Raw genomic sequence first — 72,089 nt, forward strand, 5'->3', positions numbered from 1 at the left:
GTAACAGCCTAATAAGTGGTAGGTAACAGCCTAATAAGTGGTAGGTAACAGAGGACAGAAGCCCAAAATAGGTAAGAGAATATCTAAGAATTCTAAACCTTACAATCTTTCAAAGCCTAGAAGAATCGCATCCCAATGTACTGAAATAATTTATAAAAGTAATAATGATGCTATTGCCAGTAACCTTTGAGAAGTCATGGCAAATGATAGATGTGTTACACCATTTGCCCAAATTTTCAAAAAAGAGGAAAAGAGGATTCTCCAAACCTAGTCATTCCAACCAGCCAGCTAGATGTTTTAATGTCCAGGGACATTCCAGATGCATTATGGATTATGGAATGGATATTCTAAGTGCAATTTTAAAAGGAAGTTGTGATTGCTAAAACCAGCAGTTAGTGAAGTGCAAGTCATGCTGAAAGCAACAAGATTTCTTCTTTTTTTCTTGGAAGGGCTGAAAGAGTAATCAGAGAAATGCCACAGATAGAGTGTATCTGCATTTCAACAGGGTATGTAACAAAGGCTTCAGAAACCTTTAATATGTTAATTTGCATTATGAATATCCAGAGGAAACTACTAAATATAGTACTTTCTAGATTATTTGACATAGTACCCATTTTTTTGTAGAGCAGCTAATAACATCTGAAATACTAATAATTAGGTTAGCCAGAACATTATGGAGAAACACTAGTCTAGTCTAAGCCCAGACAGTAATACTGCTTAGGAAGCTTTTGGGATAGTGTTTATTTCCAAATACTATTTTTTAAAGAAACTCTGAAATAGTAGAGTTTGTCCGAAGGAGGAGACCAGCTTTATACAAAGCTATTTTTTACAAAATATAATATATTGTAAAGGAAATAATTAGCAACTGTTATGGACTGAATATTTGTGTACCCCTCCCCCCAATCATATGTTGAAATTTTAACCCTTAATGTGATGGTATGTGGAGGTGGGGTCTTTGGAAGGTGATTAGGCCATGAGGGTAGAGCCCTCATGAATGGGATTTGTGTTTTGGGCCAGTTTTCTCCTTTTATAGATTAAGACATATAGCTACAGTTGGTACTAACTGATTGGTTACACAGTTTCTACAAATCACAGGTGGTTACAGAATGTGGGGATTGCTAGGTGTTACGGGACATGGGAGTTCAGACAAAGGCGAGCAGAGGCAGGAACAGTACATTTTATACTTATATCAATCATTCCTATGCAATCATTAACAGGCAAGCAGGGTTCACATAGCAGGCCTCAAACTATAGATTTCAAATCTCCCTCATCATTCCCCCCTCTTGACGCCCTTAAAAGCTTTATAAGGCGTCAATTTCCAGGTCATCTGGGCCCATAGGCCGCTATCCCCCTGGGGCTAAGAGGTGGGTGGTTGTCCTTGGTCTTTGTCAAATTCCTCAAGCTTCTGCCCTGCATAGACCAGTCAGCCCTGGAGGGACTGGAGCAGGGCTGGTGTTCTTAGGTTGGTTCGGCTGCTTTCGCAGGAAGATCCGAAGTGGCTGGCTTGGATGAGCCTCTGCAGTCCAGGTCTCTCACTCTTCTAGAGGTGCTGCTTTCTTCACCCGGGTGTGGTGGATCCGCAATGTTATTCCTGTGACGTTAACAGTAGTAGGGGTCGCCAGGACAACCATATGAGGGCCCCTCCAAACGGGCTGAAGTGGTTCCTTTTTCCAATCTTTTACCCATACCTCATCTCCTGGCTGATAGGGATGAACCCAATTGCCCAAAGGAATGGGAGTCCTTTCCAGGGCTTCTTGGGTAATATGGCAAAAGACCTTTCCCAGGGCCTGGAGGTGGCGAGACATCTCCAGGTCAGCGAGTTGTTGGGGGTCTCCCTTGAGTTTCCCTACCACTGGGGGGGGGGGGTCTCCTATATCAGATTTCAAAGGGAGAATAGCCTGAGGACCTCGTGGTGCACCGGGCTCGGAGCAAGGCTAGAGGCAGCATGTCAATCCAGGGTAATTGGCTCTCCTGACAGAGTTTAGCTAACACAGTTTTAAGGGTTCGATTCTTGCCTTCCACTTTCCCTGAGCTTTGTGGCCTGTATGCAGCGTGAAGCTTCCATTTGATTCCCGGAGTCTTGGATATAATCTGGATTGTTTCACATACAAAGGCTGGCCCATTATCAGATCCTATAGAAAGAGGCAGTCCATATCTAGGGATTATATCCCTTAGTAGGGCCTTGGCTACTTCTCCTGCTGGCTCGGTGCCTGTAGGGTAGGATTTAACCCAACCCGTGTAGGTGCAGACTATTACAAGCAGGTATCTATAACCTGGGCAAGGCTTGCTTTCAGTAAAGTCCACTTCTAAATCTTCAAAGGGCAATGTCCCGACTGCCTGTACTCCTGGGCTGGGCCTTGGCCCTTGGCTGGCATTGTTTCGTGCACAAGTCACGCGTCTAGCACTGATCTGGGCACACAGGGTTGGAAGCTTAGGGACGAAACAGTACCGGCCCAGTAGACTCTCTCGTGCAGTCTTCCCGAAGTGAGTTGCCTCATGGTGTGGCATGTGCTATAGTGGCCTCACCAGCTGGACCGCTATAGCACAGGGAACAAAGAGTCTTTGGTGTGGAAGCTTCCGTCAGCCCTCCTTTTCATTAGTCCCTCCTTCACTTAAAGCCCATTGATCTTCTTCTTTGGTATACCTCGGGAACAGGGGCAATTCTAGTGCCAAGAGGACCTTAGAGATTGGTTCAGTGCCCAGTGTTGGACTCAGTTGGATCCCTGCTTGCTTGGCTGCCTGGTCAGCTAACCGATTTCCTTTGCTAACTGGATCAGTCCCTTTCTGGTGGCCTTTGCAATGGACGACTGCCACCTGGGAGGGCTTCCAAGTTACCTCTAACAGCTGAAGGATTTCTTCTCTGTTTTTGATTTCCTTTCCCCCTGCCGTTAGTAGTCCCCTTTCCTTATAGATGGCTCCATGAACATGTAAAGTAGCAAAGGCATACCTTGAGTCTGAGTAGATGTTGGCTCGCTTCCCTTGGGCTTGCCTCAGCGCCTGGATGAGCCCCCACAGCTCAGCCCGTTGTGCTGTCCCCCCCGGGGCAAGGCCTCAGCCTTTATTATCTCATCTGCTGTTGTTATTGCATAGCCTGCTTTGTGTCCCGTCCTTCCTGGACAAAACTGCTTCCGTCAGTGAACAGTTCCAGTTCTGGGTTCTGGAGGGGAGTGTCTGTCAGGTCTGGCCTGCTTGAGTAGATCTCGTCTAAGACCTCTTCACAGTCATGGTCAGGGGTTCCTGCCTCCGTAGGTGAGAAGGTGGCAGGGTTCAGCCTCCGCACAGTCTCGAGGAGGACCCGTGGGTTTTCGCAGAGCAGTCCTTGATCGTGAGTCATTCTGGGGCTGGTCAGCCATTTCTGTCCCTGGCTGTTCATCAGCATGGTAACAGCATGGGGGACTTTTACATTTATATTCTGTCCCAGTGTAAGCAGCTCTGCTTCTCTGACCAGGACCACTGTAGCAGCTAATGCCCGGAGACATGGTGGCCAGCCCGCGGCCACAGGATCCAGTCGTTTGGACAGATATGTGAGCAGGCGCTGCCATGGCCCAACTGTTTGGGTGAGGACCCCCAGTGCAGTATGATGTTTCTCATGCACGAAGAGGTTAAAGTCCCGTGTCACATCTGGCAGCCCTAATGCTGGAGCACTGGTTAAGAGTCTCTTTATCTCCTTGAAGGCTTTTTCTTGTTTAGGCCCCAACTCTAGGGGGGCCGTGGCTTCGTACAATGGCCTCGCAGTTTCAGAGAAACCCGGTATCCAGTTCTGGTAGAATCCGGCAGCCCCGAGGAACTCGCGGACTTCCTTCTTGGTGCTCGGCTGGGGTATTGAGCAAATGGTTTGTTTCCTTTCATGTCCGAGTGCCCAATGTCCTCTTGATATGACAAACCCAAGGTACTTGACCTTTTGTTTGCTGATCTGTGCCTTTTTCCATGACACCATGTACCCCGTGGTGGAGAGTAGGGCCAATAGGGCTTTGGTGGCTTTCTAGCAGTCCTCTTGGTGGAACGGCTAGCAACAGGTCATCCACATAGTGGGTGCAGTTTAAAGCCTCTCTGGGGAAGGCAGCAAGATCTGTAGTCAGTGCTTCACCAAACAAGGTGGGCGAGTTTTTAAAGCCTTGTGGCAGTCGGGTCCAAGTTAGCTGTGTCTTTCTCCTGGTGTGTGGGTCTTGCCATTCAAAGGCGAACAAGGGCTGGCTGGCTGGTGATAGCCGGAGGCAAAAGAAGGCATCCTTGAGATCGAGGCAGGTTAACCAATTGATTTGGGTGGGTAAGAGCCCCAGGAGAGTGTAAGGGTTCGGGACCACTGGATGGATGGTAATTACTGCGTTGTTGACGGCATGAAGGTCCTGGATGGGGCGATCGTCCTTTCCCCCAGGCTTCTTCACTGGTAGAAGTGGAGTGTTTCAGGGAGACGGACACTCAATCAGGATTCCGGCGTCATGCAGGCGTTGGATGTGGTCTCGAATTCCCAGACGTGCCTCTCACGGTACTGGATATTGCTTCTGCCTGACAGGAGTAGCTCCCGGCTTCAGAGTTACTACAATGGGTGCGTGGGTCTTGGCCAAGCCTGGGGGCCCCTTTTCTGCCCAAACATCAGGGAACTCCTCTAACAGATTAGCTGGGTTCTCCTGTTTCTCTCCTGAAGCATAAAGACGCCATTCATCTTCCCTGGGCACGGGCACGGCCATTATCAGAGTCGGTTGACTCCCCAGGGTGAGACTTGCGGACTTCCCGGGAGCAAAGGTGATTTGCGCTCCCAGCTTCGTTAACAAATCTCTGCCCAGTAAAGGGATGGGGCACTCTGGTAAATACAGAAATTCATGAGTCGCCAAGTGGCCCCCACGCTGACATGGGCGGGCCCTATAGAATGAGCCAGCAGGTTTTTTTCCTGTGCCCCAGTGATAGTTGCTGTTTGACCTGTAAGGGGAGCCACAGGTGTAGTCACCACCGAGGGTTCTGCTCCAGTGTCTACCATAAAAGTCATTGATTGGCCCCCAATTTTCATTGTAACCGTTGGTTCTTGGGGGCCCAGAGCCAGGGAGCCCGGTTTCCCCTATTCTGACTCTGCCCCAGCTAGGCCAATAAGGTCTTGGCCAACTGGCTCAAGCTGATATCCTCCTCCGTTGGGTGGGTTGAACTTTCTTGGTCCTTCACTTGCCCCTCTGCGGTGTTTGGTTTCTCCTGTCGGCGGTCGTGCAGTCTGCTGTATTGGGCCTGGATTTCCCAGCGCGGTGGCCAGCGGGGACACCTTCTGTTTCATACGCTTGTCAGCCATCTTCTGGGCTTCTCAGTCTCGATTCACAAACACCTTGTTTGCATCCTCCAGCACCTGAGTGGCATTCATCCCAGCAAAGCCCTCAAGGTTTTGGAGCTTGCGGTGGATGTCAGCGTGAGACTGGGCCATGAATGCCGCATTAACCATACGCTGATTTTCTTGTGCCTCTGGGTCAAAAGGGGTGTACACTCGGAATGCCTCACAGATCAGTCATTGCTTGTGGTTTCTCTGAGTAGGAAGGGGAATGGTGTTTCCAGGAGAGGAGGTCGGTAGTACTGAAGGCTGATGATAAAGGACCGGGCGTCCTGGCTGGACGGAGCCATCCACATTGACCTGAGGAGGGCCTCGGGTCTCTCGCAAGGGCATCTGCAGGGCTGTGGGCTGCTGCGCTGGTTGGCTGGCCAAGCAAAGCTGCCGCGGGCTGAGAGGGAGCTCAGGATTTGGAGGCGGTGGGGACACAGAGTGCGGAGGGCTGTCTGGTAACGGGTGAGGGGGCCGAATGGGAGCTGGTGGAGCTGTTGGTATATAAGGTGGAGGTTGGGGGCTCCTCTTCAGGATCCCCTTGGTAGATAACCTTGGCTGGCTTCTCTCTGCCTTTTCTTGGAACTGTATGAGCTACTAAGACGGTACATTGTCCCTGCCTATTCACGCAGAACCGAACCCAAGGAGGCAGCTGAACAGCAATGTGTAACCAGGAATCTATGTATGGAAACTGGTCTGGGTGTCCAGGGGTCCCTGCCACCATCGGTATACTGCTCTAACCGTAGGGAGGTCCAGGGTACCCTCCGCAGGCCATCCCACCCTGAAGGCGGGCCATTCCAGCTCACAGAGCGCATGGAGCTTTCCCGCAGTCATCTTAACCCCATAGTCTCTGGAGACGCCTTTCTTAAAGTTTTTTATCATACAATTGAAAACAGTTGGCTTTGAGGAATTTCCTCCCATGTTATTAAGTACAACTAAATTCTTTAAACAGGAGGGAGAAGTGAAATCTCAATATCCTGGCTCAGAAAGTTAGCTGAGGTAGGGGAGGATAATCCAAAGTTGTCGGGGCCCTAAAACAGAGGGCAATTATTTTCCTCACTGTGTATCCCACCGTGTGTCAATGGCACAGAGACAAACAAGGATGGGTGCCCCCTCCAGAGAGGGGACCACTCAGATGCCCACCTGGCCGTGTCCCCGTGGGGAACTTAGGTGCGTCTTAGCTTTGGCGGGTGGTATAGAGTCCCAACTTGAATCTCTCCTCCAGTGACAGATACCGCCCTGAGCCGCATGAGGTCACCACAGAACCACAGGTTAGGGCCCACTCGGACTCCGGAGCCATGAAGGCTGTGGAGCCACACAATTGCCCTGGAAGGAGGACGAACCAGGACGCTCATTCACACACACATGCACACCAGAGTTTATCGCAGTGCCTCCCCGCTCTGCGAAGGTCCCTAACTGGTGGGCACCTCCCCCCCTGTGGGAAGGCCCCTGCCCGATGGGCACCTCTCCCCTCTGGGAAGGCCCCTGCCTGATGGGCACCTCCCCCCTCTGGGAAGGCCCCTGCCCGATGGTCTTCTTACTAAAGACCGTAGGAGGTGATCAAGCTCCTCTTCTGTCCGGAGTTGGGACCTGACTGGGTTCAGTGCCCCAGGGTCTTACCTGGTCCTGGGTTGCAACTGTTCCGGGTGAGTTGGTCCGTCTCTCTCTAATGAGTCCGGTCGGGGCTCGGCCCTCCGGAGAGTCAGAGCACGGGTCCCACAGAGAATCCGGAATACTGTCAGGTGGCGCGCCTCCTCGTTCGTCTCGGAGCTCCTTCGCTCCGAATCAGCCGAGCCAGCGCTCCGGCGGCTCAAGGGGCCGGCGTGGTTGGAATCTCGCTGGGGCCTCCAAACATGTTTCAGAACTTGATCCCACGAGAAAACCAAGCACCACACTCAGAGAGTTGGGGAACTCAGGTTTATGAAGCCGGCGGCACCAGACGAGATAACGCTCCAAAAATTCTGGGCCCCGTTTCGGGCCAGTTTTCTCCTTTTATAGATTAAGACATATAGCTACAGTTGGTACTAACTGATTGGTTACACAGTTTCTAGAAATCACAGGTGGTTACAAAACGTGGGGGTTGCTAGGGGTTACGGGACGTGGGAGTTCAGACAAAGGCAGCAGAGGCAGGAACAGTACATTTTATACTTATATCAATCATTCCTATGCAATCATTAACAGGCAGGCAGGGTTCACATAGCAGACCTCAAACTATAGATTTCAAATCTTCCTCATCATTATAAAAGAAATTCCAGAGAGCTTGCTTGTCCCTTAAGACATGTGGGGATGTAGCAATAAGATGGCTAAGAACCAGGCAATGAGCCCTCGCCAGACATAAATCTGCTGGTGTCTTGATCTTGGACTTCCCGCCTTTAGAATTATGAGAAATAGACGCCTGTTGTTTAAGTCACCCATTCTATGTTACTTTTGTTAGAACAATCGGAATGGACTAAGAATTATAGAACTATAGAGAGACACCTTTGGAGTAGGGCTATCGCACGATCCAATTTCAAATTTTTTAATGGGTTAGTTATATGGACAAGGAATTAGAATCATTCTGTTTAGTTTGAGCAACTAGAGATATGAGTGTTATATAGAAATATAGGGGGCAGATTTTGGCTGAATATAAAGACTTGTGAGAGTGCTGGGCTTGGGATTTGACAGACTGGAGTTACATGGCCAGCCTGCCACACCCTAGCTAGGCACAGTTGAGCGAAAGACCCAACCATGCAGAATCTGTTTTCCCATCTGTCATATAGGCACATTTACAGAAGTACTACAAAGTAAAAATCCTAAAAATACAATGGTACAAATCGATCGGTTTGCAAGGCAGAAACAGAGATACAGATGTAGAGAAAAAACATATCGATACTAAGTGGGGAAAGCGGGGGTTGTGGCTTGGGATGGGATGGACTGGGAGATTAGGATTGCCATAGATACATTATTAATAAGAAAAAAAATCAAATTGTATGCTTTAAATAAAAAATATAAAATAAATAAAGAAAAAGAAAACTGAAATATAAGTCGGGATGATTTGGGGGGATGGGGCAGAGAATGAGTCTTGGGCTTAACTCGGGGGACAGTAGGGAGACAGTAAATGTTTGGGGGGAGAGGAGTGACTTTATCAAAACTGTGCTTTCAAAAACTGAATTTGGCAGTGGCAATAAAATTAGCTAGGATCTGAGTGACTCCTAATGTAGGAAAGCCAGTAAGAAAAACAGCATGGTAGGTGAAAAAAAAAAAAAGAGAGAGAATCTCAGTATCATGGAAGCAACAAGAATGGAGAGGAAATCCTTAATGAGCAACACATAAAGAGCAAATTGTTGGGAAAGATGAGAGAACAAGTGAGGCAGGTGATGGCCTCAGGTGAGGACTGAGTTTTAATTAAAGGTAATTTTTAGTAGGAAGATTGGAGTCAAGGTTATTTCTTCTCAGCAGAATAGCACACAGTAGACCCTTACTAAACATTTGTTCAGTAGATGAATATGTGAATGAATGATTTGGATTGAGTTCTAAAGAGAAGAGTTGAAAATGGTAATAGAAGAATTAAAAGCTTGTGCGAGTCAGTATGAAGAAGGTGACGCTGGTTGCATAGAGATGGGAGTTAAGTAGCCACATGTATGGAGGCCTAGAAGCTAGATTAGGGGTTGGCCAACCAGGACTCATGAGCCAAATCCAGGCCAGCACCTGATTTTGTTCAGCCCACGAGCAAAGAATAACTCTTACATTTTTTTAATGATTGAAAAAAGAAATCCAAAGAACAGTAATGTTTTGTGACATGAAAATGATATAAAACTCAATTTTCAGTGTCCATAAATAAAACAACTGCTTTTTTGTTGTTTTATTATTGCAGAAGGAACGAGCCTGCACCTTAAGCAGTAATAATGTGCTGAGCACTTTATAAATATTATCTATATTTCTCACTACAACCTATGAGATACAATTCATTGTTCCCATTTTACTGATAAGCAAACTGAAGCTTATATTTCAGCCAAGTTCACACAGTTCATTAGCGGCAGAGTCAGAAACTATCGATACATCCACAGTAATCTGCCTTTTCAGACTTTCCATTTTCTCCTAGGATAAAAGCACTGGCTCCAAGAGTAGTGAGACCATGAGATGCTTATTAAAGAGGGTTGAGGAGTGTGCTGAATGCTTAGAGGGAAGCTTTGGAATGGAATCAGAGGAAGACAATGGTTTAGGCATAATAGGGACAGGGTAAAGGGACAAAGTAGGTCTCCCTTGAAGTTAATGATCACTCAGGAAAGCAGGTTTGCTTAACCACAAAATCCAACAGGCTCGCTTAGCAACAAAACCATGCAACAGAAGCACAAAACATGCCCCCAAACAATAAAACAATGGTGGCATGAGACCCACATCCTGCCCAGTGAGCTCTCCGCACACACAAAAAACAATAATTTATGGAAAGGTACTCATTTTACAAAGACCTGAAATAATTTTTACAGTCCTGGCTTGACCATGTAGGGATAAAAAAACTCCTGTGCCCAACCTGGAGAAGGAGCTGACGATGGACGTCTAACATCTACTCAAGAATTAGGAAGAGGGTGGTCTTTTCCCCCTCCCCTCTCTTCCTCTGATTATAAAACTCTAGCGCACTAAGTTCTTGGGGTGCGGCACCCTCTCCCCCACTCACTTGTAAGCCTCACAAGCATCCTATTCTAATAAATCACTTCTTATCTATCAATTCGCCTCTTGCTGAATTCTTGCCTTGCGCTGAGACATACAGCACCAGGCTCCTCGGAGCCCCCCGAAAAGACACCTATCAGTTTCAGGCAGACATATTTCTAAGAGAGGTATATGAACTAACTCATTTACTTCTCATAACTCCTCCATGATTTGGACACTATTATTAACATCCCATGTTAGATAAGGGGCGGCTTTCTTAAAGAACTTTTCCCAGGTAAAAGGCCCAGTGTGCGGATACTCAAATGCTTTGGGTCTTTTGATGGGTGACACAACTGGCTCTCCAAAGACTCATCCAATCCTACATTTCTAGGATCCCACTTTCAGAATCACTTGAAGGATTGAAGGATTCCAGTGTCCTACATTCTTTCCCTGAGGCTTCTCTCTTTGCACCTCATCCCCTCCCCCACTTTCACCTCCCTACTAGGCTTCTCAGACCTTTCAGTTTAATAGCTCTGTTCCTGAATCACAACAAACCAATTAGCATATGAAGAAATGCAGCAGAGTTTAAAGTTCAAGTGTTTAGGGATGTGAAAGCAGGAAACTTTCCTACAGGAAGCCTGGAGGCAGTTGACAATCTTCTGTCAAAGATGCCGCAGCTGTGGATTTCTGGAAGTGGTTTATAGCCTTGGCACTGGCCTGTTTATTCCTGCATTTGTCGCCTTTGGCCCTGAAAGCTGCCAATTTCCCACTGGGAACTTACCCACGGCAGCTGCTGCCAAATCAGGAAGTGATTTGAACAGTCGTCTGTCTTTACGACTTTCTGAACTTCAGGAGTTTTAAAACAAGTTTCAGCAGTGAATTTACTGCTTTGCTTTACCACCTCCATTTCTTCTAAAACACATGTGTCGGGGTTAAAGTCTCAGCGGCAAAGTCCTGTACAAATACTGATTTGGTAATGAACTTTGTACACCCAGCTTTGCAAGCATGTTAAATACAAACAAGGCTTTTTTTTTTTTTTTTTTTTTTTTTTTTTTTTGATATAAACGGGTGGGGATGAAGAGAGAAAGGAGGAACTGGGAAGAGAAGGAAGGGACTAGGGAAGCTAAACCTCCCCTCCCTGTCTTTCTCAGAAAACCAAACATGGCATCTTCCATGAGGAGCTTGCTTTCTGACCACAGCAGATACGTTGAATCCTTCCGGGGGTTTCTCCGCAATTCCACGGAGCACCAGTGCATGCAGGAATTCATGGACAAGAAGCTTCCGGGCGTAATTGCAAGGTAATCGAAAAAGGCTGTGTTTGTCCCAGGGACAAGCCTTGGGCTCCTTCTGGGCTGCGATAGATGGGTCGACCCCAGCCCACGAGGCTGGGCGCGGGGATAAGACCGAGGTACCGATAGCAGCTCTGGTTGGCCCTCCGCGCCCTGCGCCCCTTCTCTTGCAGCGTTTCAGTTACAGGCTCGCTTGAAACATTCAAAGGCTCCGATATGTGCTGGATTTCCAGCTGCACGGAGATAAACGTTAACCATTTGAAGGCACAAATCCACGTTCCTTCTGCAAAAGATAAGATCCCAATCTTTGAGCTCAGATTTTTCAGCCCTCCTCCAGATTTTACCTTAAAAAAAAAAAAATCCCCAACGGAGTCTAGTATTCTTTGCATGAGAATCAAATAATTACCAAACGCTATTTACCCCTGAGGATTGAGTGGGTGAGACTCAGTTCTCTTAATATCCATTTAAATTCATTTTCCTTATCCATTATTATAGTTACCATTCTCAAAAAAAAATTGTCTTTTACTTTCAACTTAATATGAGCAAAGTGGCCCTAAAAAAGCATTTTCCCATTATCAGTGAAACTCACTGGTTCCTATCCTTCTAGCAGACTCCTTTTTTTTGGTGATTAATGTGTTCAATTTGTGCCAGAGCTGATAAGCATTATAAACCTAACAGATTCCTTATGGTAAAGATAATCAAATCACCTATCTGGGGGTGGATTGCTGTAACTTTGCTTTGGGAAATAATGATGGAAAACTGGGGGAAATGGCTGTAGATCCAATTTCCAACAGCGAAGGAAACTTGTATTTTTGTCTTTTGCTGGATTTTTCTATTGTAGGCCTAGAATCCTTTCATCAGGACAGTTAACTCTGCCTGACCAGAGAATACATTGTTGGATGTATATGGAATTTTGTTTCCCTATCTTCTATTTTTCATGGTTCAGTTTTTAAATGTGTTTTTAAAAAATTGAGTATTATATATTAATAATCAATAAGTAATAGGATAACAATGCAAAAATCAAAGCAGACAGCAAATCCAATTTTTTTTTTTTTTTTGACTGCTTTGGATCTTCGTTGCTGCACGTGGGCTTTCTCTAGTTGTGGTGAGCAGGGGCTACTCTGTTGTGGTGCGCAGGCTTCTCATTGCAGTGACTTCCCTTGTTGGGGAGCATAGGCTCTAGGCATGTGGGCGTCAGTGGTTGTGGCTAGAGGGCTCTAGAGCACTGGCTCAGTAGTTGTGGTGCACTGGCTTAGTTGCTCTGCAGCATGTGGGACCCTTCCCGACCAGGGCTCGAACCAGTGTCCCCTGCATTGGCAGGCAGATTCTCAGCCACTGCACCACCAGGGAAGTCCCCAGACAATTTCTTATCTAGGAACTAATTATAGTTTACCTCTTTGACTCTTTTTGTTCATTTCTAAAATTAAAGACCATGAGTTAATTTCTGAGTTCTTTTGCAGTACTAAGCATCCTTGGTTTACTTTGGCCATCAGTTTGGTTTGAAGACAGACCATGGATGCTTTCAGTAACAACAACAACAACAACAACAACAATAAAAACAGTGGCTCCTTGTCCTACCCACTCCCATTCCTGATTCAGGCTCTGCAGAGACAACCACTTTCAGCGCTCTGAAATCATTCAGTTATTTCTTATGGAATTTTCTTTCCTAATTCTAAATAACGTGTATTCTCTTTCTTAATTTTGATGTATTAGAATAGCTAAATAAACATGCACGTCTCTCTCTCCATCATGTCAATACAACATATATATATAGTGTGTATATATTTATGTGTGTGTATTCGAGGGTGAGTCAGAAATTATTCGCACTCCAGTTATATTAAAACTTCTGTGGCCACACTGTCTTATTAGCACTTTCCATTCAAGGCTACTGTCTCTCCAGTCACTGCTGTGCAGGTGTGAACGTGTTACATCAGTTCATTTGTAACTGGGGTGCAAGCAAAAATGGATGCCCCACCTGTGATTTGCACGAAAGAAGAGCAGTGTGCAATGATTCGTTTTTTGTGGTCTGAGGGTGTGCAGGTCTGCACACTTCTGCCCACACTGTTGACACTCTGCAAAAACTTCGTTTTGAGGTGTTAAAGCACCTTCCCTATAGTCCTGATCTTGGTCCACTGGACTTTCACCTGTTTGGTCCCCTGAAATCAGCCCTGTGAGGACAAAGATTCACTTCTGATGAAGAAGTGAAGACAGCGGTGCATTCATGGCTTGCAGCTCAGCCTAAAACATTTTTTAATGAGGGAATACAAAAGCTTGTTGACAGATGGACAAAGTGTATTGAAAAGCAAGGAGATTATGTCGAAAAATGATGTATTTGTCTTTTCTAAAAGTTAATTAAAATACATTCTACAGAGTGCAGATAAGTTTTGACTCACCCTTGTGTGTATGCATATATACATATATGTCTAAACTTTGGTTAAATAATTTGTTTATATATCATTTTGCCTGTGTACATATTATTCAAATTGAACAATGCATTTATACTATTATTACTACTATCATTACATTTCCTTTCACGTACAACTTTTTGTTTTTCCTAGAGTTAACTATTGTTTTGATCTTAGTTTATTTTCTTAGTTTTCTATGTACCTATCACTACTTATACCCCAAGCAGAAGTATTAATCTCCTCTCAATATATTCCAATAGATCAAGTAATCTGTTAATTTTTCCTCATGGGAAAATCTTTTCTGGAGTTCTCTGTTCTTTTTTTCCAGTTTGATTTGCTTTTGCTGCTATACAAGTATTGATTAGGGAATTTATTTCACCTTTTAGAAATTCTCTTCCCCTCTCTCTGGTGCTGAATTCCCAGACTCTGGATCTCATGCTGTTTTTTTCTTGGTTTCCTTAGTCTTTTTTTTTTTTTTCCGTGTTCATCCTTTAAGAGCTTTCTAAGAAAGAGTGCATAGGAGGTAAACTTTTTGAGACTTCATATGTTTAAAAATGATTTCACTCTTTGCTAATCTTTATTAGATAGTTTGGGTATAAAACTCTATGGTGAAAATGATTTTATATCAGAAATTTAAAGATATTTTTCCATAGTCTTGTAGCTACTAGTTACTGTTGAGAAATCTAATGACATTCAAATTCTTCATCTTTGGCTTGTGATCTTTTAGTTGTTGTTTTTTGTTTTTTAGGATCTTTTCTTATATCTAGTATTCTGAAATTTTAAGATAATGGTATGGGTCTTTCTCACCCATTTTTGTGGGTAGTCCCTGGACCATTTCAATTAAAATTCAGATCCTTCAGTTCAGGGAAGCTTTGGTATTGTTTAATCATTCCTCCCCTCTGTGTGTTTTTTTGTTTGTTTTGTTTTTTTCTTTTTGGAACTTCTATTCATCAAACAGAAGACTTCCTGAATTGATTCTCTAATTTTCTTATATTTTCAGTTCTCACAGTTTTATCTTTCAGCCCTCTATTGTTTGCTATTGCTTTTTTAATTTCCAAGAATGTTCCTTTTTTACAGCATGCTGTTCATCTCTCATAGGTATAACACTTTCTTTTATCTATTATAAAATTTTCCTCTGCTCTCTGAATGTTTCTTCTGAATTCCCCTTTTCTGTTTCTTTTGGTCTCTCTCCTGTTAGGGGAGCTCCCCAATTACTTCATGAGCCTTGGTTGTCCATCCAATCAAATAGCGAGGCACTAAAAATTGGTTCAGATCCTCTTTCTGTATGTACGGGAACAGTGTGTTGAACAGTTGGCTCACTGTAGTGATTAGATGTGGACTTAGCTCTTGAAGGGAGATTCTCAGATGCCAATATAGATAAGTTTATTCAGTGAAATGGATTATTTCCTCAAGGAGGAATTATTCAGTCCCCTATCTGGAGGTGGAGAGCAAGGTGGGGAGGGTTATAGTATACAACTGTAAATAGTAGTTTGTTTTTGTTGTCACATGTAATGCACTTAGATCCTTGCCTGGAAAACAGCAAGTTTTTAATAATTCTTAGTTATCATCGTAATATATGAAATGAGATAATAGTGTCTAACTCAAAGGAGTTGTAAGAATTCAAAGAGTTAATTCATTACAGATGGCCAATAGGAACATGAAAAGATGCCCAACATCACTAATTCTTAGAGAAATGAAAATCAAAATTAAAATGAGGAACCATCTCACACCAGTCAGAATGCCCATCATTAAAAAGTCTACAAATAACAAACGCTGGAGAGGGTGTGGAGAAAAGGGAGCCCTCCTTTGCTGTTAGTGGGAATGTAAGTGGGTACCGCCACTATGGGAAACAGTATGGAGTTTCCTTAAAAAATGAAAAATAGAGTTGCCATATGATCCAGCAATCCCACTCCTGGGCATATATGCAGACAAAACTATAACTCAAAAAGACACATGCACCCCTATGTTCATAGCTGCACTATTTACAATAGCCAAGACATGGAGACAACCTAAATGTTCATCAACAGATGAATGGATAAAGAAGATGTGGTACAATACATACACACAATGGACTACAATTCAGCTATAAAAAAGGACGAAATAATGCCATTTGCAGCAACATGGATACAGCTAGAGATTATCATACTAAGTGAAGTCAGAAAGAAAAAGACAAATATCATATGATATCACTTACATGTGGAATCTAAAATATGACACAAATGAACCTGTCTGTGAAACAGAAACAGAATCACGGACATAGAGAACAGACTGGTAGTTGTCAAAGGGTAAGGGGTTGGGGGAGAGATGGAGTGGGAGGTTACCTTTTGCAGATGTGAGCTATTATATATAGAATGGATAAACAACAAGGTCTTACTGTATAGCACAGAGAACTATATTCAATATCCTATGATAAACCATAATGGAATATTTTAAAAAGAATGTGTATATATATGTATATATATATGCATAATTTAATCACTTTGCTATAAGCAGTAATTAATACAATTCTGTAAATCAACTATATTTCAATAAAAATATTTTTAAAGAATTCATATAAGTTGAGTGCTTGTTGTGTGCAGATACATTTCTAAAAGATTCACATAAATTATCACTTAATCCTTACAACTCCTTCATAAGGCAGATACTATACTTATAACCTTAATAAAGTAGGTGGTATTATTTTCCCATTTCTTAGTAATAAAGGCACAGAGAAGTTAAATAACTTGCTCAAGGTAACATATTAGTAAACTAGGATTTCAGCCTAGGTGCTGTGCTGTGTAACCTCACTATGCTATCCACAGATAGAAGCATTTTTAAGAATTAACCAAGAGCACAGACAGGGATGGGTATATTATGACTCATGGTATTGAGTTGGAAGATAATTAGAACTGAGGAAGGCAACTCATTCATGGGTGTCTTGACTCTATGCATTCCAGTGTCCTTAAGAAACTTGCTTCAACCTGTCTCCTTCTTATTACTCTGGGTAGGCTCTTCACTTTAGCCAAAAACCAGGCTTGTTTACCATCCTAAAGCACAAACAAACAAACACCATTCTTTCAGTTTATGTTTCCCTTCTAGCAGTCCCCCTTTTCCCTTCTCACTCTTGTATCCTTCTTCACAAATCTCTAGATCATCTTCCTCTTTATTGATTTCACTTTTAATCCCACTGCCATCTGACTCCTGCGCGCAACCTATTAAAGTTGCTATCATCAAAGATATTCATATTACCAAATTCAATGGAGAGCTGTCCTTTTTTACTTTTTAGTAGTACGCTCTGCCGCCTCTGACACTACCAATGCCTTGTTCCTTCTCTAATTCTATCACTTCTCTGAGCTTTTACTGTTTTCCTCTGTATCTTCTTTGTGTGTTCCCCATTATCCCATGACTTTTAAAAGCTGGTATTGTGTCATAATCCCACTGTTCTTCTCCTTGCAATATCCTTGGGTGATAAAATCTGTTCTCCTTGCTTTGACCATTACTGTGTGATAATTCACCAGAATACATCATCGGTCCTGATCTCTCTCCTACCCAACTTCAATCTTGCATATCCAATTGTCTGTTGAATTAAGATTTATCAGAAACCAAAAAAAACACAAAACAAACAAAAAACTGACAAAACAAACTTGCCATAAAATTACATCCTCCAGCCTCCTTTTCTGTATCACGCTTCACTCAGTCATCCAAATTTGAAACATGGCAGTCACTGTGCACCTCGTACTGTTTTCTGACACTTTTTTTTTTTACATCAGTCTAAAGAAAGTCCTACTGTGGCATCCCGCTCCATCAATTCCACTCTATTTCTACGCTAGAGCCCTAATACTGGGCTTTATTATCTCACATGTCAATTTGAGAGCAAAGTGGTATCTTTTCATTTTTATGTATCAGTGCTTAGGACAGGTACATAATAAATGTTTAATAAACCTTTGTTTATTGAAAGGAACTTAGCACGAGGAAGGGAAGAAAGCAAATATCACAGAGATAGTATGAATCACCTTAGCCTTTCTCCCATCTACACTGAATGACTTTTTATATCACCAGACTCAAAGGCCCACTTTTTCTGTTTTTGTTCTCCAAAATCTTTAAACAAATGCTATTTCCTACCTCTCAGATGTTTATAGTGCTGTTTCTAAAAGTCTCCCAGTTCAAGATTGTTAATGAATGGAACCTTTACTTCTAAAGATTTCTAAAGACAGCAATATAACCACTGAAATGATTGAGACCTTTCATGTTGGCCTAGTTTTTGTTCACTGTAATTTTAGTCTGTTTGCTTCAACTAGACTTGATAATCAGATTTTACAAACCACCTGGCATATTTTTCTGAAACTACATAAATTTTATTTTTTTCAGGATTGGAGACACAAAATCCGAAATCAAGATTCTAAGCATTGGCGGAGGTGCAGGTATGAATAACACATTTTAAAATTTGTATTTCACTCCAAACATCATTCTGTTTGATGGCAATTTTGTTCATTCTTTAGGAAAGCCATTTTCCTTTGCTTTTGGAAGAGATTAGTTTATTAAAACTAGTAAGAGCCATACCACTTCAACTAACATTAATGTCACCATAGATTTATAGGGTTTAGGACATCAGCCTTCGTTATTATCTGTAACATGGATGTGTGGCTTTCTTATTTTTTTATATAAATGGAAAAAAATGGAAATAATATAGGATAACTTTGAGGATAACTGATCCAAAATGATTTAACTGTTTACAGAAAAGGAAAATTTCATAAGACATTCCTTAAGCTTCTGCCACTTAAAGCGAGGTCCATGGACCGGTTGCTGGTTTGCATACTATTACTGGTGCATGGGGAGATTAGTGTGCACTGCAATGTAAATCAATGCACAGCCCCTTTCATTGAGAAAGCATCGCTATGGGGAAAAATATGCTTAATGACATAGTTAATGCACTCTTGTGGCCCCACTCTTTAAGTTGCACTGGCCTAAACCATTCCCTTCCTCTGGTTCAGTTCTAAAGCTGCCCTCTTAGAATTCAGCACACTCCCCAACTCCCTTTCATAAGCAGTTCATGGTCTCACCACTTAGAGCGAGTGCTTTTATCCTAGGGGCAGTGGGAAGTCTGGAAAGACAGATGAATGTGGGTATCGTTTCCACTCTGCCACTAATGAACTGTGTGAACTTGGCTGACAACATAAGCTTCAGTATGCTCATCAGTAAAATGGGAACAATGTCTCATAGGGTAGTAGTGAGATTTATACAGATAAGTTTATAAAGTGCTTCTATAAGGTGCAGGCAGGTCCTTTCTGCAAAAATAAAACAAGAAAATTCACCTCCAGACTTTGCCTCATATCAAACTTCTGAGTAGTGTTTGCTTTACTTTTAAGTTGCTAGTCATCTTGAGGTCTGAGTTAATATAATAATAATTTATATATTATATACAGTATATATAATATATTAATACTATAATACTATAATATAGTCATATATTATTTCTAATATATTATGTAATGTATTAATATATAATACTATATTATATATTACTATATATAGTCATATATATTATTTATGACTATATATATAGTCATATATATTATTTATGACTATATATATAGTCATATATATTATTTATGACTATATATATAGTCATATATATTATTTATATGTTTATATCCTTATTATTTTCTTTTGAAACAACCATGGAGTTGTTAGTATAGGTTACCGCTTGGAAAAAACAGGTGGACACTACATTACCACTTGTCACATAGTGCCAAATGTAATCTCTTGAGTCTTCTAAGTGCAAGTACTCTAATCCTACCTTAATAAGTTGAATTGTGGCCATCTTAACACAAAGATAACCAAGAGCCCTCTAATGGAATAGGATAGCTAGTTTTTGATGTCACATTTGCTCATTTATCATAAAAATACACTGATATAATGTAATAAGGACTGACTCTTAAAATAATTTTACGTTATTATCATCTTTCACCAAGAAAACAGAAACCAACAAGGACAGGTAATGAAAGATACTGTTATGAATGATCTAATACAGTGTATCTAAGCTAAAATACTGTATTATTGCTTGTCATATTTTATGTCTTAAGGATTATAAGAGTGATGAATAGCCCAAAGAGTGTCCTATTAATTCATTTAACCAAGACAGTCATTTCCAGTGTGTTTTGCATATGAATTTCAGGCAACCACAGGCAATGAGACTATCATTTGATACTGTCACTTGTGCTTGGACAAGAAGAGAAGCCCTACAAGGAAAAGTAATTAAAAACAATCTCTACCATGGCCAAGTTAATTGACCTTTTAATATAAAGTTAATTGAATTTCTAATATAAATTTATCCAGATGCTTATAAGCTATCTAGAGAAAGGAACATTTGCCCCACGCAGTGATTCCTTACATAAAGGTGCACATAGGGGCTAATATAGAGAACTTTTCAAAACAGAGGGAGCAGCACTTGGTGTTCTTCTGACTAAGCCCTAACATTGTATTAATAACAAGCTCTGCCTTGGGGAGAATATGGGTGCCCCTTAAGGTCACTCTTCATAAGAAACTGATCAGAAACATAAGAACTGCAAGAGAAATTCAGGCTGTAAATATTTAGCCTTCACTGCTCAAGTAAGTTACATGAAATCAAAAGCAAGGCACTTAAAATCCCTAGGTCTAGAAGTCCTTGGCATGAAAGAGTATGTTTTGGGGGAAAGGACACCCCACTCATTTATTTTGAGTTCTTATATTTCAACTGGAAGATGCTTATCTAATAATCTGTTATTGCCTAACCACAAGGATTGCGTGCACAGAAGAAAAATATATTTTTATATAGTGAGGAACTTCCTGTCCTTGCCTAAGAGAAATGGTCTCCCCGCATGTTTCACAATCTTCAGTGTGCCTGAGATTCTGCATTATCCTGAGGCTTACGTATCCTTCCAAATCAGTCGCTAAACTCCAGTCCCCAGCAGATGAGGCCATTGGCCCTATATGATACCTTGTGCTTGGCTCCCATAATGCACTTTACAGGGTTCTACTCCAGTCTTAGCTTATGGGCCTCTCTGGTTTCACTTCCTAGATGTTTTCTTCTTGGATGTCCAGACACCTACAGATTTTGCAGATATTGTCTGCATTCGTAATGGTGCTACTGTGTCTCACCATCATGAGGAAAAAACATACCGAAAGCCAACAAACTAAAAACTTCCCTAAATCAAATTGCTGCATGTATGTCACTTAATGCTCATGTTCTTTGGGGGCCTATTTGATTTTTCTTCTCAGAAACATGAGCAGGGGATGCTATGTACCCTGAAGTCTTCTGTCTCTTCTATATAGGCTGGAGTTTGGGTACAGAGGTATTTCATAGTTTGAGAATGTAAGGTTTTAGAAAAAGGTGTTTGGCAATTCTGTCCAGAAGCTAAGCAATTATTAGAGCTCTGAGCAGTTCAAAAGAAAGGAAATCGATGGAAAGCTTTTCAACGTCATCTGTAAGTGATCTACCACATCAATAAAATACAACTGAAAAGCAGCACTGTTATTCACAGATTATATGTTTAATGATGGGAGAATGTTTGAAACAAATATTATGTGTATCCAAAAAAAGAGAGGAAATCAGAAGAAAAAGAAATCATGTACAGAAATACAGACTATATCGTTTTTACAAAGGCCAAACAGGGAAGTGTAAAGTTGTGTGTGTATATGCATGAGTTTGTGTGCTTTAATGAAACAAAATGAGCAGTGGGAATGCTTTATTCGAGGCCTCAGAGTATTCATATGTTGCTCATTTCAGCATTTTCTTTTTTCCTTTTTTTTTTTTTTTGCCCATGTTACGCTGTTTGCGGGATCTTAATTCCCTGACCAGGGATTGAACCCAGGCCCTTGGCAGTGAAAGTGCAGAGTCCTAACCAATGGACCGCCAGGGAATTCCCAATTGTTTTCAGATGTTGAGAGCAACTGCATTGTATTCTAGATCTCATATAGAATATGCTTTTTGGTTCATCTTCAACATTGGTGCTTCCTAAAATTAAACCACCAATAGAGCTTCCTTATTATTCAACTTTAAATGAGTGTTGTCTTTATGTTTGATAGTACATGAGAAAAAGAAACCCATATTCTTTTTGGGAAGGGAGAATGCTATTAATCTATGGTGCACATGTTTATGCCTGGAAAAATGCTCCAGAAGGCGGTAATGGGCAGTGTGTTCTCCTTGCTCCGGGCTCTGCTTAAAGGAGAATCATTTTATCTGCTGCATTGTTCACTTCTCATGTTCAAATGCCAGAAAATGTTATAAGGTTTAGACAGCACTATAACTCAAATAATCTCATTTTATCCAGCTTTCTACTTCTATTTTTATTAACCTATTGTATGCCAGTTCAGCTGTCATACCTTATATAATAGTGTATATATTTATAATTTTTTAATCCACTAAAGCAACTCATATATGAAATATAGGTGGTATGAACCCGCTCATATCAGTTTTTTGATAGTAATTATGCTGACATATGTTGAGAGCAGTTAGGTGGTTTTCTTGTTCTGTGACATACAGACATCAACATTACTATAGAGATGAAGAAATAGAAGAGAACATAGAGACCATCAACATCCTCATTCTACAAACAAAAAAACCTGAGAACCATCAAGGCAGAATAAAACCCATGTCTCTCGTCTGTAGTCCAGTCCAACAAACTGTACTTAACAGATATAAAAGTTAATTATTGACTTGGCAAAAGAGAGATTGTGTATTTAGTAATGACCAGTTACTTGAAAATCTAATTCTATCTGATTATTAATCTTGTTTCCTTTCATAAATGACATGTTAAGGTGACCCTGAAGTTTAATTTTCTAAGCTAGGTGGATAGAAGTAGAAAAATGTAATTAAGGCAAGAACTGGAAGGGCCAGTATATCCAGTTTAGAAGCAGGAGCTGGTAGGAAGCAAAGGTTTCTAGTGGTCTAGTGTAAGTCAACAGTCTATATCAGCAACTAAGGGATCATTGAGGAATACAGGGAATTGGAAGATATTTTTGTCCAGTAAAAAAGAAAAAGAATTTGAATATGCTTATTGTCATCTTCAGATATTTCCTATTGAGCAAACCACAGAATATTTGCCCCTAAAGGGTCAGTGGTTGAAAGAGAGATTTCTTTGTTCAGTATTAGAATTTACTAGTAATCAAACCTGTTCAGAAATGAAAGCACACATCTTGGAATATAAAGGGCTATCTGTCACTCTAAGAGCATCAGCTTAGGCTGGAAAAATACTTTTCAGATATGCTATGGATTCTAATTGCTTTAGAACTTGAAATGAGTAAGAGCTGTTCTCCTTATATGCAGCTTGCTAGCCCTTGCTCCATAACCAGAAGGTATGGACTCTAATCTGCAGGGTTTAGGACTATCTACTTCAGATAATTTGGGGCCTCAGATATAAAGTACTGTTAAAGGCATTTGTAACCATGTTATTATGAAATAAGCTGCTCTCCATATATAAGTTTACCAAAATAGTTTACCTCATTGTCTTGTATTTAAAACTTCCAGTGAACATGGACTATTGTTTAAGACAGATACACTACAGAATTGAGAGATGTGAACATAATGCTACGATATTGGAGCCATTGATATTAAAACTAAAGTAAACAAGATTGTTTGGGCTAATTCAATAAGGCCTGAAACAGGAAAACGGGAAAATGAGCAGAGTGAAGACAAATCTATTATTATCTGCAGATTAAGTGACTGTATACTTAGAAAAGCAAATAAACTCAGTTGTACAGCCTTAAAATTAATAAGAATGCAGTAATGGCCTGATACAGGTAAAATAGGAAGAAAGCAATATGGTAGGCCCACATTTCTTTTTTGGTCAACATTTGAGTGTTTATCATTTACAGGTTTGATTACTTATGGTGTACTTAGAAAGTCCATGACATGTGGTTATCTGTAATTTTGCTGAAGGACAGATTTATATCTTCCCAGTTCTTGTGCCAGTTTGGGACGCAGTCTCTTAGCTGGTGAATGTGCTTCTACTTGACATACACTATTGGATAAAACTTTGCAATTTTATACACACAGTCAGGTAACCCTGATGGAGGGTGTCTGTTGTCATCTTCATTTGATACATGGTGAACCTAACCGTATATGCCACAAGGGGATTGGGGGTCCTAGAGACTGGGGTCAATACCCAGGGTCTTCTGAGGCTTTTCCTTTACTAACAATTACAAACTTACAGAAATGGTGAAAAAATACTGGATTAGTGAGCTACTAATATAGTCAATACAAAATATAAGAAACCTATTTGAAGAAAAGTTCAAATTTTTACTGAGAACAATTTGAGAAGATTTAAAAAGCAAATATGCAATAGTGATGAGGTTACAGTGACCTGAAAGCTTTCGTCTATAAAAGCTAAGAGTAAGAAATGAAGTGAAATTTTCCTGAAAGTAGCGTGGCCCTACCTATCAAGAACAGTTCTCATATTCATCTAGTGCACAAGGACCTTGTGATGCTGGTTGTTAAAATACTGACATATTTGGTAAATAGCCAATCCCTGCTGTCCCAACACAGCCCTATTGCTGCTTTAGCCCCTTCTCATAGATTCTGTACATCCTCCCCACCCACCCTGTACCCTGTCCCCCACCTCTAAGGGTTCCAGCAATTGGACTGGTCTTGCCTGCTTGGGGGACTTCTAAGAATGTGCTTTAGTTCTTTAGCCTGCATCCTTTCTCAGAAGCTGGCACCTGATGCCTATCTTTTTTTTTTTCAATTGAAGTATAGTTGCTTTACATTGTCGTGTTAGTTTGATGCCTGTTTTTTGTTTTGTTTTGTTTTAATATCACCCAAGATCAAGGATCTCATTCTAACCATTAATTCTGGTACTTGGGATTAATCTGCAAAAGATTTTTGCACAAAAATTCATGGTTCATTGTCAGATGCCTCATAATAGCAAAATATTTTAAACTAAGTGTAACTAAAAAGAATTTAAACTAAGTATAACTAACTATATATAAAGCGACATATAAAAACGTATTTCCATATACAAATACATATATATTTCCACACATAAATTTATATATTTTTATACATATATACTTTTATTTATATTAGATATAAAAGATTAATAATGAAATTGATTACTCCGCATTATCCATTTTAGAGAATATGAATTGCACATTCAAATAAATTTTGATAGACTCATGGTTTAACTCTCAAGTGAGAAAGTCAAAATAATTCATATACACACTAATCTCACCTGGGGAAACTAAAGAAAATTATTTGCTCAAAGAAAACAAACAACTTAGGAGAAAACAAACCACAACATTAACCTTTGCTTTTTCCAGTAGTGAGATATTTATTTTATTTTCTACTTTCTACTTCTATGTCTCAAGTTTTCTATAGTATTAATTTTACATCCAGGGACATGAATAATAAACCCAATTAAAATAACAATTTTATAGTTGATGAGAGATGATGGTAAAGAACAGACTCACTGACTTCTGACAGTTCCTTCAGCTGTTTGGCTGATGCCTGAAGCACTGTTCTGACTCACATTTTCACGACAATTTTCCTTTGGCCATTTTTGACTCACCAGTAATAGTATTATGCCCGCAGAAATACTTTAAGAACAATCTCTCCTGTGTTGTAGCTTAGCAGAGCTTTTCTTCAGAGTCCATAGATTCTCCCAAGGCTGCCCCAAGGACACAGTAGCCATGGTGATGAGGGTGAGGGTGATATGGATCAAGAGGATGGTGGCTATCCACTCTCTGGTGCTTCAGGTACTTGATGTTTTCTGTTGATTATTTCTTGCTTTTTATTCCACAAGGGCAGCACGCTTTCAGACTCTACTCACCCTAGGGTATAAATGAGTGATAATTTTCCTTGGCAACATCTGTGTTTTAACCATGTGGTGGGCCAATGGTGTCAAGGTCAGGTGAGAGATCGTGAAGGTTATTTGAGAAGGTGAGCTCAAGAGCGTGCAAGAGCATGCATGCACACTGATGTTGGTGAAATCACACCAACTACATGATTATCTTGGACTGCCTTTGCCAGTTCAAGTAGTTTCATCTTACGAATCCTGTTTTTGTGCATGAAGAAGGTAGAAAAGATCTGGCACTTTATTAAGGGTAATTCAATATCACCTTCAAACATCACAATGTATAGAGTTCACCTCTCTATGTATAATATATGTGCTAAAATAGCAAATATCTTTCTGTTAAAAATGTATAAATTGAAAGTTAAGGTAAAATTTAGGCTTCTTTGAGTTGTCTATCAAATATCATCTATACACTTCAGTGTTCAGCACCCCTTTGGGACATTTTCTCTGTTTGTGTTTCATAGAACTTTTGGGTAGCATGGCTTTTCTTCTGCAGTTGCAAAGCAGTCAGGCAGTATTGTTACTGGGCCACAGCCAGAAGACACAGGAAAGTAAATGGCAATGCCCTTTTGGCTCAGAATTCATATTTATAATCCCCTTTCAGAGATCCTCCAGCTATTTTAATATTCTACTCCCATCTTTCCATACTGCCAAACTGACTGCATATTGAGGCTCCCGGGGCGGGGGCGGGGGTTGGTGAGGAAGAGAGAGAGAGATTGAGGGAGGAGGGGAGAGAGAAAGAGAAGAGAGAAAGAGAAAGAGAAGAGAAGGAATCTTATCAAGAATCTTTTGGGACTTCCCTAGCAGTCCAGTGGTTAAGGCTCTGTGCTCTCAATGCAGGGGGCACAGGTTCAATTCCTGGTCAGGGAACTAAGATCCCACATGCCACAGGGTACCACTTAAAAAAAAAAAGAGAGAGAGAGAGAGAATCTTTTGTTTTTTGCACTGCAGCTCAAAATCACTTTGTTCTTGCTCTGGTTGCAAACCCATAGCTGAAATGATTTTTCATCACTAAGCAGAGAGTTAGCTGGGCAATTTTTCTCCCTAGAAACAGTTTTTTGTGCCTAATATTCTAGTAGAGGGAACAAGGAAGATTGTAATCTTAATGCAACATGTAATAGAATAAATTTTTTCCTGCTGATAATCTAAAGAATTCACACATATTTTGATATGAGAAATGAAGCAAGAATAGATGGAAATCAAATGGCTGGAGAAACCTCGACCAGTCTTTAATCCTCCATTTTCTTGACCTAGCTGATGTCCTTATTTGGGGCAGCCCCAGGGTTCTCAAGATGGGCTTTGTGTTTCATTTAATGTAGCTCAGTCAGAAAGACAAGCCATCAGGAATACACAATGAGTGCTCTTTCAAATTGTCATTTTATTATGGAGCTGCCCATTAAAAAGGCAAATCTTCATTTCCTTCTTTCCCAGTCTCCTTCATCCTTCTCTTAAATGTCACCTTTTCCTGGAGGCTTACGTGACCACCAATTGCAAATCACAAAGCTTCCCCTCATGGCTTCCCCTTGCTCTTTTTTTGCCTTGGTTTTTTCGGGGACTTATCACCATCCATAAAGGCTGGATGTTTTTGTCTATTTATACACTGCTGTATCTCCAGTGATTAGAACCTGGCATTTAGTAGGTGCTTAAAAATATTTGTTGAATTAATGTATAGTAGCTTCAATTTATTGAGTTATTACTATATATCATGAACTGTGGTAAATTACCTCCATATAATGCCTTTAACATTTACAGTGACCCTGCAGCACAGACCATATTATCCCTAATTTACACATATGCAATTTAAAGGGCAGAGATATTAACAAATTTGCATAAGATATTTCTAGTGAATACTAAATTTGAGTTCAATTTTGTCTCTTTATAGCCTTTAACTTTTCCTTTTCATTTTTTTTTTTTCCTTTTTAATCAAATGACCTTGGATTTCAAGCAAAAAGGCAACATTCCTCTGCTATCTCCCGAAATATATCCTTGAAGTTCAGGGAGTGGAGAAGAGTTGTCTGGACAATAAGATCCCCACCCTCTGCCTGTGTTTGAACTTTTTATTTAAGTCCCACTGTCAGAGGTTTCAATTATGTGTCCCTCTTCAAATATGTGTGATGCATTTAAAATATGAATATAAAAGCAAGATGATATAGCCACAAAATATCTGACTGTAAAATTAAGTGAAACACTCAATTTAGGTTGGAAAGGAGACATGGGAATTCATTCTATAGTTGTAGCTAATTTGAAGGACAGGGTAGTACAAAGGAAAGAGATTTGCTAAGAAGGAGATTTTAAAAATTTAGTTTTCATTTAACTTCCCAAGTCAAAAAGTCAGCATATTCTGTTTGATAGAAAATAACACAGAAGTGAACAGAACAGAAAAAAAAAAAAGGAAAAAAAAAACCACCCAAAACCCCACAACCCAGCCTAACAGAAAATAATTTTTGATTCATGCTGACACATGTTTGGATTCTCCTCACTTTTCTCAAGCTCCACATATTGATCAACTGAGAAAATCAGTTACATCATCATAAAATACCCAGACTCCAAAATCATTAATTTGCTTTTGTAGTCACAAAAGGGGGTGGGGGGAGGGAGGAAAGTAAAAGAAAAAAAAAAAAGGATGGTATATTGGGAAAGAGTTGCTTAATCACTGTAATTTTTCCATTTGTCATAGGAAACTTTGCAGATTTTGTTCCAAAGCTTTAGGGCAAAACACGTAATAAGGCTTTAGTTAACTGAAACAACTGTTGGCCTCAAGGCTTAGAATGTCAACAATAAGTAGTCTACAATTGTCAGAATTATGACCAAGCAATGCCTAACAAGAGATTATGTATGAAAGGAGACTGACTATAAAATAAACAAATACCGCCTTATTCCACTTAAATGTTGTTTTCTGGACCTGAAAGTTAAGATTTCCAGAAGGCTCTGCAATGCACAATAAAAGCAGCAGACTGCTGGCTTCCACATTTCTTTTGTTTGCCCCTGAATTTGCGGAGAATTTCTGATTTGATTGATTCATTTCTAGTTTACTTTCCCCCATTCTTTTAGCACTTGAGTTTGGCTTGCGCGCTCTTTAAAAGCCTTTATAGGGCACTTAATGTCTAATACTGGAACATATAATGTTGTGGCTCCTACTCAGAAGGATTCAGCTGACAAAGAACAAATGATCTTCCTCTTTTTTTTTTTTTTTTTTTGGCATTGTTTGAATCTCTTTACTGCTGGCTCATGGTACTATTGTGTCTGTTAACACTTTGCATGCTTTTCAGTGACTGAGGATGAAACCTGCTCAGTTGCTCAGTCTAGCATTAGAGTCCTTGATACTTTTTAACAAACTCACTGGAATCAAGCCTTTGCTAGTGAATAAAGTAAGTGAATTAAAGCAATAATTCAGATCAGGGAACACAAGGTTTTTTCTGTGTTGCCAACTCTAGTCAAATGACCAGCAATTAGTCATGTGTGGATGAGTTCAACATGCCTAAGAGATGAAGTGAGGAAGTGAGGGGAGAGTATTCCTGATGGAGGAGAGACCATGGGCAAAGGACAAAATGTATGGAAGAGTCATGATGTAGGTGAGGGGGAAGGGGGAGAGAAAAGGGTGGAAATAAAAGAAATTCAGGGTTCTTAGAGACAAAAGTTTCCAAATATGAAGTTGTGAAGGATGAGAATAAGGAAGCGGGCAGGGTGGTCTGTGCTCAGTTGAGGAGTTTGGACTTAATCCGTTTATTAGTCATTAGAAGGTTTTAACCACAGAAATGATGGGCTTGCTTAGCTCAGCGTTTTAAATGGTTGTTGTAGTGATGGCTTTGAGGGAGACAGAGTTCAGCAGAGACAGGTTGAATTTTTAGGATATTATTTTAGTATTCCAAGAGGTAGGTAATTTGGGCCTGAACAAGGACCTTGCTAGGATGGATGGAAAAGAGAAAGTAAAGAAAAATTTAGCAGGAAAACTTACAGATGGCCAGGGAAGGAAGATGAAGAAAAGAGAAAAGCTTAGGTGTCTGGATAGAAATTAAACAGTATAGGTGATATAAAACCATAATTCAAAAAGATACATGTACCACAGTGTTCATTGAAGCACTATTTACAATAGCCAGGACATGGAAGCAACCTAAATGTCCATCTATGCATGAATGAATAAAGAAGATGTGGCACATATACACAATGGAATATTACTCAGCCATAAAAAGGAACGAAATTGAGTTATTCGTAGTGAGGTGGATGGACCTAGAGTCTGTCATATAGAGTGAAGTAAGTCAGAGAGAGAAAAACAAATACCATATGCTAACGCATACACATGGAATCTAAAAAAAAATGGTACTGATGAACATAGTAGCAGGGCAAGAATAAAGATGTGGACGTAGAGAATGGACTTAAGGACACAGCAGGGAAGGAGAAGCTGGGATGAAGTGAGAGAGTAGTACTGACATATATACACTACTAAATGTAAAACAGAAGGCTAGTGGGAAGCTGCTGCATAGCACAGGGAAATAAACGATGTTTTGTGATGACCTACAGGGGTGGGATAGGGAGGGTGGGAGGGATGCTCAAGAGAGAGGGGATATGGGGTTACATGTATAAATACAGCTGATTCACTTTGTTGTACAGCAGAAACTGACACAACATTGTAAAGCAATTATACTCCAATAAAGACCTGAAGAAAAATAAATAAATAAATAAATAAACAACAAGGACCCACTGTATAGTGCAGAGAACTATATTTAATATTTTGTAATAATCTATAAGGGAAAAGAATCTGAAAAAGAATATATATATAACACATATACATATATACATATATGTATAACTGAATCACTTTGCTGCACACCTGAAACTAACACATTGTAAATCAACTATACTTCAGTAAAAAAATAAAATTAAAAAGTAAAATAAAAAAAACAGTATAGGTAATGTATCGAGAAAATATTTACAAGTAAATGTATTTATAACTGAATGCTAAATGTTTAGACTAATACTACAGGATATCTGAACTACCTCTCTATTGACTCTCTTTTTTTGGGGGAAAGAGGTTCATATAAATCATTTTTTAAAATGCATTTCTCTTATTTCTGAGTGATACTAGAATGCAAACTACACATGATATGAGATCAAGGAATATATTGTCTTATGAGAGATTTCTTTCCCTCTCTCTCTCTATATATATATATCTCACAATAAGAAATAATAGAGTCTGTTATAAATAACAGACATAATACAGAAAGTAAGTGCCTTATGAGAATGGTGACATTGTTTATTGTCAAACCTAGGATACTTCTAAGAGTGAGAGTGGGAGGCAGTGGGTAAAAGAAGTAAAATTGTTATAATTTTTTGAAATATTTATTTACTGAACAAATTGTTTTTATATTGGTTAATTTTTAAAATAGTTCTTTTATATCATCAAAATGTTTACAAATAACAAATGTTGGCAAGGATGTGGAGAAAAGGGAACCCTAGTACACTGTTGGCAGGAATATAAATTGGTTCAGTCACTTTGGAAAACAGTATGGAGGTTCTTTAAAAAACTAAAACTAGAACTATCAAATGATCCAGCAATTCCACTCCTGGGTATATAGCCAAAGATAACAAAAACACTAATTTGAAAAGATACACACACCCCAATGTTCACAACAGCATTATTTATAACAGCCAAGATATGGAAGCAACCTAAGTATTCATCAACAGATGAATGGATAAAGAAGATGTGGTATATATACACAATGGAATACTACTCAGCCATAAAGAGAAGAATGAACTTCTGCCATTTGCAACAACATGGATAGACCTAGAGGTTATTTGTGCCATATGAAATAAGTCAGACAGAGAAAGACAAATACTTGGTTATCACTTACATGTGGAATCTAAAAAATAAAAGAATGAATATAAAAAAAACAGAAACAGACTCACAGATATAGAGAACGAACTATGAGCTACCAGTGGGGAGAAGAAAGGGGAGAGTAGCAAGAGAGGGGTAGGGGATTAAGAGATACAAACTACTATCTATGAAGTAAATAAATAAGCTTATGAGGATATATTGTACAGCACAGGGGATGTAGCCAATATTTTACAATAACTATAAGTGGAGTTTATATAACTATAAAGATTTTGAATCACTATGTTGTACACCTGAAAACTAATACAATATTGTAACTCAAACATAATACATACAAAATGCTTTAAAAATTAGTTTTTAAAAAAGTATTTTCAAAAATAGAATTGCAATAATATGGTGTTAAAAATTTAAAAACCTTGTGAAAGGAAACTAGATGGGACATCAGCACCAGGAGCATGAAGTATAACTTTCCCTGGCAAACAAGGAGTATGGTCACCTGACTTATGAAGTCAGAACTGGATTTTTTTTTTAAGCTCTTTATTGGAGTATAATTGCTTTACACTCTTGTGCCAGTTTCTGCTGCACAACAAAGTGAATCAAACTATATTTATATGTATATAAATGCATATCCCGTATCCCTTCCCTTCTGTGGCTCCTTCCCACCCTCCCTATCCCACCCCTCTAAGTCATCACCAATCATCAAGTTGACCTCCCTGAGTTTTGCTAACTCCTGAGAAAATAATGTCATTATCTCCTCTTGTCATTCATTCATTTCTGCTAGGGATCCAGCAGTGAATTCACACATGTCCACACATGGGCTCACACTCTGGAGGTTGTTACGTGAACCTATGGTTTCCATGTCTCAGCTGTAATTCTAGCATCGTATCATTGCCCTAGGAGGAGGGACTGGGTGGCACTAACTGTGCCACCCAGTGGCATTCTGCAGCTTGGGAAAGTAACAAGATAGGAACACGCCCTGGGGATGTGCTACATACATTCTTCCATTTGGGAAGATCCCAGATGTCAAGGTCCACCTTGAAAGAGCTCATTAAGCCCCAGGAAAACTGTTGCATTCCCACTATCTGCATTTTATGTTGGACTTGGGATCCTCAAAATTGATTTTTTTCCCCCAGAATGGAAAGGACTACTTTTATTTTTATTTTATTTCTTAAATTTGTATTGGAGTATAGTTGATTTATGATGTGTTAGTTTCAGGTGTATAGCAAAGTGAATGTATATATGTATATCTCCACTCTTTTTTTAAGATTCTTTTCCCATATAGATCATTACAGAGTATTGAGTAGAGTTCCCTGTGCTATCCAGCAGGTTCTTGTTTGTTATCTATTTTATACATAGTAGTGTGTATATGTTAGTCCCAATCTCCCATTATTTAAAATATATGGCTAGGCTGATAGAGGCAAGAACAGAACTTTTGGCCTCCCGTCTCTTGGGGCAAGCAGGAATCTCTCTACTTCTCTTTAGCCCACAGATTTTCCTGTAAGCCTTTTGCTTTAGTTATCTTTTTTACCCTCCAAAAATAATTACTGTAGAGAAAAAGAAAAACTTCCTATATCCTTTTAGTATTTGGCATTTACCTGTTTCTAAGTATGAAGTAGTTAGAAAAACAAACACTTTGAAGTCAGACAAGTATGCCTTAAACTTTGAGCATATTAATATCCCCTGAGTGTCAAATTACTCAAATCACCTTATCTAGTTGGAAACAATACAGTGGAGTTTGTGATAGCATTGTGGTCAGGATTAAGCGAGATGTTTCAAGTCAAGTACCTAGCACAGTGTTTGACAAATAATAGGTGACCAATAAATGACAGCTAGAATGATGATTAACAGAGGACTAAAAGGTTTCAGGTTGGTGGGGCCAGCTTTGGAGAAAACTGTCACATGGGCTTCTTGATCCTCCGTTTAAGCTTCCTTCCCATGCCTCTTCCCCTCTTATCTCTAACATCTCTCATTACCAGTACCTGGGACTCTTATTATACAATTAGACCTCCCTCTTTCCTAGTCTAGCATCTTTTGTTCCTGATTTATCTTCCTCAGCTTCTTTTCAGACCTTAGTCTTATGACCTATGCTTTTTTTTTGCCCACCATATCTAACCTTGGAAAGGTTCTGTTAATGCCATTTATGCCAAAATGTTAAAGACTAATGTCATTTTCATATGCTAGTCTTGCTAGCACATGTCTATTTTAGTGAAGGTCAACATCATAACTAGGAAATAAAAGTGCAAAACTTAATTTGGAGGTATCCGTAATAGGGAAAGAAGAGAGATTTTTAAAGAGAAGTAGTCAATGATAACAATAAAAATAATGAACAGCTAACATTTATTAGGTGCTAAGTCAGTTTTGCACTGTGCTCTATATGCATTGCCTCATTTAATCCTTGCAACCAATAAATTATGTACAATTATTACTGCTGTTTTTCTGGTGAAGAAAATACAGCTTGAAGAGATAAAGCAAACTGCTGAAGGTCATAATACCAAGTATGTGGATCAGACAGGTTTGGAACTCAGGTCTATCCAATTTACCATCGTCTCTTTCACATACTCACCTACAGGCTAAATTTGCTTCAGGGCAGATATCTATTTGCTCCTCTTATCATCATTTGCTAGAGCCTAGTGTGGTGCCTGGCACATAGTAAATAATCAATTAATTGTTGGCACATGAATTAATGAATCAATATCTATTCTGCCATAACCTCACCTCCACCTTACCTCTCTGGGATCACCTCTTGCTCAGAGGCCCTGCCTTGCCTGACATTCCAAAACTCTGAATTGCTGCTAGCCCACACATACGATTCTGCTTCCTGACTTCCTGTACTCTCTACCTGCAAATTCCCATTTCCCCAGACGTCCCCGGGCTAACTTCCACTTAGCCCATAACACAGAGCTCAGGAGTGAACAGCTGTGAAGCTCTCCATCTCTGTGGCCTCTCCTCCTATCCTTTCCCTCACTGTCTCCTTCCCTCTTCCCACCTTGGCCCAACCCAGCCAGGGTTCTTTTCCTAGACCATGGTGTTTTTGAGGTCACATGTCTGATATACTTTTTTATCCTTTTTTATACCTGACATATTTTGTATCTGACATATTTTTTGTATGCTTCTGGCCTAGCTTAATTTATCAATTCTAAGGCATGTTTTTTTTTTCATATCTTAACATCTCTGAAATTGATAAACATCTTCCAGTTGACCAAATCTTAAAATTATAATGGACAGTGTTTTTTCTGATTTAGCAACATAAAAAAAAGGGCCGGTGGGGGGGTGGGGTGGGGTGGGATGAATTGGGAGATTGGGATTGCCATACATACATTACTAATAAGAAAAAAAAATATCAAATTGTATGCTTTAAATATATGCAGTTTATTGTATGTCAATTGTATCTCAACAAAAGTTCTTAAAGAAAAAAAAAAGAAGGGCTGTTTGCATCTTATAATGAATGACATCTTAGACTTACTGTAATATAATAATAGATATTAAATAAAGGTTATATGAATGAATGAATGAATAGCAATCATAGTCCTCCTCAAATCACATTATTATTCCTACTTACAATTTAGCTGTTCTGCATCATAGACAGTGTGGCAGGGCAATAGCTGAATATTATTCTTTATTTATGTTGGGCTTTCCTAGAGATAATAAACTAATTCAAATTATTCCTAATCATTGCTTTCTGAGGTGATCTGTTCCCTATGCTTTTCTTCTAGGTGAAATTGATCTTCAAATTCTCTCCAAAGTGCAGGCTCAATACCCAGGGATTCGTATCAACAATGAAGTTGTTGAACCAAGTGCTGAACAAATCACCAAGTACAAAGGTACCTGTAATCCATGGTGCTGTATATCAAATCCTATTCTGAAAGGCTTGTCATCCCAAAGGCGTCCCTTCAGTCATTAACATCATAGTGACTGTGGCATGTTCTTTGTAAGCTTATTGACAGAAGAACCTAATGAATTTGTTTTCTTGGCAGAAATGACGAAACATCTCAGAATATAAATAGTAAATAGAATCCTTTTTTTTACTGACTCTCCATCCCTCCCCTGGTCATCAACTATTAATTTTTGATATTTATTCTTAGAGACAGAGTTATTAATTCACTCAGAGGTATTTAGACAGAATCCCTGCCCTTAAAGAGCTTACATTTAATTGGTTACAGCAGGAATCAGCAAACTTTTCTCTAAAAAGGGCCAAATAATAAGTATTTTTGACTCAGAAGGCCACATGATCTCTGTCACAACTAATCAACTTTGCACTGAAGCCCAAAGGCAGCCATAGACAATACATATGCTAATGACTGTGCATATGTTGCAATAAAACTTTATTTATAAACACTAAAATTTGAATTTTATATCATTTTTACCTATTATGAAGTATTATTCTACTTTTGATTTTGTTCGACCATTTAAAAGTGTAATGGCACAAGATATGAAAGACAGAAGCATGAAATCAGAAAGTAGTGTATATTTTTAGCTTGCAGTCTGTTTAAAAATAGGTGGTGGGCCAGATATGGCCCATGCCATGGTTTGCTGATTCCTGGGTTACAGAATCATATCACCTGTTTTACATCAATTTTCCATTGATAAAATTCACCCGCTTATTCCTCATTGACACTGAGATAATAGTACCTATGTCTGATCGAGGTTCTCATAATTATTGCTTATTGACTCTCGTTCATCTCTAATTTCATTTAACACTAGAGGAAAAAAATAAGATGAACTCTCTGGTCTTCTGGAGCTACATAAAAAAGAAAAATGTGCTTTATATCTGTTATGTATATAACATTGATTACATTAAAATTCTAAATGGAAATAGGTTCCGAATTTGCAATTAAAATTGATGGTGTGCCACCTTTTCTCTGTATTTTAGAGCTTGTAGCCAAGACATCAAACCTTGAGAACATAAAGTTTACTTGGCATAAGGAGACATCATCTGAATATCAAAACAGAATGATGGAGAAAAAAGAGCTTCAGAAGTGGGACTTTATTCATATGATTCAGGTAAGAAATATTTATTGTTATACACTCAGAAAAAAAGATTTTTCAGAAATATTTCAGAGTACCTAATATTCTAACTTTAAAAAGAAAAATGAAAATCTGATTTTTAATTTTACAAGCAAGTGTTATCTGTCCAAATTGTGGTTAAAGATGTTGCCAATACTAAGAGATTCTCTGTAACATTTAAAAAGCCAGGTTTCTCTGCTCAGAATACCTCCATAGTTACTGATTTTCTTTTTTCAATGCTGGCTTAATTAACTTTTGCAGGATTGAAAGTCTGTAGATAGTAGAGCGTAACATATCCTAACACAATTCTCCAGTAACTCTAACAGTCTGGATGGACCAACGTCCCAGAGTTTTTCTGAATCCTCTTCCTTTTGCCTTCTGTTGATGACCTGGCTCGTGTGCATGTGACAGGAGGGCAGGCTAGATGATTCCTCAGGTCAACAAAGTGTTGCTGATATCAGTCATTCCATAGGAATTTATTTCCATAGTTCAGCCCCGATAGTGTATTTCTTGGAAAGGGGGTGACTATTCTCAAGATGGTATGGGGACATATTTCCAGAGGTCACTGATGTATCTGGATAGCATATAGGTGTATAGACTTTGAGTGTTGGCTACCAAATGTGTATATTTTAGAAATACCATGATGGATAACAAGATGTTTTTGCTTTGTATATCCACAAGTACAGTCATCCCAAAGGAATAAACTTTTTAAAATCATAGGAAGAAATGACTACAGGATTGGCATATCCAGGCAATCCTACATCTTCGCTTTCTTAATGGACAAAATCTTTTACCTAACATTGCTCAGCAAGCCTATGTTTCTCTACTAGACCTACTTTCCCACCTTCTCATGCAGCTGGCCTTTGAACAACACAGGTTTGAACTGCACAGGTCCACTTATATGTGGGTGTTTTCAATTATAAATGCTACATGACTGGATGCAGAACCCCAGAAACAGAGAAACCACCTATAGGGAGGGCTGACTCTATCTTATGTGAGAATATTTGACTGCCCCTAACCCCTGCCTTGTTCAAGGGTCACCTGCGTAACTGTTTCATACCTCCCTCTCTCTCCTTACACTTCCTGTAATCCCTCCCCTGCCACTCATTTCCAACTGATGACCTCACTTCCTACTCTGTGGCGAAAAGAGAAACCATCAGGTAGAAAATCGTCTTTCACCCTCCAAATGTACAGATATAGCTGTACCTGTACCCACCATCTCTTTCTTTCCTCTTATTACAAAAGCCTCTCTTTATCAACAGCCAGTCCCTCCACATATGCTCTGGATCCCATTCTTATAAAATGTTGCAGCTGCAGAGCACATTCTCCAGTTTCTCTCAAAACGTCCACATTTGTTCATTCTTTCTGATAGCATCTCTGCTTCCATTGCATTACTACTCTGTTGCTCTCTGTCTACTCTGCATTTTCCTGTGCTATGTCTCTGTCTCTTCATTGCTCCTTACAGGCCTGACATTCTCATGATATCTTTCCACTTAATATTCACAGTCAGCTGCAGAGAATCTGTGTCTATTAGGTCAAATTTCAGAGCATCTGCTGTGACCCGCCTCCTCTTCTCAGCCAGGTCATGTCATAGATTGTTAGCCATCTTGCGGATCAGCTGCATCTTGGGTGCCTGTCTATGTGTGGTCCCTGTGGTGAACAGCATGGAGTGACGTGATACTAAATACGGCCTCTGAGGCTGCACAGGCCATGTGCAGCTCCACTGTATTTCATTCATTCACATGAGAGGGGCATAGCTTAGGCTGTTTCTGCTTTATGCAATAAATTCTATCATGGCCTCTACATAAAATATTGAATTCTTGTCTAAGAGAGCTGAAGATGAGATACAAGAAGTAAGTGTCTATGGGGGTAGATTCCAGGGATGTAAACCCTTAGAGAAAATGTTCCACTGCCAATGTATAATTCCAAGCTATAACTGTGTTGGGTGGAAAGACCTCTCCCCGCACTTCACCAGAGATGGTTCAGAGTTATTAAAAATGGGTGGGTTGACTCCTAGCACCTTGTGACCATGCATGTAACCTTAGGCTTTATCTAGTCCATTTTCCTAGAGAATCTATCACCATCAAAGCCTGTCACATTTTCTGTGATTTAAAAACAGCATCTGTGAGCATATGGTGAAGCTAGTGCAAAGGGCTTAATTTTAAAGCAACGTTCCATGAAATAGAATGTTTTTATGGTGCCAGCACCATTTTCTCCCAGAAGAACTACAATTCACAAAATATAGAGTAAGCACAGAATCAGTGCCTCCATGTGGAGTGGAGACTGTCTCGAGCTATAAATGTCTGTGTTACTGAAGTCAGAAAGAGTAAATTTTAAACTATTTGACTTAGTTGAGTAAATACCATAGTTTCCCCTCTCCCCAGATATTTTCTCGCATTAGTATTCCACTTCTCTATGTAACATCTTTAATTTTTAAATTTCTTAAGTGTTTTGTTGAGTAAAAACCCACTCAACTTGAAAATCAAACCTTGTAGTATCTAGTCCAAGCAACAAAGACACTGACATAGAAAAGCATCTCATTTCTCTTTTCCTTTGTTTCAAGATGCTGTATTATGTAAAAGACATCCCAGCCACCCTGAAATTCTTCCACAGTCTCTTAGCTACCAATGCTAAGATGCTCATTATTCTTATATCAGGTAAGTTATTTTCCTTCAGCCTGAATTTTAAAATAGCAATAGTGCATGGATGCATGTGTGTGAAGGCAGCTGGTATATTTCGTCTTCATTATGAAATTCTTGATTTGGCTTCTGATCAGAGTCAATTAATTAATGCAGTATTAGGAAAGTCCTTCACAACAGCCCTCAATTTAGGAGTTCCTGTGGAATTAAATGTCTGTTTACTTCTTTCTCTCGGGAAAATACATCTTTGTTGTCTATATACAAATTATCTTTATATAACATACAGCAACTGATAGGAATTTTTTTAATGAGAGAAAAATCAGTAAATATTTCTCTTTTCCTCCTTTTTGTCCCTTGAATGTCTCTTTCCCTTATGTGATGTTTATTAATAAATATCAATAAAATAAAGGTTCAAATACTTGGGACACTATCATATTTGATTAATTTGCATTTCTAGAGCCATTATCAATGTTGTTGATTTAGGTTTTCTCAAATAACTATCAAAAATGGTCCACTTGTGTTGTTGTGTCATTTTCCAAAGAAGGCATTTAATTGTGTATGTTGTTTCCAGTGATACAATAAGTACCGCACAGAGAACATAAGCAAGCAGATTAGCAAATGAAACACGGACCCATTGTTGAGTTCATTCATTCATTACTTCTTTCATTCATGGGTTGTCCACACAGGGCTAGGTAAGTTGACTCTAAATACACAACAGCCTCTATCTTCCTAAGCTTATACCAGACCCCTAAGCTTATACTCAAAACCATACGTCATAAAATTCATTTATTCTTAAATACAAGGGATAGCTTTAAGGATGGCAAACATAGTTGTTGCCTATAACCCTAGGTTTGAACTCCTGTGGGAGTTTGGCAAATGAGGGTTCCTGTACACAACCTCTTCTCTAAGGGAACATTCGATGTACTATTTTTATCTCAGGTGAGTCAAAAATACTCATTTATGTGGGAGAGTTCTATCTTCCCATCTAGAAGGGCTTATGCAAACTGGATGTTTCCCACTAACCTCTCTCTAAATTGGGACACTTGGGTAAAGCACTTTGTACTGCATTTAGGAATACAAAAGTAAATTTAGTTATCAATACTGAGGGCAGGGACTTCCTAGGTAGTGCAGCAATTAAGAATCCATCTGCTGATGCAGGGGACATGGGTTCAATCCCTGCTCCAGGAAGATCCCACATGCCGAGGAGCAACTAAGCCTATGTGCCACAACTACTGAGCCTGTGCTCTAGAGCCCGTGAGCCACAACTACTGAGCCCATGTGCTGCAACTACTGTAGCCCACATGCCTAGAGCCCGTGCTCCGCAACAAGAGAAGCCACCTCAATGAGGAGCCCACACACCACAATGAAGAGTAGCCTCTGCTCACCACAACTAGAGAAAGCCTGTGTGCAGCAATGAAGACTCAATGCAGCCAATAAATAAATAAATAAATAAATAAATACATACATACATACTGAGGGCAGTCTATTCTTGATAATCTATATTAATCATACAGAAACAGTGTTGCAGACAGAAATAGCAATTCATCCAGAAGTCATATATGTTTGATTTTACAATATATTTCATATCAAATGCAGATCCACTGTTATTTATATTTGGTTTATTCTTTTTTTTAATTAATTTATTTGGCTGCGTCAGGTCTTAGTTGCAGCACGTGGCCTCTTCATCGTGGTGAGTGGGCTTCTCTAGTTGCAGCATGTGAGCTCCAGAGCATGTGGGCTCAGTAGTTGTGGCACACAGGCTCCAGAGCGTGTGGGCTTAGCTGCCCCATGGCACATGGGATCCTAGTTCCCCGACCAGGGATCAAACCTGTGTCCTCTGCATTGGAAGGCAGATTCTCAACCACTGGACCACCAGGGAAGTCCCTGGTTTACTCTTACATATTTTCAGAAGTTAAGTATTGAATGTCAGAAGGCAGCTCTCTGTGAGTATATGCCTACCAATAAGAAAAAGCCCACCTAAGGTTTAGAAAGTGGCATGAGTAGTCTATAAGCAACTGAGAATGGACTAAGTGCCCTCATGGATACAGCATTCTGCTGGCCTCATCATGAATACATTAATAGAATCCATGGTTTGTTTACTGGCATCAGGATATGTGCAAACCAAAACAGACCCAGTGAAATGTATGATGATACACAAAATCAAGAATGCTGAGGCACTTCCTAGCTGTGTGAACTTGGTCTGTGAGTCTTAGTTCATGCAAGGGCTATTTCCAGAAAATCACGCCTACATTATATGGCATCTATGCATACATGTGGTTCACATGTACTATGTGTATATATATTCATGGGGGAAAAAATCAAAGAAAGGGAGTAAAACTCGAAAACCACTTAGCTTTCATAAAAAAAGTATTTTGAGTCAAAAATCATTCATTCTGTAGTTTGATGGTGGAAATACTTTTACTAACTTTTTCAGTACACAGCTTACAATTTTTCATTACTGCACACAGTGTGGGAGGCAGGTATCCCAAAGAGGAAAACACTGTTAATACATAATCCTCTTGACTCAGTACTTTTCCCAAGATACCAGCTCCTCACTTCCCCCTTCTATCCCTCTTACTTGTTACCTAGAGCAGCTTAACTCCCTTTTGCTCTACCTCTCTGAGCTAGATAAACCTGTGCACCTATAAACCTATCTTAACAACAATATATTTCTCTGAGATAAATTCTGTTGTCCCCTCAGTGTAAAGAAGTGGCTGTGGTTTTCTTTTTTTAAAAATAGCAATAACTGCTTTGTCACGTTAATAAAGCTGATACAAATATATGGGTCAAATTTCAGAAAAATAGATCATGGCCAATTTCCAACAGTGAGAACGAATTTAATCACAAGAACCTTCTCATCAGACTTGTCTTATATCATTTTCAATTAACATGCACAGAATTGATCCACATTTTCATAAGTCACTTTTTCATTTGATGATATCACTGCAAATCCCTATGTACCGGACCAGTCTGTGGGTAGCAGACAAGTTTGAGAAAGCTCCCCAAGTCATCTGAGGTGCCTGATTAACTTCCTACCTCACTGCTGTATAGAAACCATTACCCTCAACTGCCTTCTCAGCGCAAACTATAATTCTTGAGACTCCATACTTGCCCAACAAAAACATGCCTTAAACTTGAATATTTCCCTAACACTTGAAACACCTACACGAAAATGGTGCACGCTAGGCTCTGTTTTTATCATGTTTGTTGCAGCCACTTTCTAAATGGAAGTGGCTTCATAATTACCTAGAAGCCTGTCTGTGTATTTCCTTTGTTTCGGGGCAATATTGTCATCCATAGCCTCACAGCAATACAGCAAACTTAGTACTCAATGTCAACAGAGTCAGACAAGCCTAGAACTAGTCACTAAGTTAAATTTCTAAGAACATTCGTCAAGCCAGTATGTCACCCGGGCACATAAACGGTATGTCTGGATTAACATCTTGCTCTAAAGGGCCGTCTTAAACATGCCCCACAGCTAAGGCTTCTGCCTGTCCATCCCAGTCAGATGCTGACCTGCTACTGAACTGATGAGTTATGTCTCTGAATAAACTGGATTACTCAGTTATTTGAGCACCATATGGACACCCATTTTTGCAGTTTATTAGACTGTAAGATAATGAAATATGGGGTCAGTTTCTATTTAATTATGCCGGGCACCTAGCTTGGTCACGGTGACAGGTGTGTTCAGCATATTCAAACACAGCTTGTACTCTTGATCCCAAGTTGGCTGCATAGGATAGTCGTGTAGATTTGGTTCATTCAGCTTTTACTGAGCTCCTCTAATTGGTCACTGCTAGGCTCTGGAGTTGCAAAGATAATTATTACTCCTCCTCTGCCTTTGAAAGGCTCCTAATCTAACAGAGGATTCAGACATGTAAACACTTTCAAAGAGGTGCTAATTTCTGATCAGAGGCAGATGGGGAATTTAAGGAGAGTTCCTGGAGAGCAGGAGGCTCTCTGCCTATTATCTCTAGTCCCAGATCTTTGCAAAACCCTTGGCACCTAGAAGATGATACCCAGTGAATGTGTTTGAATTGAACTGAATAATTGTTTACTATTCTGCTTTATATCCTAACCACAACTAGTTCTGAATGTCCATCCACAAAAAGAGACCATGTTTTAGCTAAAACTTACTACATGATAGACATGAAATCAGAGAATATAGAAAGTTCTAGAGATTTGAAGATGGACTTAATAAACAGGAATAAAAGACTCAATAAAGAAGATACACATATTCACACACACACACAGTGTATGAGAAAATAGGCAGACAAAAGCAGTGAAGGGTAGGCAAGTGAAACTAATTAGGAAAAGGAAGAGAAATTGAAATCAGAATTAAATGACAGTATTTTATTGGTCAGCCTCTTTGAATACATGTTGCTGGAGGGAACAGAGGCTTTCCTCTGGCTCCTAAATATCCATTAAAGAATTAGCCCACCTCAGTAAATATTCATTTATTTATAACAAACAGAAGTTCCTGATTATAAAGATAAAAGATTTGATTTGGGGGGTGAAGAAGAAGAGAAATAAGAAGAGGTGGATTTTTAAAATGAAGAATATCACACTAAAATAATGTCAGGAGCATGTTTTTCTGCAAATATAGTAGCTAGGCATTAGTTGAGAGAGTTGCTAATTAAAATGCAACTTAACTGGTTAAGGGAGATTAGCCAGAAGGTCATCAGTGCAGTTTTCTGTCCTGCCCTCTCCTTATCTAAGGAAGGAGCCAAATCACTGATGTGTTATTTTTAATACGGGAGGTGGGGTGGGGGGGAGGACCTGGTTTATATCATGTTGAAAACAAAAGTAACACCATATGGTGTGCCCACAGAGAGCCATTATGATAATGTATCAGTCAGAAAGTGTCTAATTGCTCAGCTCAGAAATGGCACCAAGTCATAGAACACTGACACCAGCAAATTCTCCACAATTAGTATTTGTTCTTTTTCTCTCTGCCAGGTTAAAAAAAAGATAATGATGATAACAGAACCTCTCCTCAACCATTGAAGTATTTATTTTCTTGTAGTCTTGTTTGCACGCAAATTCTTATGTAGGCAGGCAATCACTGCCTTTGGAATGAAAGATTTTTTGAATACATGCTCATGACCCTCTTTTTTTTTCCCCATTGAACTGAGGTTTTATTTTTTTCACTTCATTTCAATTCCATCTTCTCCTAGAGCTTATCCTGTAGTTATTGTTCCCTCTTCTGAAATATTAGTACAATATCAATTATCTAGGCTATTTATTATTTATCATTTTCTGCTTTGGTTATTCTCTTTCGCTGAGTAAAATCGGAAGATTTTAGCCAGCCCATGGATGAGCCCAACATCCTATAATTACATGCAGAACTGTGTGGGCAGGTAGTGTTTGTATACTTTTCTGGAGAGTCCGATTACTTTCATTACATCATAAGGGAGCTTTGGGAACCAAAAAAGCTCAAGCCTTTGAAATCTTAACTTTTAATCCTGGAAATTCATAGAAAATGTAGGTTCTCTCTTATATTGCTTTGGCGAAGTCCAACTTAATTTCCTAACACTTCACCAGTGTTTACTATGTGCCAGTCATGGTTCTAAGTGTGTTACTTTATTAACTCAGTGAATCCTTGGAACAATCCTATGAATATATTCTATTATTATCCCTGATTTACAGATGAGAAAATTGAGCCACAGGTTCATAAAGCTACTAAGAGGAGAAGCCAGCCTTCACACTCAGAAATTCAGGCTTTAGAGACCACTCTTAATAATTACTGGACTGTATCCACTGTGTCCGTAACAGCCCGGTATTACATGCGTATTTTAGAAGGTCCATAAGTAGATGCTCTTTTGTTTTGATTTATTATTATTATTGTAGATTTCTGAACAGCAAGTTTGTTTTTTTCACATTCTCAAGATTACAACCAGTGGAAATACATTACCAAATTAATTCCATATAATGTTCATTTATTTTGTAAGTACTTATTACATATCTGTCATGTGCTTAGCATTGTGCAATGACTCACTTCAATTATCTCATTTAATACTTGCAGTTGCATTTGAGGTAAGTATAGTTATCTCTGTCTTAGAGATGAGAAAACTGAGGTTCTGAGAGACTAACAAATCTCATCTCATTCATGAAGTGTCAGAACGGTCCAACCTATATCTCTCTTGCACAGATGCTGTTATCCCTTAGCTTCTACACTGGGCCAGGTTTTCAGTTAAATACAACGTACACTGCTAATATATTTTCTAAAGCTGGGGACAAAATTTTTAGGACTCAACCTAGTTGTTGCAGCCCAAGGCAGCATCTTGTAAGTGTATAGACATGAGAGGCTACCCCATGTTTGGTCTGAGTAAACGTTCATTGTATTTGCTGTGCTCTTTCTTTACGTTTCAGTTTTTACTCTTGGACCCTTTCCCCTGAACCAGACTAACATAAACAACTGCCTTCCTCCTATCACTACCTGAATGTCCAACAGGTATCTCAACTTTATGTTTCCAAAACCAGATGCCTGATAACACATTTAAAAATGTTCCTCCCTCATTCTTCCCATTTCCAATAATGGCAGTTCTCTCTTTGCAGATGCTTGGGCCAATATCACTGGGGTCATCCCTGATACTTTTCTTTCTTTCATGATTCAAATTGTTATTGTTAACAACATCCAAATTGTTAGCAAGTGGCATTGGATCTAGGAATGTAACATATAACAAGTCCATTCACCTCTCATCACCTCCAATCTTACTGGTTCAACTTATCATCATCGATCACTCAGATTATTGCAGTAGCTTTCTTACTATTCTTCTTGCTCTGTCCTTATGCCTGTATAGTCTATTTTCATCTGTGTGGCCAGAGTGACCTTATGAAAATGCAAATCAGAGTAAGTCACTCTAATATTGTGTTGTCCAATATGGAAGCCACAGTTGGCTATTGAAAGTGAAATGCATTAAGATGGAATAACACTTAAAATTCATTTCCTTAGTCACGCTAGCCACAGGCTAGTGGCTACCATATTGGACAATGTAAATATGGAATATGTCCAGAAAATTCTATTAGATCACACTACAATGGCATCCCATCTTTTTCCATATGATTTAGCACCCAATCTATTCCTTACCATCACCCATCCAACCTCCTCTCCTTCCATGTTCCCCTTATTCACTCACTTTCAACCTCACTGGTTTCCTGGCTAGTTCTTAACCTGCCAAGCATGTTCCTGCTCTTCTCTCTACCTGGAGTAATCTTCCCTCTGATATCTATGTGGCTTGCTGTCATGTCTCTGCTCAAATGTCACATGGTTAGACTGTCTGTGACCACCTGATTAAAACAGCAACCCATCCAACTCTTTGATCTCCCTTATTCCTTGCTCTGATTTGTTTTTCATTAGCACTCTGTACCATCTGATATGTGATTTATTTATTTAACTTTCTCACCCCCTTCACTCCTTGAACTGAGCTACACAAAAGCAAGAATTTCTTTTTTCTTTTTTTAAATTGACTGCTCTATTCCAAGCATCTAGTGTACTGCTTGGCAGAGTTGGTAAATGAAAAGAAGACTATCTGAAAGCATGAATTTTGTTCTGTTGCACAGGAGCCAGTGGATGGGTCAAGCTATGGGAAAAGTATGGATCTCGCTTACCTCGGGATGACCTCTGCCAGTATGTTACATCATCTGACCTCACTCAGATGCTGGACAAGTTGGGGATTAAGTATGAGTGTTATGGCCTTCCGTCCACCATGGATATATCTGACTGTTTTATTGACGGCAATGAAAATGGAGACCTGCTTTGGGATTTTTTGACAGAAACCTGCAACTTTAGTACAACAGCACCACCTGATCTCAAAGCAGAAATTATGAAAGATCTGCAAGAGCCTGAATTCAGTGTAAAGAAAGAGGGAAAGGTTATTTTTAATAATAATCTGAGTTTCATAGTGGTTGAGGCATAAATATCCACCATGAGAATGTATTCAAAAACTATAGCTTGAACAAATGTTGATCATTCACTTATTATAAAATTATTTCAAAATATAAATAGAGCATTTTCTCTTATATGTAAAATCTAGAAAATTTCAAGACATTCTTAGACTTCCATGTAGAATCATATATGACACAGCTGGTCTTATCCCTTCTGTAGGTAAAGAGACTACATGCGAACTATATACCACATATTCTGGAAAAATGAGACAACTAAGTTTCACGGGCTTATTGACAATAAAATCCTTTCCATCTGTGGATTATGATGGAATTTCCTGGAATATTAATAAAGTACGTGCTATGGATTTTTAAAATACTAGTAAAGTATATACTTATTGATACCTTGGACATTAAGAAAGCATATGTTTATTGATTTTTCCCCCTTTGTGAAGTAGTATTTGTCTATGTACATTTCTTTATTGTAGTTTCTACCTTATTTTTATTGATTACTAAAAGTAAGCACTTAGGATGCTACAAAACTAACTCTTTGGCATGTGTTGTCATTTCCTCCCATTTTGTTTTTTTTTCTTTTAATTTTGTTTATGATTTTGGTATTGTTTTGTTTTTTGATATACTGCAGTTTTCCTACTTTATTCATTCAAATTTAGTTTTTTTCTTTTTTAATTTCTTGGTTTCTGACACATTTTAAAAGACCTCCTAAAACCAATGTTTTAAAATATTAACATATTTTATCATAATAATTTTATAATTTCACTGTAAAAAAATCTTTGATATCTTTGAAGTTTACGTAAGTATAAAGCGTGTGGAGCTTCCCTGGTGGTGCAGTTGTTAAGAATCCACCTGCCAACGCAGGAGACATGGGTTCAATCCCTGGTCCAGAAAGATCCCACATGTCATGGAGCAACTAAACCTGAGCACCACAACTACTGAACCTGCGCTCTAGAGCCTGCGTGCCACAACCAACCACTGAAGCCCATGCCTGGAGCCTGTGCTCCACAAGAGAAGCCACCGCAATAAGTCTGTGCACTGCAATGAAGAGTAGCCCTTGCTCACCACAACTAGAGAAAGCCTGAATGCAGCAATGAAAACCCCACACAGCCAATAAATAAATAAATTTATGAAAAAAAAGTATAAAGAGTGAGTTGAGTACAAGCAGATCTTCCTCAAAAAGATAACCATCTATATCAACACAATTGACAAAAAAAGGCCACAAAACTCCACTGACTTAAAATACACCTTACATCATTTACTAAATTTCTAGAAAACCCTTGAGTCTATTTCAGTACTCTATCATCCCTTATGTCCCTCTGTCTAAGATCTCCTCTAAGATCAAGAATCATCTTTAACAGTAGGATTTCAGATTTTTGAAAAGTTTTTGATAATCTTTATTTTATCTTTAATAACAAACATCTGTCATTCTTATAAAACCCATACATCTCTTAAGTAATTTTATAATTAATAAATACATATATTTTTTAAAGTAGGTAAATAATTACTACTCCCTGTTAGAAACAGAATAAAAGTAAGGTTTTACTAAAGAGCTCATAGACCCTGACTCTCCAGTGGTGAAGCCTTCAACACAGTATGATATTCACACTTTCACATCACAGAGCTACCACTTAATGCTGCAGTATAGTCACTTAAAAGAGCTAATGCCCCTCCCTCAGACCCAGGGAGTACACTGGAGTTCACAGCCTATTTATGCCAATAAATTACCAAGCTTTGTTGTTCATAATAAGTAAAACTGACTTGCATTACTCTCTTTTCTTAGACAACTTCATCAATGTTTTTTGAATTGTCAGTTCCAACAAATGAAACAACAGTTATCCAATCAGATTCCTGAATATGAACCCTGGACCATTAATCATGCTGCTATGTTCTACTGACAAAGGAGGTCTGTGAAGCAGGCATGATTGATGGATATGGACCATGATGACCTTGAACAACTTCACCAAAAAAAAAAAAAATGGAAATCAAGACTACAGAGAAAATTATGGCATTTTCTAAGAAGCATATGTGCAAAACAAGACAAGAACAGAACATGCTGCTTAAAGATGGAAAATAATATCAGTCTATAGATGGGTGTTTGAAAATATGGTCTTTTTCTCATATAGCCCTTACTATAAAATACGAGAATAAGTAAATTCTCATCTGCTTCCATTTAATGTAATGGGAACAGTCAAGCCGTTTTTTAAGAGAAAATCCTCAGGAGTTACCTACCAGTCAGTGGTGGAAAGATACAAGGGTATAACAGGTGCAAGGGTTAGAACTATTGGCTTCTGTCTGTACTACACGATATTTTACAAAGGACTTGAGGCAGTCACATATTGACTTCTCGGGTTTGTTATTGTGGTTCAGGAAAAAAGCCCACAACATGAATTTGGAATGGTGTTTTATACATCATTGTACATCTCCCAGTTTTTAACATGGGGCCATGTATACAGAAGATGCTAAGTAACAGATTACTTAATGAATTCTTTCTTTCTCAGGCACCCATCTTATAACTATGTGTTTATATTCTTATTGTAACCACAGTCCAAGAAACCCAACAAAATTCTTTGTGGCAGCTAGTATTAGTATAAACCTTAACTTATTTAAAGTGTTTCTGACACTTTTCTTCATTTGTTAGGGATTACTGCCAAATCCAAAGAGGAAGTATTAAGTGCAACAACATATTTTAGGGCCTTGATCTTTGCTTATAATAAAGTTGACAACTTTCTTAATTGAAAACATGGCCAAGAAATACAATGGAGAAAAGACAGTTTCTTCAGTAAGTGGTGTTGGTAAAACTAGACAGCCATATGTAAATCAATGAAGTTAGAACACTCCCTCACACCATACACAAAAATAAACTCAAAATGACTTAAATCTTAAGTTTAAGACAGGATACCATAAAACACCTAGAAGTGAACATAGGCAAAACATTCTCTGACATAAATCATGAACAGCAATATTTTCTTAGGTCAGTCTCCCAAGGCAACAGAAATAAAAGCAAAAATAAGCAATGGTTTATTTAAACCAAAAGTTTAAATAAACAAAAGTTTGATGGGACCTAATCAAACTTACAAGCTTTTGCACAGCAAAGAAAACCATAAACAGAATAAAAGACAACCAATGGGATGCAAGAAAATATTTGCAAACAATGCCACTGACAGATACAAACAGCTCATATAACTCAACAGCAATAACAAAAAACCCAATCAAAAAATGAGCAGAAGCCATTTCTTCAAAGATGACACACAGATGGCCAACAGGCACAGGAAAAGATGCTCAACATCATTAATTATTAGAGAAATGGAAATCAAAACTACTACAAGGTATCACTTCACACCAGTCAGAATGGCCATCATTAAAAAGTCTACAAATAACAAATGCTGGCGAGGGTGTGGAGAAAAGGGAACTCTCCTACACTGTTGATGGGAATGTAAATTGGTGCAGCCACTATGGAAAACAGTATGGAGTTTCCTTTAAAAACTAAAAAGAGAGTTGCCATATGATCCAGCAATCCCCCTTCTGGGCATACATCTGGAGAAAACTCTTAATTCGAAAAGATACATATACCCCAATGTTCACAGCAGCACTATTTACAATAGCCAAGACAGGGAAGCAACCTACATGTCCATTAGTAGATGAGTGGATAAAGAAGATGTGGTACACACACACACACACAAACAGAGTGGAATACTACTCAGTCATAAAAGAGAATGAAATAATGCCATTTGCAGCAACACAGAGGACCTAGAGATTATCATACTAAGTGAAGTAAGTCAGAAAGAGAAAGACAAATACCATATGATGTGACTTACATGTGGAATCTAAAATATGACACAAATGAACTTACCCACGAAACAAAAACAGACTCACAGACATAGAAAACAGACTTGTAGTTACCAAAGAGGAAAAGGAGTAGGGGAGGGACGAACTAGGAGTTTGGGATTAGCAGATACAAACTGCCATATGTAAAATAGAAAAACAACAAGGTCCTGCTGTGTAGCACAGGGAACTATATTCAATATCCTATAATAATGCATAATGGAAGAGAATATGAGAAAGAAAAAAAATATATATATATATATAACCGAATCATTTTCCTGTTTACCAGAAACTAACACATTATAAATCAACTATACTTCAAAAAAACAAAACAAAACAAAACAAAAAAACTCTGCCCATCTGGGCAATAGAAAGCATTTAAATTTCTGGTGTGAATCCATAAGAACAGATGCAAAGTTCACAGAAAATACTAGGTCCTAAGTCTGTGACTGCACAGACCCAAATGTACATTGAGTGTATTTTAAATGTTTGCTTAGTAAAAACAGCTTAAACAGAGTATTTTGTCATTTTAAAAGCATATTTGCATGCATTTATCCCATCAGAATGTTATTTCCAAGAAAATAAGGACTTCTTGATAAGCTCCCCAGGGAACTGATTATATCAAATAGTCTTGTTAGATGGACAGGTTGGACCAGATTTCCTGGGTTCAACTCCCGGTTTTATTAATTACTCACTGAGAGCTCTCAGGCAACTCGTTTTGTCTCTGTTATCAGATTTCTTCATCTTCAAAATGAAGATAATAATCACAGCATCCACCTTAGAGGATGGTCACGAGGATTCTAGGAGTTAAGCTACAAACATGTGCTTCTAAAGTGGCAGGCTCATAGGGAACTTCAAAAATATTAACTATAATTACTATCAACTGCTCATAAAAATTCAATATAAAATGCAGAACACAATTCAAAAAATTAAAATTAAGGAAAATTATGACAGAAGCCAGAGAGAGAGCTAGTACCTGGAGGAATCAACCTAGTTCCTGACCTTGACATTTCCAGCCAAAGGCAGATGGCCTCTCTGTTAGAGCTGAGCTGGTGCTTCACGGAGCCCAAATGCCTCCAGGGCTGTGCCACTCAGATCCCACCTGAGGGCATCTGCCTGCCTGATACCGTAAGTACCAACACTCCGTACTATGGACAGTGGCCTCATCTCAACCCTGTCTGAGTAGACCAAAGGGTGGGCAGCTGACACAAGGATGGAAACACATAGGCTGGCCAGAGAGTGACTGGAGTAGTTTCTGTTGACAAATATAAAAGGGATCCTTTTCATTCTCTTACTAATTTTGAATTCTAAACCTGAAGAAGTTAGGCATTCATCCGTAAAATAAACATTCCAGCAATATTGACTCTGTGAGTCACTGTTCTAAGCAAAGGTGATGATGCAGTAAAGGAAACAGAGTTCCCAACATCAGCAACCTGATTTCTAGTGGGAGGAAGGACTGAAAAATAAATATTTGTCAGATAATGATAGGCGCTATTAAGAAAACAAAAGAAGATAAGGAGAAAAGAGTACCAGAGGGGATAATCTAGTTGAAGTGGTCGAGGAAGGCTTTTTAGAAAGGGTGAGGTTTGAACAGATTTAAATGAAGTGAAGGAGCAAGCCGTGCAAAGAGTTGGGAGGAGAGCATCTCAGGGAGAAGGAAGCACAAGTACAAAGTCCCTGACGTGGGAATGCACTTGACACATCTGAAGGATAGTCAGGAGGTTAGGTGGCTTTCTGCAGTAGGTGGGCTAGAAAGTCATGAGATAGATTCTAGTCAGCACTAGATTCTAGTAGCCACCACTGTGACCATATGTGGGAGGCCCTCACTACGATGTCACAGTTAGAAAGGGAGGAACGGAGCAGACCTGCAGAGAGAATAGGACCATGTGGCCTTTGAACAGGAGATACACTTTGGCTGTGCTGAGTAATGCTCCTTACCATTTCCAGTTCCTGTCTATGTTTAGCCTGAATACAAGTACCCCTTTCCCCAAGGTGTCCGTGTGGTTGTCTGCCTCTTGCCTCTCAAATGTCCTGGTTAGAACAGCATGTAAGATCTCACTTGATTATTACTTAATGAATTTGGAAGAATGGCTATTATTATCCCATTTTGGAGGTGAGGAAGCAGACATATGAAGTTAAATGACTTGCTCAGCTCTCAAAATAAGTTTTTAACCAAAGATAAGCTAGCCCCTATGCATTCTGACCTTACACTGTGCATCTATACATTGGGGAAATTGTTTATGATCGTCTTTCATCATAGATGCAGATTATCTTAGACAGTAAGATGTCATCAAACCAAACTGCCTTTGCCCCCAAATGTCCATTTGGAAATTGAGGGGGATCTGATTACAGTAGAAGAAGCGATAGGATGGTCAAAGGGTAGTACTGACTATAAAAAAATTCACCTCCTTGAATAGTGAAACAGCACTCTTTCTAAACACTATGCTTCACTAATAAGTAAGTTTTAACCTATTCCCAAATGCCTGGCTTCTCTCATCCATTTGCCTTGACTTTTGCCTTTATTTCTCTACCTCTATTCCTATCATGCCCCAGGCATCACCCATTTCATGTTTGAATTATCTGTCGCCTCTATCCTAGCTCCCCTGTGATTCACACACTGTGCAATACGCATTCATAGTATGCGATCAACTAATGCAGGGTAGTTAAAGCTACGGATCATGTAATCCATTTCTCAACGTGATATACACCATAGAAAGGCAGCGGCAGTAAAAGGGGGGCTGATTTAAGAGGCTCCCTGGGCAACCACAGTAACAATTTCCAAATGTGCCAAAAATTCATTAGGGCTCCATGTCAGATTGCCGTAATCTCTGTAGCAGTGGTTTAATAAATACTGTGGTGCGCTGTTCTGGAGGCTGCAATGACATATTGTGGACATCCAATACAAGCAGTGTCTTCTCATGATCATATTCATCTCCTGAAGAATTATCTGTGTTTCCTGATTTGTCTTAATGATACTTGAAGGACTTTGCAAACAACCTGCCTATGGTAGAAGATGTTGCAATAAATCACAGGGGCTATCAACTACAGTCCCAGCTTGGTGAGTTCTCCAACGACATGTGATACAGAAGATGCAGGAAAATGTCAGTACCTCTATTTATGTCCTACAGCTAACTAATTTTATGCTAATTTCATTTCTATACTGTGATTCCTTATTCTACGTGTTGATGGATGGATTTCATGAGTTAATTCTCCAGTCTCCGATGCAGGCGGACTGGACATAAATCCCAGGGGTTTGTAGAAGAGGCAGTTGTTCCACGCTACTTATTATCAGCACAAGCACATTGCAACCTTGGCTTATTTATCAAGAGATTGCTACCGTTCTGCACATTTTCCAAGTGGCTTCATCTACCCCACAATTGTTTTTAATGGGAGGCGTGTAACAGTCTTGGTGGTTTATTACTATTTTTATTAGGTATTTTGTTTCTCCAGGTCTGATGGGGAGAAGAGTTTGGACTTATTTCTCAATTTATAAAGAAAATGAAACAAGGAAATTTGCTAGGGCTTACTGCTTCAGAAGACACCTCATGGGATGGATTTGTTTGGGAATGTTGGCAACCCATGGGTTTCCCATCTGTGTGTCCTAGGAATGGGGGAGTAAATATTAGCTTCCAGGCTTAGCTGCTTCCCTGTGTTTTCTTTGGTCTCTCTAGTTTATAAATTTCCAGCTTGAAAAAAGAGTTGATCATAGAGAAAAATTCTTTGCTAAATAAAACAGACCTTAAAGAATTTTAAGGACTCCACATTAATAATAGTTAACATTTATTGTTTATGATATGTTAGGTATTGTGTTACAGTATTTAATCTAATCCTCATAACGAGCTTATGGGATAGTTATTGTTTTTAACCCAATTTCATAAAGAAGGAAATCAAAGTTTAATTTGCTTATATAACTTTCCCCACATTCTCAGAGCGAGTGCCAACCCATACAGATAAGCCCCAGACACCATTTTCTTAACCTTCACATCTTGGCTGTCTCTAATGGTGATCCTTGTTGATTCTGCTCCTTTCTCTCCCAACTCTCCAAGCTTCCTTACAGGAACTGTCTCCTAACTTCAAATTTTCATTCTATTTCCTGGGGACTGATCTTACCTGCTGACGCTGGTACAAAGAGAACACCTATTTGACTTAATCTACTTTGATCCAACAATGCATTATCTTCAGAAGGCAGCTTCTGTATGACTGTGGCCTTCCCTCTTGTATTTGTTTATTCTTTTAATCTTGTGTACACATATTTTCACTTAGTGAGTATCCACAATACAAGAGACTTTGAAATGACAAATGATAAGGCCTGTGTACCTCCAGCTGGCCAGAGAGTTGAGGTAATATGGCAGAGACTGTTTCCTAAAAGCAATTTCCCTCTTCTTCTGTGATAACATATCTAATTTTTAATTAGGTACACAGCTGCCCAGATGAAGACTACATTTCCCATACTCCCTCTGTGCCAGATATAGTCACATGACTAAGTTCTAGCCAATGCGATGTGAGAAGTAACATTGTGGGATATGTCAACAAAGGAAGACATATGTTCTCTTCCTCTGCTTTTCTTCCTTCTGGATGACTGGAATGTGGATGTGAAAGTGAGCTATCCCAGACCATGCAGGCAAGAGTGGCAATACCCTAGGGGATGCGGAGCAACAGGAACTGGGTCCCTAGACTTGATGGAGCAGAGCTGCCACATTAGGGGTGGACTGCTTACCTTCAGACTGTTAACAAGAGACAGAAATAACTTCCAACCTTCTATGTACAATGTTGACTTATTTGAACTAACAGTAGCTGAACCCATGCCCTTCCTACCACAAGTAGGTTAATCTTAACCAAGTCCTTCTCATCTTTTTCAGAATCTTTTTTTTTTCTAATCTATAGAGCAGGCCAAAAGGAACACTGAGAAAATAAGAAAAAACTTTGAAAAATACAACATTGGGTTATAGGAGGTATAGGAGAGTAGGTGAGTATTTTTGAGAAAAAAAAACAAAAACAAACTCTTTTTGTCCCCCGAATAGAGCCATAATATCAAGATAAGTGTACCTATTTTATCACCTGAGTCCTAGATGTTTAATTTGCATGATGTCGACTATCCATCTAGCAGATTAGTCATTCATCATAGTATTTAGTTCTGTTTCAATAAGTTACAGAGACATGAACATCAACAAATTCTGTAAATCATATTTACTCACCACTTTTAAAATTTCACTGGGCAGAAGAATCACCTGGGAAGCTTATTAGACATGCAAATTTCTTGGTTCCATCCTAGATCTGAACCATGTGTGAGGCCCATGAATCTGCTTTTGTATGAATCAACCAGGTGATTCTCTGGCTCACCAGGTATGGAAGCTTGCATGGAAAATTGGTAATAATAATAGTAATAATTATAGAAATATTATATCATTCACTGACATATCTGAACCAGTATCCTCTAAACGTTGCAAATAACAATATCTAAAATGAGATAAGCACTAATTGTGTATCAGGCATTATATACAATTTTTGACATGTTATTTCATTTAATTTTCACAATAAAAAGCCATTTTTTACTGATTGTTCTCATTTTATAGATAAAGACAATGAGATTTGTTAAGTTTAGATGGACTTGCACTGGACCTAAGCTGAGACATGGCAGAGCCGGGTCTCTGCTCCAGTGTCCAAGAGCGTAACTCTGAGAGGCTATGGCCTCTCCTCATTCTCAGCACTGTCATCAATCAGGAAGAAAAACCATGTTTCACAGGTTATTCAAGTAAGGGCAGTAGTGAGTGCATGGGTGTTCACTAGTCGACACCGCTATTTGCAAGATAGCCTATAGGACTCATGAAAAAAATGAATTCAGGAATTTAAAAAAAGGAAGGGCATTAAAAACATTTTTTCCAAGTTTAAAGACCAAGCTTTTTATAAGCTATCTTACCCGTTAAAACACTCACACACACGTTTGACAGATGGAAAAATGCTTTCAGTGATTTCCCAAGGTTGTACCTGCTCTATTTTCATAATTTTAAATCCACTATCATTTAACTCAAAACTTTTGTTGCATTTTTTGTGATTTAATTGTATTTTTTTGTCTATACTTGGCTAAGCTGTGATTAGCATTTTTCAATTTTGTCAGTTTTTGTCAAAGTGTATATAGGTATGTAAACCGTATACGTGTGTGTGTCTGCATGTTTGTGTATATGCTACCCCACTCATATACACACAAATCATTTATATATGCACTTCCACATATTACAGCTATCAATCTCTGTAGAAAGAGGAATCATGATGTGGATTACAAATTCATGTTAATTTAACATGTATACTTGTGGGTTTTCTTAATTTAAAATAATACATAAGCAAAACACCAGAATATAAGAAATCTTAAGTGGGTCTCTAATTACAGCAGGAAGTTAACAAAAAGAAATTAACAGACAAAATGTTACATTTAACTCAAAGACATCAATATATCTCATGCTTCTGTTTTATAGCAAGAATTTTTAACCTACCCAGGAAAGAAAAAAGTCTCCATTTTCAATAAAAATAAAAATGCTAAAATTAAATAGATTAATATCTAATTTTATACCTTCATTTATATTATGTGCAAAATTATCTTAAATATTTGTTATGGACGAAGTGACTTTCTACCAAATTGGGCCTTTTCATAGTAGAAAATGTTAACATAAATTGTTGCATAAATCATTGCCTTGTAGAATACCAGAAGGCGCATATAAAAACCCATATCTTTGCTGCACATATTTCCCATTAACCATAATCTATTAGTAATTGAAGTTCATTACAAATTCTTGTAGACTTTATTGCTATCGTGCTGCATGACATACTGAACCTGGCTTGCATAACAAGAAGTCCTTGCTGGGAAATATCCTATTAACAATGACAGTGCATTTGTCATTGTGATAATAAACCCAAGAGCTGCCTGTAGATTATAAATTATCAAGGCACCATTTGTGCTGCCCTGGCTTGAAGGTTTGTCAGTGCTTCCATTTTAAAACCCTGATCTTCAGTGAGTTGTAACTCAACTATCAGAATCTGCAGTGAGCTGCAACTTTGCATCCAAGGACTCAGCTCAAGACTCTTTTTGGAACAATTCTTAAGTATGATTTACATTTTCCAATCAAAAAAGAACAGAGGTCTGCCGGCTTGTGCACAACAGTATTGAAGGGACCTGTGAGACATAATCATTTCCCACCAAGAAAAATATGTTTAGGTCTGGCCCAGATACCTAAGGCTATTTAAAATCAGACTTTATAACAGTCCCAATTTTGTGCCTTAGAAAGACGTTCTTTAATTTTTAGGAGGGTAACAACTAAACTCAAATGTCAGGCATTCAGGGTAACGACCTATACCAAGTGATTTTTCCTTTCATGCAATAGCCCCCACTCCTACCCCCTTCATCTTAATAACTTGAAAAATAGAAGACTTTACATGGAGCAGTGAGAAAACATTACTGAGAAGGGAGAGGAGCATGGGAGAAGCAAATGTAATATTGAAACAGAACTAGCCACAACTGTGTAAATAGATGTGCCTTTGGCTTGGAGGCGAGGTTTACCAGTCTGTGACATTTCTCAGCCAAGGAGCTGGAAGCCCACAGGACCAGAAAGGACATTCTGTATTACAAAGACAACTGGTTCCACAAACTTCCATCTTTCTTACCTTAAAATGAGGTATTAGATAATTATAGGTACTTGAAAAATCTCCCCAATTCTCAAATTAAGAACATGCATTTCCATGGCTACAATCACAGTAACCAAGAAACTCAAGTCTTGGGGTTCTGCAGAAAGGAAGTGATTGACAGGGGCTGACTTTGGACACTTGTGTGCAAAACCAGAAGTTAGGTATGATGGGAAAGTGATGGCAAAGTTCAGCCTGGCTCTGACAGCGGATTCTGACTGCTCAGGTGAACTGACAAGTAAGAAAAATATAATACAAGATACGGTGAGACAGAAATGCAGAATTGAGCTGTAGAAACTATCAATATTTTGGGGAATATAATATAATTAATTCTCACTAGAGGATTAAAGAAACAGATTTCACGGACAGCACCCTTTTGAGCAGGATCTTAAAGAATTCCATTTTTTTCCCCTTTTCTTTAGAGATTTCTCCCCCACCCCATCCCCCAGTGCCATGCCCTTTTCTGGGATAAGTCACAAGAGGAGAATAATAGATTCCTGTTTCAAGAATGACCATTAGCTTGGGGTGGGGTGGACTAATTTATGCTTGCCCAACTTGTAACTAGAATGTACCAATTGCTTGGAGGCGGAGGGCAACTAAATTGTAACCGGAAGGAATAAATCTGCTTTTTATTTCAGGGAAACTCTAACATCCAGGTCCTTCTAGCCTCTTTCAACAGGACATTGGGCCTTCAGTCTTACTCAGTCATTAAGTGGGAAAAAGCAGAGCAAATGGGCTCTTTTGTTGAATTTATTCCCAAATGTCTTTGAAAGAAAAGTCAAATGGTTCAGGCGGTATCAGTGCAATCTTCTGCACAGCAAATTCATTAAGAAGGACTAGAGGCAAAATCCTAAGTCCATGTCCGAGATACGTGTTAAGCAATCTATGTATTTCATTGTGTTCCTGCAAATCATGAAGTAGGTTTTAATATTTCCATTTTACAGAGGGAAAAACTGATACTTTGGCAAGTTGTAGAACCTAAGGCAGGTTAAGATTTGCCCAATATCAAACAGCTATGAAGTGGTACAGTGGGAATTCAGATTCAGGTCTATCTGACAGCATAGGTTGTGCCACAAGCTAGCCTCTATACCACCTGTACTGTTGTTTTTACAACTAATCTCATGAAATAAACTAGAGCATTGAGAGAGCCAGTTTCCACCTGCCAAACCTTAATTCATGTTACTAAATAACTATGCTTTTCTTCTTCCCTCCCTCCCTTCTTCCCTTCCTTCCTTTCTCTTTCTCTCTTTCCTTCCTTCCTTCCCTCCCTGCCTCCCTCCCCCCTCCCTCCCTCTCTCTCTCTTTCTCCAAGTAATTGGACTGATGTTCTCACTCCTGTATTAATCTGCTCTGCTTTTAGTCTCAAGAGCTATTCCAAAATATAGAGATTTCATGTTTAACTAAAGGCAATAAGTAACTAACTAACTAACTAAATGTTATTTACTCAATAAAAATTATTGGTTCTATGAAAATTACACAATATTCTTTTTGACTTATTTAGAACAAAATCCACAATTTAAGATCTAGTTTTGATTTGAAAATACTTTTGGTCTCTACAACAATGAAGCACATTGTTTGCCCACCCCTAGATAAAAGTTCTGCCACCTTAACTTCACATTTCACAATGTGCTCAGATGCTTTACTTCCTCTGTTAGCATCTTTGCCATTTGGTGATAGATATCTGTTCTTTCACTTGCTTTATTTTCAAACTCCATCCTAGTGCTCTAATAAATCATTTTTTTTTTCCTCTAGCAAGTTTTATGTCCCTTTATAATGGTGAACATGACTTGCATAGTACACAGAGTACTGAAATATTCTGTACAAATGGAGTAGGGTCATTTCGATTCCAAATATTTGCCCAGGCAATAGTTTGCCATTTGGAACCAACCTGGAAGCCAATGAAAGCATGACGAGCCATCTGCTCATTCTCTCTTTACCATCCTCAAGAATTTAAAACAATTATTTCCATTCCTATAGCAACTTTCTTGCAAAGAGTTTACCAGTTGCCAGGTATATTATTTCATTTACTGACCCAAGCTTCCCACTAAAATAAAAATAGGTACTTCAGAAGAATGTAAACCTACTATGTGTCATATCCAATGATATCCCCAAAGTTTTCTCTTCATGGGGAACCAAAGTACAAGGACGTCAAATGTCTTCCTCCAAGGATAAAGCATATGACTTCAGTAAGGAATGATTTCCTCTCTCTGCCCTGACCAAATTCCCATGTCTTCATGAGCTAAAGATGATTTAAACTCAGAGTAGCAAATATGGCTACTGGGGGAAAAAAAAAGGAACATCAGACACAAGAGAGAATTCTTGTTATTGGGGGTTGGAAAAGAAACACATATGCCTGACTCTGTCAAATATGTGAGGTAACACAAAAGATTCATTTTAAATTTGGAGATCTGATACTACAGTGTATCTGGGTCTTCCATCCTGGGTCAAGGCAAGGAGACAGCAAACCTCATAGAGCAATCTTCCTTTAATCATGAGGAGCTACTGCAAACTAAAACTGTCACTTCCAGCATAGCATGGCTAAACCTGTATACAGGCAAGAGATGGAAATAGTGGACATCACATACTAGGATGTATTCTCATAAGCTTAAGAGTGGCAAAAAAAAAGCATTCCCAAGATCCCTATTCACTCTGCCCTCTAACACCCAAATGAGTGTGCATGGGTCAAGAGATGGCCACCGGTCCTCATCAGATTTTTTATTCATGCTGAGGAGATGCAACCAGCGGGCTGCTTGGGCAGAGGGGCTGGAGGGCACCGAGAGGAGCACAGTGGATGCCAGCAATCACGCAGCATTGCTGACAGAGGCTGTGGCACCATGTTTGTTCACTTTACTCTCACTATACAGATCAAATGTAAGCACTGGCTCTCCCTTAGCATGAGAGCCAAGCTCTCCCTACCCAAAGTTATAGAGAAGGATGGGTAGAGAAAGACTTTCTGAATTTGGACTTTTATTTGCCATGTCTAAGTAATCCATTATTTGTCTGAATTTACCTAAAAGTAATTTGATTATATTTTCCACCATTATGTAGAAATGAAATGGAAAGCAACAGAAACAAAGTCCAATTTGTGAAAAGATAAATCAAAATTCTGTGTTTGTAAAATGGGAGAAAACTTACAGAGAGTTATCTACAAGGATATTCAAATCAATAAAATGGATTCCAAAGTGAAAAAAAAAATTCTGTTTGTAACTTTCAAAATATCTATCATTCATGTAAGGACTCAAAATCTATGTAAGTCAGTTTCTTCCTCCTTCTACGCTTGAAATCTATATTACTGATACCAGGGCATGACATATTGTCCTTGATGGAACAGTGGAAGGAACATTCCCATAACAATAAGACAGGCTTGATTTCAGATATGTTGTTTTACACTCTAATAACCCCTTCTTCCCACTTTCATGCAAATTTCTCCTAATCTGTAGTGATCTTGCTATCCTGAGCCAAACTCCGCTTTCCACCCAATTTCCATATGTTATCTCTTAGGCATAGTGCATCACAGTGCAGGGAAAATTCTCTTAAACACAGCCCAGTACATATGCATTCATGCCTATGCACCTTGCCCCATGAGAAGAAATTAGTCCCTCCATAATTAGACAATGCTATCAGTCAGTAGTTAAAGAAACTCAAAGTTTCAACAAGAGAAAGTCACCCCAGAAGTCCTGGTCTCCATCATTAAAGATATCATATAACTTTTCATTCTCTATGCTCCATGTGCTAAACCCCATGAAATCGTTTTCTGATCACATCTTCTAACTGTACCCAATCCCTAAAACTTTTCCACAGTGACTTATAGGACTCCTGGTCTATTTTAATTAAAGACCCCTTACGTTTCAGACCCTGCCTCTCTCTTGAGAGAGCCCTTCCAGATGATGACTGTGAGCCCTTCTGCAGTCTCCTACACTGGGCTTGCAGGAGGGACAGGAGTCCTCTTACTCCCTCATTGCTTCTTCCTTTGTATTTTCTCTTCCTCTTCCCCCAAAAACACTGACTCTCAGAGGATAAGGAGCTTCCACACACCAGGCCTCGTTGTAGTGGTCATCAATTCAGATACAGGCCACTTCCAAATTCTGGAAGATGTTTCATCCTGGCTCATTGTCACTTGCATTTGCACCACTCCTGCTTCTCAGTAATACCCATGTCCTTCTAGTCCAACATGGTCCTTCTGATACCCTGGCTTCTCAGTCCCAGAGCTCCTCTCTTCCTAGGATCAGCTCCTCAGAGTTCCTCACCCATTTGCTCCCATGAATATGCCACAGACCTTGTCATTATCTGAACTACATTCCCTCATAGTCTCTGTTTCCAGCTTTACACTCTCTGCTTTCTTTCCAGCCCACTGCTTCCAGAATGTTCTTTCCAACCTCCCTTTGAACCCATCAGGGCCTAAAATCTATCAATGATAGCAATGATTCACTTTTCCTGAGCGTTCTGGATTCACTCTCTTTCTCATTCAGCCTTAATGCTGTGACCAATAATTATAAGTCCTCCCTTGCATGTATCCATGACTTCTTTGCCCCTCGCTAGCTTTGTCACAGGCAAAAACACAGCCCTAGTTTGCCGGAGCCTGCCGGCAAAATCGATCAGGTCCTTAGGCAAACACGACACGGCTTAGAAAGAAAGAAAGACAGACACACAAAAGATGGGGTTGAGAGGATCAGAAGCCTAGAATGCAGAAGCATTCCAGAGCCACTGACAAACTCCTTTATTATGCGGCGGCTTTTTATACACTCTCAGAACAAAGGGGGACATCAAACGAAATGACTCCTTCTTTGTTATAACTTGTTCTATCTCTTCAAGAGCACCAGGAACTTGCCGTAGTAGCTTGTACCGTACATGGTCTCAGGATGTTTTCATACGATAAGGAGTCTGCGGGAACACATACTGCAGCCCAAGGAATCACATGCTCTTTGTTTAAGCACATACTCAAGGTCAGGGGTGGCGGGACAGAGAGCTATGTTTGTTTTACACAAACCCTTGAATTAAGGCAGCTCCCAGGGCCATGTCCTGGGAGCAGGACCCCTTTCTCAGGGCGGCTCCCCGCACTAGTTAACTCTAGCTGTCTACTCCATGCCTGCAACTGTGCAACGCAACATGATTAAGGAAAAGCATAAAGCTATGATAAATGACCTCACTTTCAATTCATGGCCACTCATCTCAAATGGGCTCTTCATGCTAACTGGAAATTATATTTCCATATCCGTTTCTCTCCCACTCTACCAGTGGACTATTTCATTCTTGAAACCTCCAATACCTCTTCCCCCATCCGCCTTTTCTTAGTTGATGGCTTGGTTCATCAACTTCACATTTTACTGAGAAAGAAAAGCAACCAAAAGAGAACTTCTGAAGTCTCCCGCCACATCTACTCACCTACCTGCATTTGTCCCTGTACATTCCGCCTTCTCTCCTGGTACTTTGGATGCACGGTCCATGCTCTTAGCTACTGCAAATGCCTCTACTTGTGCCCTGGGTGCCAACTCCTCCAGTCTGCTCAAAAATATTGTAATTATCCCCTCTTTTTCCTGGACCATTATTTTCCTTTCTCTGTTAGATCTTTCTTATCAACATCATAATTTACTGCTTATTCTCCAACATAAAAAATTTCTTAACTAACTCTACTTCCTCCTCCAGCTACCAGTTATTTCTGTCTTTCCCTTTACAAAAACTCCTCAAAAGTGTTCTCTATACTCACTGTCATTCATTTTCATGTTATTTCATTCTCCCTTGAGCCCATTCTGTTTAATTTATACTACTCCATGGGTCCTGCTCTTTTCAGCATCGCCAGCGATCTCCAGATGACTAGATTCAATGGTAAACCTTTAGCCCTCACCTTATTCCATCTATTAGCAGCATTTGTTACAGTCTATCCTGAAACACATTCCTGTGACTTCCAGGACAACCCCTCTCATGTTTTGCCTCACACCTCATTTGCTACTACTTCTAAGGCTTTTGTGATGGTTAGTTTTACATGTCAACTCACTGGGTTAAGGGATGCACAGATGGATGGCAAAACCTTATTTCTGTGAGGCTGTTTCTGGAAGAGATTGGCATTTGAATTGGTAGACTGAGTGAAGAAGATACATCATCTCACCAATGTAGGTGGACATTATGCAATCTATTGAGTGCCTGAATAGAACAAAAAGGCAGAGGAAGGGCAAAGTTGCTCTCTGCTTGAGCGGGGACATCCATCTCCTCCTGCCCTGAGACATCGGTGCTCCTGATCTTCAGACTCAGACTAGGGCTTGCACCATTGGCTCCCCTGGTCCTCAAGCCTTTGGGTTAGGACTAGAACTACACCATCAGCTTTCCTGGGCCTCCAGCATACAGATGGCAGCCATGATAATTATGTGAGCCAGTTCCTTTGTAATATATCTCTTTCTATATATCTCTGTATCTCTGCATAAATCCTATTGGTTTTGTTTCTCTGGAGAACCCTGACTAATACAGCTTCTTTCTGAGGTCCTCTTCAACTCCCTGACCTCTTACTTCTGGAGTGGCAAAGACTCAATCGTGGGTCTTTTATTTTTTTTATCTGTGCTTATGCTTATTACCTTGGGGATTTTCATTTGATTTATTTAACTACTCTCGCTATGCTGACAACTCTTAGATCTCTCTCTCTGAATTCTAGATTTATAGACACAATTTCCTTTGTGGGATCTCTTGTTAAACATGTAATAGGCTTTACACAAATTTAATACACCTAAATATTAGGATCCTAATCTCCCCAAACTCACCCCCAAGCAAACCTTCTCCATCGCAACCTTCTCCATCTCACCTTTGCTCCATTTCAATTAATAAGAATGCCATCCTTCAGAAAGAGAAAGACAAATATTGTGTGCTAACTCATATATACGGAATCTAAAAATGGTACTGATGAACTCAGTGACAAGAACAAGGATGCAGATACAGAGAATGAACTGGAGAACTCGAGGTTTGGGGGGGTGGGGGGTGAAGGGGAAGCTGGGACGAAGTGAGAGAGTAGCATAGACATATATATACTACCAACTGTAAAATAGACGGCCAGTGGGAAGTTGCTGTATGACAAAGGGAATTCAACTCTAGGATGGATGATGCCTTAGAGGACTGGGATGGGGAAGGGGGGGGAGTCGAGGGAGGAAGGGAATACGGGGATATGTGTATAAAAAAGATGATTGAACTTGGTGTACCCCCAAAAAAATTAAAATAAAAAAAAAGAATGCTATCCTTCCCGAAGCTCTGGCCAGAAACCTTATATTCCTTCTTGAGTCCCTCTTTTACTCACACCTCACCCCAATGTGATGCTATTAGCCCTCTACATCTCTCTGCCTGAATGCTCTTTACTCAGAAGACCCATGGACTCCCTCTTTTACCTCCTTCAGGTCTTTACTTAAACTCCATTCTAAATTAGGCCTTCCCTGACCTTCCTGTTTAAAATCGCAACCCTCTACTCCCAAAATTTACTGTTTAGTTTCGCAGCATTTGCATCTGCACTGACCCTGCAAAATCACTACCTGACACCTAGGGAGTCCCTTGGGGAGCTAGATACCCTCTCATTAGATAACTAAGCTTCCAGGGTGGAATCCTCGGGTCTTCTTGACAGACATCCCTTCCTTTTGGACATTTTTTTTTTGCAGAACTTATTGCTCACTCTGACCATGAAAATAAACACTGGTTTGCATATTTAGCTGTAGAAACAGTACACGTTGACAAAGGAAAGTGGTGATGAAAGGAGATTCATTACTTTCACTGCATAAAAGACTCCGGCAGCATGGCTTACTAACATATCATGATACTAATGATAATGGTAATTATTATAAAAACTATGATTTGTTGATCACCCAGTAATAGAGAAATTTTCCAGGTAACTCTTCTTCCTGCCTCATGTAAAGACAGAGGGCTATCACCATGGGTCTCTGAACTCTTGGGAGGGAGACAGGAGCAGCTTGGAGCGAGACAGGGTTGGTGAGATTGATTCCTGCCCGGTAGAAGAAAGGGCCTTTTACTTTGCGAAACCACACAGACTATTTTTTGTTGAACAGCTCTTCTAGGGAGAGCAGGTGTGGAGATGCATGATGGGGAAAATTTACCAAGAACTAGGGTAGAAAAAAGTACTAAACAGTTTAAATACTACATTTTAAACAAAAGACCCATGGGGAACCCATGGGGCACTGTAAATCCCTGATACTGACTTCTGGGACCTTTCAAATTCAAATAAAGTTTATAATCTGAACATCAGTCCCCTACTTTTTCTCTATATGCTGCATAATTTTTTCTCTTGTCTCTCTCTCTTTTTTTTTTTTTTCCTGAGAGTTAAGTTTTAAACAAATTTTACAGGTAAAGGAATTAAGAAAAAACAGTTTATCTACATGGCACTATTACTTTACTCACCAAATATTTACTGGGCACAAACTATGTGCCAGGAACTGGGCTAGGCAGTGAAGAGTAATCAGAGTAACCAGATGGACAGGATCCCAGCTTTCATAGTATATATTCTAGTGAGAGTTACAGACAAAAGGAAAAAAATAACAGGGTGTTAAATGGGGCTTTCCCCATCTTGCAGTTTTAACTGAGGCCCTAAAGCTGAGAATAGCAGGTGTAATGTACTCCAGATTCTAAATGGAGTGTTAGATCTTCTGTGCTGGCTATGCAAGAAGATTGGATAGAATCAGTTCTGCCATCTGCTTTAACACTCACCTCCTGGCTATAAAGAACAGGAAACAAGAGAAGCCTGGGAGTAAGGAGTGATGAACAGGGTGTTGTCAGAGTGCAGCCCAGGGTGGGGAGCAGATTCCTTCAACCTCAGAAATTTTAATCCTCAGAAAGCAGAAGTCTGGGAAATGTAGGTTCTGATATCTTACTACTCATGGCTGAATGCCTCCAGCCAACCCTGAGTAACATATGGTAGCAAGTTTTATCGGAAAGTCTTTGCTATGATCTGAATGCGTCCCCCACAGATTCATATGTTGAAACCTAATCCTCAATGTGGTGGTATTTGGAAATGGAACTTTAGGAGGTGACTAGGTCATAGGGGTGGAGCCCTCACAAATGGGATTAGTGCCCTTATAAAAGAGTTCCCAGAGAGATCCCTCCCCACTTCCTCCATGTAAGGTTACAGTGAGAAGATGGCCATCAGTGAGGAAGTGGGCTCTCATCAGACACTGCATCTGCCAGCACCATGATCTTGGACTTCTCAGCTTCTAAAGCTGTGAGAAATAAACGTTTGTTGTTTGTAAAATAGCCAGTTTATGGTATTTTTGTTGTAGCAGCCTGAATGGACGGAGACAGTCTTGCACACCCTGGGGTTGGCAGCGCAAAGCTGAATTATTTCCTCTGCTCTAGAAATCATCTTTGCAACAGGGAACTGTACTTGGTTTATTCTCAAAAGTGAATTGGACAAAGGAGGAGACCCCAACATGGTTGTTTGGGGGAACAGGCCACAGGAAGCCAGGAATTGAAGGAGGGGTAATCAACCACCATCTAAGACATTAACTATATCAAAAAATTGCAGAGGGGGAGTCCCAGCTGGAGATTAGCAGTCAGGCCTACAACTTGTAGATAGCCCTGATGCCAGGTTACAGTTACCCAAGTGGAGTAAGTCCTTTCATGCCCCACCTGGCTCTGCCCTTGCTGCAATCCTGAAGAAGACAGAGGAAGTCTACACCTTTCTGTCAGGGTGGCAGAGGGGTGCAGACTAAGTGAAATAGTAAAAAGGCTGATCTTGCCCTCTTTGTCCAATGTAGTCTCTCCAGCCTGAGGCAGGCCCAAGGTGGGGAAGCTAAAAAGCTTTCAACAGTGTAGGTCTAAGAAAGTAAAGCGTAGATGTTTCACTAGATTAGAATTTTAACACCTGAGAGGAACAGGCGAAGCTATGGGATTATATATTATGGGGGATAATAAGTTAAGAGATCAAGGCTTAGAAGTAAGAGATGAAAAGTTGTTTCTGCTTTCATATACCAGTCCGGCTCATTCAACAGTCAGATTTTTAGAGAACAAATAACCCCGCAGATTGTGATCAGTGCTGTGAATGAGCTAACAGGTCAGGAGAGGCCTCCCTCATGTAACTGTCCTCGAACACTTGAGAGACCTGAATGATGAGAAGCCAAGCAAATGAAGAGATGAGGAAAGAGCTTTCTCACCAGAGGAAACTACAAAAGGTAAGGCCACAAAGCAGAAGCTTTTAATGATCTAGGAGTGGACCCAAGGGCAGCATCAGAAGCATCAAAGGGAGAGAGGCCTCTGATGAGGTTGGCATTGGAGGGAGAGTCCTGACTCTTTGGTGAATTTAGATCTTGACCTTGAGTTCAAAATTAATTAGAAAGGCAATGAAAAGCCATTAAAGAATGTGAAGGTGATCAGATTTGTGTTTTAAACAAACAAGCAAACAAAGAAAATAACTCTGGCTTCTATGAGGACAAGGTATTGCTGGTGAGAAAGAACAGACCCAGGGGCACCTGATACATGAGACATGATAGTGGCTTGGCCTTATTAGAAATGGAGTTGAGGAGAAGTGGGTGGATTTCAGATTAAAGTTGCAGGTAGAACTTGAGCCACATATAGCGGGGTCAATTAAGAATCTTTAGTGGATGCTACTGGTATCTTGTTCTTCCCCTCTCTGTTGGCAGATACACCCATGCCCCAGCTGCCATGAGTGCTGGATACTAATTGCTCACAGCTGCCACCTTTTCTGGGGAATTTTCCCAGTAAAACAGTGCTTGGGAACTTACAGCCTCCAACCTCTCACTCTTGGGGAGCCAGAAACCTGATACTTGGTTATAAAAGGCCAGCCTCCTTGCCTCAAGGTGAGACCAACATAGTGTACACTTTGCACTCCAGAGCTTCCCTGTAGGATAATACTAAAGCTAGTCTCACCTAGCTCTCTTCCCCAGCCCTCTCCTATTTTCCTCCTCTTTTCCTGAGAGCACTCACCAAATAAATCACCTGAATATCACTAAATCAACATCAATATAATAAATCACTTGAGAATGCCTGTCTGAGGCTCATGCTTCTAAGGAACCCAACCTGAGAGAGAATTTAATTTTGAACATGTTACGTGTGACATGACTATGAGGCATCCAAGTGGTGATGTTAAGTAGGCAGGTTGATATATGACTCAGCCTCAGAGAGATGGAGTATTTGGGCATCAGTAGCATACGAATGGTGTTAATAGCCAGAGGAATGGATGAAATCTCCAAGCAGGTATGTAATTAGGTAAGAGAATCTGGAACTGAGCCCTGAGATCTCCAACATTTTGAGGCAGAAGGTAAGGATTCCACAAAAGAGAAAGTATGGTATCTTGGAATCTGAAGAAACCCTATCTTTATGCCTAGATTTGGGGATATAATAGGGCTCTACTATATAATATTATGGAGAGTATTTGACTCTTGAATGGCCGGTGATTATCTCTTTTAATATACAACACAGAGAAAATTCAAGAAATGCGATTTCCCGTTAAAGAATCTTTTCATCATTGATACCTGCAAACTGATGCTTTTAAAGTCTTTGTAATGCTAGGTAAGGTTATTTCATGTTAACTGCACAATTAACTCGTGTCATCAATGAAGCTTTTTTCATTTGAATTAAGTCCCCAGTCCCTATAAAATTAGAATTTTCCTCATTTGCTGAAGTCTTCCAATTACTTTCTAAGTTGAATTAGTAGTGCACTAAACTTTTATTTCCAGAGAAATGAGTTCAAGTAGAGGTCACCCATGCAAATGAGTTGAGTGATCTCAAACTAGCATTTAAGTGTGTCAGAAAGTTCTACCCATATTAGTTTATTTTTAAAGGCAAAGGAAAGATAAGAATATGAATTTTGTGTATTTATTTAAGGAGAAATTTCTGAAAGCGACAGTACTTTCATCTAAATCTTCAGCACCCATTAATTAACTTAGGTAGCGAAGTTTATGGCAGGCCTGAGAATCCGAAGATGAAGAGACAACAAGCCAAAGAGATAGGGCCAGCAGCAAAGATGCTCAGAGTTAAAGGTACCATGGACAGTTACTCTGTAAATTACTAAAGCTTATGCCAAGTTATAAGGTAATGAACTCTTTTGATGACAGAACTCAAAGCTCTCAATTCTTGTTTAATCTCCCCTGCAATGCTTAGTGGGTATTTTCTTCTATTTAATAATGGTGCAAATGATCAAAAAAGCTAAACAAGTTGTTTGAGAAAGCAAAGCTAGTAAGTGGTAGATCAGGGTTCTTATCCAAATTCCTCCAATTCCAAGGTTCATAATCTTCCCATCTATACTAACATCAATCATAAGAGCCAGCTTCTTCAGTACTGCAACAGAAGAGATCTCCAGAAGATAATGTTTATGGGAGAAGTGATGACTGTATGCCTATCTCTGACTCTCTCCTTGAGTGCACCTCCTCATTGGGTCCTCACCCATTGATCCTTGTACTTCTTTTTGTCCCTATAAAGATTCCATTTTTCTTAAGCACAGTTGGCCTAGACATATTTTTTCTGAGGAATTTATAAAAGGTGTATGTATGGGGGTGGTGGTAGAATGATATTAAGTGAAGGTATAAATAACTTGCTCCAAAATTCAGGTGTAAAATCCTAGTAACATGTCTGGGTCATGTCTGGAGCGTGGATGCTACTGGTGGGTAGACATGGGCGTTTAACTTTTCTATGTCTATTTGTATCCTCTTTTTGCATAAGGGGTAAAAGATATGGTCAAAAGGGAATGGAATTCAGATTGCCAGAGCTCTGTATCCAAAGATGTAACAGATTATCTGAGTACAGGAATTGTGTTTGAAGCCCAGATTACAAAAAAGGAAAACCAGATGCTTTGAGAGTAGGAAGGCTGGACAATGTACATGAGATTCATAGCACCAAGGCTTAAATTGCTGGAGGCTATCAGTGAATCTGGACAAGTATGTTAGTTGATACTAGGACCTCATCACTGGCAACTGGTCTGGTAAGAATGGAAGAGCTGCAACCCTTGGGAACTTGGGTTATCTTACTGAGGACCCAGGCTAGTAATGACATAGATAATGGATCATTCTTCTGCCTTATTCAAACACAACTTCTTTTCACTACATAGAGGCAGTGATGAGAAACCCTAGACCAAGGTGCAGGGGCAAAACAGGCGGCATTCCCCAATCCTATAACATTCACAAATACTAGATGCAGTAGCAATTTCCCCAAGGAACTCTAATGGAGGCCAATATTTATGAAGTTCAGCTGCTAGTGTTTTAGACTATCTCTAGTCTAAAATGGACTTCAAGGGGATCTGATTTCCTGCTTAACTAGCAGTGCTTTATGTTTTTAAATAAATTTCTGTTTCTTTTAAGACCTAAACAGTTTGTTTATTTATTTATTTTTTGGGGCCATGCAGTACGTGGGATCCTAGTTCCCTGACCAGGGATTGAACCCCTGATTCCTGCAGTGGAAGTGCGGAGTCTTAACCACCGGACCACTGGGGAAGTCCCTAGCAGTTCTTTAAAATGTAGAAGACTGATTTACTATGTTAGTTAACTCATTGCCATGCCCCTACTCCTACTCTGGGATTTTAGATATATTTGAGCCAGGGAGATTCTAGAAAGACAGGGCTTACTGCAGCTAAATTAGAGAGTAGTTCAAAGTAGCCAGACTCGGCTTTTCACAAACTGCCACCATCTCACCTAAATTCATTCTCTTCTGTCCTTCTGCCTAACTTTTCATTATTATCAGCTCATCACATCCATTACCTTTCATGGGTCCACTTAGGTGGTAGTTTACTTAAAGGCTTTGCTACACCCTCTTATGCGACTGAGGGAATTTACCTTCTAAGTTGCCTCACTGTAATTTCACAATATCCTATTGTAGT

The 72,089-nt window shown here is 39.5% G+C and overlaps 1 protein-coding gene across 4 annotated transcripts; it reads left to right on the top strand.

The window, feature by feature from the left end:
• The first annotated feature begins 10,614 nt into the window (after window positions 1–10,614).
• Window positions 10,615–48,901, top strand: HNMT (histamine N-methyltransferase). 4 transcript variants are annotated; one of them, XM_057746931.1, is made up of 8 exons: window positions 10,615–10,895; window positions 11,074–11,220; window positions 17,964–18,016; window positions 34,967–35,074; window positions 36,124–36,254; window positions 38,821–38,914; window positions 46,460–46,770; window positions 47,004–47,437. In XM_057746931.1, the coding sequence occupies exons 2-8, from the start codon at window positions 11,084–11,086 to the stop codon at window positions 47,049–47,051; spliced, it is 882 nt and encodes a 293-aa protein (XP_057602914.1). In that variant the 5' UTR covers window positions 10,615–10,895; window positions 11,074–11,083; the 3' UTR covers window positions 47,052–47,437. The 4 variants fall into 4 exon arrangements, 3 of the variants coding, with proteins under 3 accessions (XP_057602914.1, XP_057602912.1, XP_057602913.1); XR_009055212.1 differs by lacking the exon at window positions 10,615–10,895 and adding an exon at window positions 48,576–48,901 and having other exon boundaries at window positions 10,977–11,220; window positions 47,004–47,134; XM_057746929.1 differs by lacking the exon at window positions 10,615–10,895 and having other exon boundaries at window positions 10,969–11,220.
• Window positions 48,902–72,089: the final 23,188 nt, after the last annotated feature.

Source organism: Hippopotamus amphibius, chromosome 8 (genome assembly GCF_030028045.1).
Source record: "Hippopotamus amphibius kiboko isolate mHipAmp2 chromosome 8, mHipAmp2.hap2, whole genome shotgun sequence".
NCBI lineage: Eukaryota > Metazoa > Chordata > Mammalia > Artiodactyla > Hippopotamidae > Hippopotamus > Hippopotamus amphibius.

Bases quoted from the DNA above. Each gene is read 5' to 3' on its own strand.
- HNMT (XM_057746929.1), top strand. From the start codon at position 10,997: ATGAAGAGAGAAAGGAGGAACTGGGAAGAGAAGGAAGGGACTAGGGAA. The intron at 36,255-38,820 runs GTAAGAAATATT...CTTTGTTTCAAG, and splicing joins ACTTTATTCATATGATTCAG to ATGCTGTATTATGTAAAAGA. The intron at 46,771-47,003 runs GTTATTTTTAAT...TCCCTTCTGTAG, and splicing joins GTGTAAAGAAAGAGGGAAAG to GTAAAGAGACTACATGCGAA.